The 72089-nt window shown below is 43.2% G+C and overlaps 1 protein-coding gene across 1 annotated transcript; it reads right to left on the bottom strand.

Annotated features, from left to right (window-relative positions):
- Nucleotides 1-30373: 30373 nt before the first annotated feature.
- Nucleotides 30374-68585, bottom strand: LOC119279794 (protein PLASTID TRANSCRIPTIONALLY ACTIVE 10-like). The gene is made up of 13 exons (XM_037560913.1): nucleotides 68496-68585; nucleotides 35016-35819; nucleotides 33892-33951; nucleotides 33771-33800; nucleotides 33600-33673; nucleotides 33181-33262; nucleotides 32369-32442; nucleotides 32149-32215; nucleotides 31896-31988; nucleotides 31610-31786; nucleotides 31449-31499; nucleotides 31215-31366; nucleotides 30374-31136 (listed from the first exon to the last, which is right to left on the bottom strand). The coding sequence occupies exons 1-13, from the start codon at nucleotides 68583-68585 to the stop codon at nucleotides 30743-30745; spliced, it is 2148 nt and encodes a 715-aa protein (XP_037416810.1). The 3' UTR covers nucleotides 30374-30742.
- Between the last annotated feature and the right edge of the window lie 3504 nt (nucleotides 68586-72089).

Here is a 72089-nt window from a genome sequence, read left to right as displayed (position 1 = left end):
GTCCAACTTACGTGTAAGTGCTATTATTCATGGTTATTATTTTCCTGTTTTCTGCTGATCGAACACATCAATGATTTACATTACATTGTTGTAACTAGGCGAGGGTCAATCTGGATAGTCATGACAAGCAAAGCTTGCTTGTGCTTTTCAAGGAAGCATTGCAGCAGTATCGGTGTTACCTGAGGAAATCACACTTTGATGGCAAGTCTATAAACGAATTTCCGGTGAAGTCTCCTGTGCTAAATTTAGAAAACATTGAATGGAAAAACCTTGTTATGCACTGGTCTCATTCCCAGGATGAGGTACTATCTATGAAATCACATGACAATTTGAACTTCTACTTTTCCGCATGTGCTTTACGGATCTTTTTTGCAGGAAATTTGCTCGAAGAAGAATTCCGGTTTGAAAAGAACGACAGGATATCACAAATATGCTGCCCGCTGCTTTGCTCTTGTTAGTACCTGTTGTCATGTATCACTGTACTTGCATACATACCTGGTTCATTATGTGACAACAGTATGCATGATAGCTTGCTTATCAATTGTTCGCTCCAAATTATCTGATCTGTATGAATGGTTACATTAGTGTAGAATATATCCAATGCCAATGAATTTTTTTATCTCTGCATTGTTCTTGTAAGTACATGATGTCCTTTATTAGTGTACTTATATTGACAGGTAGTTGTTCATGTACCATCACTCTGCAGCTTATTTTCCTTTGCCCTCCATTTTCTACACATCAGATCTATATTTACTCTTACCATAAGGTTGGTACTGAAGAAGTTTAGCTGTGCATTGCTCTTGGCTTGTGCCTTTTGCCTGTATCGCTGCACATACATTTATAGCTACTTGGTTATGTAGCATCACTCTTCATCTTATCTTAAATATTCTCCATTTTTTCGTATATTATCACATCTATATATACTCTTAACAAAATGTAGAATAAAGGCAATGCTTATGAAGAAGATTCTGTCGTAAACGTCTTGAATTGCCCCCCCCCATCAGCATGGACAAGGGCTTTATAGAGCCTGTCTTCACCAGTAATGTAAGTTTGTCCTTCTCAAGCCTTCAAACTTTGTTGTGTATATTTGGTTAGGCATGAATGCAACAGCTGTTTATTTTTGGTGTTTGCATCAAATTGCATGTTTAAAGTTTATTATGTACTCCCTCCGTTCCTAAATATAAGTCTTTCTAGAGATTTCAATATGCACTACATACGGAACAAAACGAGTGAATCTACACTCTAAACTATGTCTATATACATCAGTATGTAGTTCATATTGAAATCTCTAAAAGACTTATGTTTAGGAATGGAGGGAGTAGTTCATAAACAAAAGTTTGTCCTTCTCAATTTAAGTTTTCAGTTGTACAACCAAGTTCCTTCTTCATACCATGTAAGTTAAACTATACAGAGCAAGTGATCTTCTTTTGCACAGCATGTATGCTTCTGTTCTTCATCCGTAATCCAGTGGTGTGGTGAACCTACCCACTACAGCACAATGTCATATTCTGCAATGTCTTAACTATGAACAATGTCATATCTTTCTACTATTATTTAAAACGTCTCTTTATTTGCCAATCTAAAATGGGATAAATTGACAGCACACTAACCATTGATACTTATGAGTTCTTGATCTGTAATCCAGTGGTGTCGTGAAGCTGCCAACTCCTTCACAATGTCATTTCCTGCCATGTCTTGACCTGAACAATACCATATTGTGTTAATGCATTTTTAAACTGTGTCACTTTATTCGTCAGTAAGAAATGTGATGAATTGTCAGCACTGATACTTTTATGTGCAAAACCTGTCATCTGTCTGCTTGTTTATCTTTCAAAATGAGGAAGATATAAGTGTTGAACAAGCGCAGTCTCATCATCTTGCTCAGGTGCTTGCGCTACAGCTCGCCAGCAGGGCTAACCTTTCTTGAACTCTATTGAAGTGCTGTCGGTTTTGTATATTATTTTGTCGGCGTGTTTATTTACACTAGTGGCGATCTTTGATGCCCAGTGTATGTAATCTGTTGTCTGCTTGTGCTTTATTATCATAGTGGCGAACTTTGATGCCCAATGGATATAATATGTCGTAATTTCTTTATTGTATAGTCTAGGTTTTTTCTTATTCATGATGCTGCAATTATTTTACTGTATATATATCCTGTCTTCGCAGTAAAGCGACCAAACCGTAAAATTACGGTACATAATCGGGCCGTCATGCAATCATGATGTATGATCCGCATCATGGGCCCTGTCAAACTGGCCCACTAGTAGATTCGGGCCTTTAATAGGCCGAGTAACCCCCGACCCTCTTTTCGCAAGAAAACTCAATGGGCATTTAGGAGGCTGAGAAGTAGGTTGGGCCCGAAACGTGCCGAACAGCTCACGGGTCGGCAGCAGCCCGAATTGGACCCCGGCCCATGATTGTGCGAATCAAATCACGGGCTTTTAACAGGCCAAAATTGGCTCGGTCCTTGTTTGGCCCAATCAGATATCGGCTGCAAGTAGGCCAGATGCAAACCGAGCCGTAGTTAGGCCCAACTATATGACGGGCTTTTAACAGGCCAAAATTAATATAGGGCCGAAATGTTAAACGGGCCCTTAACAGGCTGAAACTAATATCAGGCTGATTTACTAAATGGGCCTTTAGCAAGTGGGCCCAAAAGCATAGCGTCCAATTAACGGGCCGAATCTGATATGGGCCATAATTGAGGCTGAAGCCTCTTAAAGGGCCGGACCTGATCTGGGCCGTGATTTGGCCCAGAACGTGGGAGGCTTTTAACGGGACGGATCTCATATGGGCCATTATTAGGCCCGGAACGTGGCAGGCCATTAATGGACCGGATCAAATATGGGCCGGCATTTGGCCCAAAACATGGCAGCCAGTTAATGGGCTGGCCTACTAGGGTCCTCAAAATCTTGTGGGCCTACAGCTGGGCCGTCCCATTAGTGTCGGTGAAATCTCGTGGGCCTTTAGCTGGGCCGGCCCATTATGATCCACAAGAATTTTGTGGGTCTTTACCTGGGCCGGCCCATTATGGCACACAAAAATCTTGTGGGCCTTTACCTGGGCCGGCCCATTATGGGCCGCAAAATCTTGTCGGCCTTTAACTGGGCCAGCCCATTATGGTCCGCAAAATCTCGTGAGCGTTTAGCTGGGCTGGCCCATTATGGTCCACAAAATCTTGTGGGCCCTTAGTTGGGCCGGCCCATTTAAACTCGATGGGCCGTGCCACGTGTCGACGTATCATAGGCGCATTCTGTCCAATGAGTGGACGACATCTGTCCCAGCGATGAGCTGACACGTGTTTCCTCCAGCGAATGATGATTTTACATGTGGAAAATCCCCATTGGTCGGGGCTGTTAACGGGTTATCGGATCCAAAACCCAACCCGATAGCTTAACGGTGTTGCGTTACGGTGGATGCCACGTGTCGATCACCCTTGACGAAAGCACTTCTGTGACACATGATTTATCGTCATGGAAGTGGACACTTTCATGATGATAATTTTGGTAATGTCATGGAACACTTCTACGACAGCACAGGTATGACTATCTTGATTCTGTCATAAATTTTTCATGGATGTACATGCATGACAGAAAACGCGACCTACTGTGACAAACACGTATCATCACGGAAGTGTATGTTTTTTGTAGTGGGGATTGCCACTTTTACATAATGCATTGTTGTGTTCACACCATTAGAGTTGCTTTAGCTCAATTCTTAGAGTAAAGCTCCCCCTAGATGTGAGATCCCCCCTAAGAGGGATGAACTAACCTTGGGTTTTGTCGATGATGACTTCATGTATATGTTGAAGATGTGGATGCTCTATGTTGATGTAGATCATTTGGAGCAATCCTTTGGAGTGAGTTGCACTTTCAATAACTACACGGGTTAGTCCCACAAGGAACAAACAAGGATATCCATAGACATAGAGAGAGGCACGCACAAAATGATGTCTATGAAAGCATTGGTTTACCTTGTCCCTTGTCTTACCAACAAGAGGGTTTGTGACTCCATGAACTAGTGCAAGATGTGGAAGTTGATTGCACTTGTTCTTGCCAAAATGATAAGAGTGAAGTATGTTGGCGGAGTCACCCTCAAGAACTCTCTAGTTCTTCTTCTTCGGGATCCACATCATCTTGATGGGAATACTTGGAGTTGTAGTCATACTTTATGAAGTAGAACTTGATGTAGTCTTGGGAACCCACTTGACCAAGGCCTTAGGAGCTTCTTAAAATGCATCAATCTCCTCTTGAAGCTTGTCCTTGCCTTTCTGCTTGTGGTCTTGTGGTGGAAGATCATCTTGAGCTTGTGTCCCTTTGAAAGAAGTAGGATCATACTTATCTTGTTGAGGAACAAACTTCGTCTTGGGGTATTGATCTTCTTCCCACTCAACTCCATTGGCATTGAACTTTCGTTCAAAACCAACACCTTGGTTCTTCCGGTGCCTTCCTTGCTTGTGTACAATTTCCTCGAATTACTTACTTCCGGCAAGGCTCTTGTAAACACCTTTCTCTATAATTCCCTTCAATAAGCTGTTTTCTTGCTCAAGTGTAACTTGGCTAAGAGAATCATTAGTGGAATCAAGAGAACTACTAGAAGCAACAACATTGGATTTAGCATGATGATTGTTGTTACTACTAGAGGATGAATCTTTCTTGTTCTTGTTACTAGACTTGACTGGAGGCATGTAAGTATATAAGAGTAAATGCTTGGCAATGTAAGAAGAACTTTTCTTACGAAGATCATCATTCATTGCCTCTAAGAACTCATGCTCTTGCTCAAGATTGAGCTTTTCAAAGCGTAACTTCTCATGAGTCCTTAAAAGTTCTCGATGATCTCCTAAGATAGTTTCATGAGCCAACTTAAGAGTGTTTAGTTCTTTAGTTAGGAGCTCAATCTTCTCCTTATCATTGTCATTCATTTTATCTTGATTAGCATGATTAATTGACCTTTCATCATACTATTCATCACTAGAGTTGTCAACAAATAAATCATCATCACATAGCAAGTCATCTTCATCACTATTGAAATCAACATACTCGGGGTGTGATACCTTTGGGCCTTTAGCCATGAAGCATCTTCCAAGTCCTTCATTTGGTGAATCAAATATGTCGTAGGAGTTGGTTGACACAAGTGCTAGACCGGCAACACCTTCATCTTGAGTATGTTCTCAGTCGGAGTGATAGCTTCTCCCGGGGTGATGTTCGGAGTCGGAGCCGGATACCCATTCACCAACATGAGCTTGATGTCTTTGTTTTGTGTAGATCTTTGATGATTTGTCCTTCCTTTCCAAATCCTTGCTTCTCCGGGATGTTCTTCATTCATAACGATCATATCTACTCCTTCTCTCTCTTGGTGGTGATTCTTCTCTTCTACTTCTTCTTTTAGGAGAATCTTCTCTTCTTTTGTAGGGTGCCATACACTCATTGGAATAGTGTCCGGGTCTTCCACAATTGTAGCAATTATGCTGTCGACTCAAAGATCTTTTGTCATTGTAGGACCTTGACTTGGAACTTCTTTCCTTGCTTTTACTCTTGTAGAATTTGTTGAAGTTCTTCACCATTAGGCTCAACTCTTCATTGAAGGTTTGTTTCTCAGTTGATGATGTGGGAGCTTCACATGAGGCTTTGTAAGCACCACTTGACTTGTTGTGGAGCTCTTCCTTGTCCTTGAGTGACATCTCATGAGCAACAATTCTTCCAATGACCTCTGTTGGCTTGAGATTCTTGTAATTGGGCATCATTTGGATCAATGTGCACATGGTATCATATTTTCCATCCAAGGCTCTTAGGATCTTCTTGATGATGAATTTTTCCGTCATCTCTTCACTTCCTAAGCCGGCAATCTCATTTGTGATGAGAGCAAGCCTAGAGTACATTTCAGCGACGCCTTCACCATCCTTCATCTTGAACTTGTCAAGTTGACTTTGAAGCACATCCAACTTGCATTCCTTGACGGAGTCGGTACCTTCGTGCTGTCAATCAAAGTGTCCCAAATTTCCTTTGCATTCTCAAGACGGCTGATTTTGTTGAATTCTTCGGGGCACAATCCGTTGAAGAGGATATCACAAGCTTGAGCGTTGTATTGCAGCATCTTCAACTCTTCCGCGCTAGCTTCACGGTTCGGTTCTCTCCCATCAAAGAATTCACCTTGCAAGCCAATACACACAATAGCCCATACGGCGGGGTTGTGTCCAAGAATATGCATTTTCATCTTATGCTTCCAACTAGCAAAATTAGTACCATCAAAGTAAGGACTTCTACGGTGATAGTTTCCCTCGCTAGACGCCATACTCTCCTAGGTTGTGAAACCAAGGCTATGACTACCAAAAGCTATGGAAATCAAAGCAAATGGAGACCAAAGCTATGATACCACTTGTAGGATCGGAAGTATGTCTAGAGGGGGGGTGATTAGACTACTTGACCAAATAAAAGCTTAGCCTTTTCCCAATTTTAATTCTTGGTAGTTTTTAGCAAATTAGCACAAGTCAAGCAATCAACCTACACATGCAATTCTAGGGTATAGCAACGGAATTTAACACAATTGCATATGAAGGTAAAGGGGAGGAGTTTGAGAAGGCAAACACAATTGATGACACGGAGATTTTTGAGCCGTGGTTCTGATAGGTGGTGCTATCATACATCCACGTTGATGGAGACTTCGACCCACGAAGGGTAACGGCTGCGCTACTCCACGGAGGGCTCCACCCATGAAGGGTCCATGAAGAAGCAACCTTGTCTATCCCACCATGGCCGTCGCCCACGAAGGACTTGCCTCACTAGGGGTAGATCTTCACAAAGTAGGCGATCTCCTTGCCCGTACAAACTCCTTGGTTCAACTCCACAATCTTGTCGGAGGCTCCCAAGTGACACCTAGCCAATCTAGGAGACACCACTCTCCAAGAAGTAGAAAATGGTGTGTTGATGATGAACTCATTGCTCTTGTGCTTCAAATGATAGTCTCCCCAACACTCAACTCTCTCTCATAGGATTTGGATTTGGTGGAAAGAAGTTTTGAGTGGAAATCAACTTGGGGAAGGCTAGAGATCAAGATTCATATGGTAGGAATGGAATATCTTGACCTCAACACAAGTGTAGGTGGTTCTCTCTCATAAAATGTAAGTTGGAAGTGTAGGTTCGTTTTGATGGCTCTCTCCACGAGTGAAGAGGGGGTGGAGGGGTATATATAGCCTCCACACAAAATCTAACCGTTACACACAACTTACCAATCTCGGTGGGACCGAATTGAGAAACTCGGTCAGACCGATTTAGCCAATCTAGTGACCGTTAGGATTTTCGGTGGGACCGACATGCAACTCGGTAGGACCGATATGGTTAGGGTTAGGGCATAACTTAATCTCGGTGAGACCGATTACACAAACTCGGTGAGAACGATTTTGGTAATAAGCTAACCAGAGAGTTGGTCAGGCAAACTCGGTGGGACTGATTCGCTCATCTCGGTGAGACCGAAATGTTACGAAAGGGAAATAGAGAGTTTGCATTGCAGTCTCGGTGGGACCGATCGCTCATCTCGGTGGGACCAAAATGTTACGAAGGGAAACAGAGAGATTACAATCCCATGTCGGTGAGACCGAGATCCCTATCGGTGAGACCGATTTGCCTAGGGTTTGTGGCAGTGGCTATGACATCTGAACTCGGTGGCGCCGGATAGAAAGAATTGGTGGGGCCGAGTTTGACTTTTGGTTTAGGTCATATGTGGATGTGAGAAAGTAGTTGAGGGCTTTGGAGCATATCACTATGCATTTTGAGCAAGCACCTCATTAAGCAACACCTCATCCCTTCTTGATAGTATTGGCTTTTCCTATAGACTCAATGTGATCTTGGATCACTAAAATAGATAATGTAGAGTCTTGAGCTTTGAGCTTGAGCCAATCCTTTTGTCCTTAGCATTTTGAGGGGTCCACTTTTCTCATCCATGCCATGCCAATCATTGAGCTTTCCTGAAATATTTATCTTGAAATAGCATTAGCTCAATGAGCTATATGTTGTTAGGAATTACCAAAACCACCTTGGGATAGTTGCACTTTCAACTGACATTACCGATCATGAGGTGGTGAAGAAATTGCTAAGATCACTTGATTCCTCATTCGATACTCTTGCACTGATGATTCAACAGCGAGCTGATTACAAGTCTCTAGATCCCGCTGATATCCTTGAGAGGCTAAACACTCATGAGTTGCAGCTTGCTGAGAAGAGAGACCTCTATGGACCGAGCTATGGTAGATCACGTGCACTGAAGGCCAAGGCAGTCTCTGATTTTGAAGTTGAAGACTCTGGTAGCAGCCTTGGTGATCCTAAATAACTGAGCCCGGAGCTAGCAATGCTCGTGAGGAAATTCTAGAAGTTCTCTCGCCGCGGTCGCTTTGGAAAGTCCTCAAGAAATGATGATTACTCGTCTCGTGACTACAAAAAGAGAACCTGCCACAAATGCAAGAAACCTGGTCACTACATGTCTGATTGTCCTCTGTGGGAAAGGGAATCAAAGAAGAAGAAGTGATGACGATTTTGATGACTCAAAGAAGAAGAAGAAGAAATCTTCAAAGTCTTAATCATCAAAATCTTCATCTCATAAGAAGAGCAGTTCCAAGAAGGCCCGGTCATTCATTGGCAAGGAAATGGACTGTAAAGCTGAATCTGAGGATAATGTGGAAGAGGAGGAATCTGAGCAATCAGACTCTGGTGTGTAGAGCTTAGCCCTCGCTACTGCTTTCGTCGACAAGTCCATCTTCAACACTGAAGAAAATGACCTCCCCAACTCTGCTGACAAAGCGTCAATGACTATGCTCCCACCTACTGCTTCATGGCAAAAGGTGCCAAGGTACTCAAACATTGCCCCTCTGACTCTAGTGAGGATGAATCTGATGACAATCTCAATCCTAGCTATTCCAAACTTACTTAAATTGTTGTTAAAAAATAGAAGGCTTTAGAAAAGATTCAAAATCAACTAGACAGAAGTGATGACCTGTTGGTGAGGAATTGAATCGAACCAAGACTCTGACAAATAATCTTCAAAGACTTCAAACTAAGTTTGACAACCTTCAAAATCACCATAACACTGTCTTAACTGATCATGAGAAGCTTTCTTATGAATTTCTTCAGAGAAAGCAAGATCTTGAGAAGTTAAGAGTGAGTTATGAAGATCTTCAGAAGGAAAACAATTCATTGCTTGCTCAATAGACCAGTTCCGCTCAGGAAGAATTTATTCCACCATGTCTGAAATGCATTAAGCGTGAATCTGCTAATTCATCACCTGAATGTTCAAATGCTTCTATTGCTGCAAATTCTTCAACTGTCTCTGTGGTCACAAATTCCTCATCTGAGGATACCACAAGTATCACTGGTGATAATGCAGGGTTGAAGGAATTGTATGTGACAGGCATTTACAAAAGCCTCAAAGGGCATCAGACTCTATGTGATGTGCTCAAAAAGAAGATCTTGAACAGGAACCCTAGGAAAGAGGGTATTGCCTTTGAGAGGAAACTCAATGCTGATGGGACCTACTAGAAACCTAAGCAGTATCCCAAAACCTCATGGGTTGCTGCGAAAGGACCTCCTATAGATCCATGCACTCTATCTGGCTTTATTTGTGATTCTTCATATTCCTCTGATGAGTCATTTGACTCCAACTATAAACTGTTTAAGAATTAGAATGGTGAAGTATTTGCTCGATATGTTGGAACTAACTGCAGGAACGGTCCCCCTATGAAGAAAATCTGGGTTCCTAAAAGGTGCCTTGAAAATCTTCAGGTGAATGTCATCATGACACCACCCATGAAGAACAGGAACCCCAGATCAAATTCTTCATATGGATCAAATTCCTCACGTGGATCAAAATCCTCATATGAACATCATCGTGCTAACACTTCTGTTTCGTAGGGAAAGTTTAAAGGCTATGAATATGATCATTATTCTTCAAACCATTATGTTCATAAGTCCTCAAAGAATTTCTCTGCTTATTCATATGCTTATCCTAACCAATATTCTGTGAAATGAAGTGCACTGGCTTCAATGCCATCATTTTCATATGGAGCTTGCAGAATGATGAATTCTTTGCCACCCCTCCAGATGTGGATGGTGAAGAAAAAGAACTAACCTCTTATGCAGGGTTAGGTCTCCAAAAGAACTTGATCGTCTGAAGAAATTGCTGGAGCCCTGAATGTGCTTGAATGGACGCAAGCTAATCATGAAGAAATGAATCACTCATTTCTCACGTCCTCATATTACTATGTCTATTACTGTTGATGAAAGTGAAATCATATTCTTCACTGATGAAGTATATGGGTTCGTAAGTTGCACTAATTCATGTGCAGTATGAACAACCTAAAGCTACTGAGTGGGTCCTCGACAATAGATGTACAAATCACATGACCGGGACAGGAACTTGTTGATGGACACTGATTTGTCACCATCTCATCTGAAGCATATCACCTACGCTGACAAAGGCAAAAGCAAGGTATTGGGCCTAGGTAAGGTTGCGATCTCAAAGGATAGACACATGGACAAAGTCATGCTTGTCGAGTCCTTAGGATTCAACCTCATGTCTGTCTCAATGCTTTGTGATCTTGATATGGTTGTTTTCTTTGGCAAATATCGTTGCATTGTGCTGATGGAATCTGACAATTCCAAAGTCTTTGAAGGCTTTAGGAAATGAGACTTGTATATTGTTGATTTCTCTGTAGGACCACAGCCTGCCACATGTCTACTTGCAAACGCTTCAGAATGCTGGCTATGGCATCGACGACTTGGTCATGTTGGCATGAGGAACTTGCATACACTTGCAAAGAAGAAGCATGTCATTGGCATCGAGGGTGTCAAATTCCTCCAAGATCATCTTTGTGGGGCTTGTGAAGCTGGAAAGATCACCAGAGCCAAGCATCCCTCGAAGACTATCATGACCATGTCTCGTCCCTTTGAATTACTTCATATGGATCTCTTTGGCCCTACTCATTATGCCACGTTCTCTAGTTCTGCATCATTATATGGCTTTGTCATAGTTTATGACTATTCTCATTACACATGGGTGCATATCATCACTTAAAAAATGAAGTGCAGGAAGTCTTCAGACGATTTTCCTCAAGAGCTTCTACTAACTTCGGTGTGAAGATCAAGCATATCAGGAGTGATAATGGAACTGAGTTCAAGAACACTGGTCTCGATGAATATCTTGATATACTTGGTATTACTCATGAGTTATCTCCTCCCTATGCTCCTCAGCAGAATGGCGTCATGGAGCGCAAGAACAGAACTCTTGTTGAGATGGCTCGCACCATGCTTGATGAATACAAGACACCTCAGCGCTTCTGGCCTGAAGCCATTGGTACTGCGTGCCACATCATCAACAGGGTATATCTTCACAAATTCATCAAAAAGACCTCATATGAACTCCTCGCCGACAAGAAACCCAATGTAAGTTATTTCAAAGTCTTCGGTGCTAAATGTTGGATTAGAGATCCTCACCATCACTCTAAATTTGCACCGAAAGCACATGAGGGTTTATTGATTGGTTACAGAAAGGACTCGCACACCTACAGAGTCTCAACATCAATCATCACAAGATTGTTGAAAATTTAGATGTGCGGTTTGATGAAATTAATGGCTCGCAAAGAGAGCACCTACCTCCTGGGCTAGATGAAATGTCACCTGAGGAATCCATCAAGTTCAAAGCTACTGAGGATATCATCCCTACTGAAGAATCTGCTGAAGAAGTCATTCCAGATCGTGAAGAAAATCACACTGGTGCTGCTGAAGAAACTGGTCCTGAAGAAATTGCTGGGCCTAAGAAAAGTCATCAACTCGCACATCCTCGCGTTGCAAATGAAGTGCAGATCGAGAAGATCATCGATGACATCAACGCACTAGGTCCTCTCACGCGCTTAAAAGCTTCACATTTATCTAACTTTTGTGGGCATTTTGCGTTTGTCTCTATCACAGAACCCACTAAAGTTGATGAAGCATTCATGGAATCTGAGTGGATCTAAGCCATGCAAGATGAATTGCATCAATTCGAGCTCAACAATGTGTGGGAGCTTGTCAAGCGACCAGACCCACGCAAGCACAACATCATCGGTACTAAATGGATCTACCACAACAAACAAGATGAAAATGGCCTTGTGGTGAGGAATAAGGCTCGTCTTGTAGCTCAAGGCTACTGATAACCCACAAGTGTAGGGGATCAATTGTAGCCTCTTTCGATAAGTAAGAGTGTCGAACCCAACGAGGAGCTAAAGGTAGAACAAATATTCCCTCAAGTTCTATCGACCACCGATACAACTCTACGCACGCTTGACGTTCGCTTTACCTAGAACAAGTATGAAACTAGAAGGACTTTGTAGGTGTTGTTGGATAGGTTTGCGAGATAATAAATAGCACGTAAATATAAACTAGGGGCTGTTTAGATGAAGACACAACTAAGTTAGTTTTAGTTGAGAGCTTTTTGTCACGAGAAAGTTATTTGTCCCTAGGCAATCGATAACTAGACCGGTAATCACTATTGCAATTTTATTTGAGGGAGAGGCATAAGCTAACATACTTTCTCTACTTGGATCATATGCACTTATGATTGGAACTCTAGCAAGCATCTGCAACTGCTAAAGATCATTAAGGTAAAACCCAACCATGGCATTAAAGCATCAAGTCCCCTTTATCCCATACGCCACAACCCCCTTACTCGGGTTTATGCTTCTGTCACTCAAGCAACCCACTATAAGTGAATCATGAACATATTGCAACACCCTACAGCGGGAATCCCGCACGCTTGCGCGACACGGAGAGCACCATAGGACATCACCAATAATAAAACATGCAACTCAAACCAATCACGATCATCAATTAACCCATAGGACAAAACGGATCTACTCAAACATCATAGGATAGCCATACATCACAGGGAAATAATATATAGCGTTGAGCACCATGTTTAAGTAGAGATTACAGCAGGTAAAAGAGAGGTTACACCGCTGCATAGAGGGGGGGGAGTTGGTGATGAGGGCGGTGAAGTTGTTGGTGTAGATCGCGGTGATGATGATGGCCCCCGGCAGTGCTCTGGCACCACCGGAAGCAAGGGGGAGAGATCCCCCCTTCTTCTTCTTCTTCTTCCTTGAACTCCTCCCTAGATGGGAGAAGGGTTTCCACTCTGGTCATTGGCTCGCATGACGTGGGAGGGGCGAGAGCCCCTCCGAGATTGGATTTGTCTCTCTGTCTCTCTCTGTTTCTGTGCTCCCAGATTCTGCCCTTTCGTCGTTTCTTATATATCCGAAGATCTGTAACTCTGATTGGATTGAAACCTTCGCCCGGATTTTTCTCCGAAAATTAGCTTTCTTGCAGCAAAAGAAGAGCGTAAACCGCCTTACGGGGTGCCCACGAGGGTTAGGGGCGTGCCTCCCTGCCTCGTGGCACCCTCGGGCACCGTCTCATGTTGGTTTTTCTTCCCAAAAATCATAAATATTCCAAAAAAATGATCTCCGTCCGTTTTTGTCCCGTTTGGACTCCGTTTGATATTGGGTTTCTGCGAAACATAAAACATGCAAAAAAACAGGAACTGGCACTGGGCATTGGATCAATATGTTAGTCTCAAAAAATAATATAAAAAGTTGCCAAAAGTATATGAAAGTTGTAGAATGTTGGCATGGAACAATCAGAAATTATAGATACGACGGAGACGTATCAGCATCCCCAAGCTTAATTCCTACTCGTCCTCGAGTAGGTAAATGATAAAAAAATAATTTTTGATGTGGAATGCTACCTAGCATAATCTTGATCATATGTCTAATCATGGCATGAATATTAAGACACGAGTGATTCAAATCAATAGTCTATTATTTGACATAAGAACAATAATACTTCAAGTGTACTAATAAAGCAATCATGTCTTTTCAAAACAACATGGCCAAAGAAAGTTATTCCTACAAAATCATATAGTTTGGCTATGCTCCATCTTCATCACACAAAATATTCAAATCATGCACAACCCTGATGACAAGCCAAGCAATTGTTTTATACTTTTGATGTTCTCAAACCTTTTCAACTTTCACACAATACATGAGCGTGAGCCATGAATATAGCACTGTAGGTGGAATATAGTATGATGGTGGAGGTTGTGTGGAGAAGACAAAAAGGAGAAAGTCTCACATCGACACGGCTAATCAACGGGCTATGGAGATGCCCATCAATTGATGTCAATGTGAGGAGTAGGGATTGCCATGCAATGGATGCACTAAGAGCATTAAGTGTATGAAAGCTCAAACTGGAAACTAAGTGGGTGTGCATCCAATTTACTTGCTCATGAAGACCTAGGGCATTTGAGGAAGCCCATCGTTGGAATATACAAGCCAAGTTCTATAATGAAAATTCCCACTAGTATATGAAAGTGATAACTCAAGAGACTCTCTATATGAAGAACATGGTGCCACTTTGAAGCACAAGTGTGGTAAAAGGATAGTAACATTGCCCCCTTTTTTTCTTTTTTTCTTTCTCTTTTTTTTGCGGGCTTCTTTGGCCCCCTTTTTTTTATTTAGGCTTCTTTCGCCTCTCTTTTTTTATATTTTTTTATGGGGCAATGCTCTATAATTATGATCATCACACTTTTATTTACTTACAACCCAATATTACAACTCGATACTAGAACAAAGATATGACTCTATATGAATACCTCCGGCGGTGTACCGGGATGTGCAATGATCTAGCATAGCAAAGATATCAAAAAACAGACAAGCCATTAAAACATCATGCTAGCTATCTTAGGATCATGCAAAGCAATATGACAATAAATTCTCAAGTCATGTATATGATGATGATGGAAGTTGCATGGCAATATATCTCGGAATGTCTATGGAAATGCCATAATAGGTAGGTATGGTGGCTGTTTTGAGGAAGATATAAGGAGGCTTATGTGTGATAGAGCATATCGTATCACGGGGTTTGGATGCACCAGTGAAGTTTGCACCAACTCTCAAGGTGAGAAAAGGCAATGCACGGTACCAAAGAGGCTAGCAATGATGGAAGGGTGAGAGTGCGTATAATCCATGGACTCAACATTAGTCATAAAGAACTCACATACTTATTGCAAAAATCTATTAGTCATTTAAACAAAGTACTACACACATGCTCCTGGGGGGGGAGGTTGGTAGGAGTTAACCATCTCGCGCCCCCGACCTCCACACAAAGGATGACAATCAAAAAATATCTCATGCTCCAACTTTGTTACATAACGGTTCACCATACGTGCATGCTACGGGAATCACAAACCTCAACACAAGTATTTCTACTAATCCACAGTCACCCACTAGCATGACTCTAATATCACCACCTTTATATCACAAAACTATTGCAAGGAATCAAACATATCATATTCAGCGATCTACAAGTTTATGTAGGATTTTATGACTAACCATGTGAATGACCAATTCCTGTCATCTCTCTGAATAAATATAAGTGAAGCAAGAGAGTTTAATTCTTTCTACAAAAGATATGCCCACGCTCTAACAAATATAAGTGGAGCAAAAGAGCATTCTACAAATGGCGATTTTCTATGTGAAAAGAAACAGGCAATCCAAACTTCAAATGATATAAGTGAAGCACATGAAGCATTCTATAAAGCCACACTCAAGAGATTGAAGTGAAGTGCAATGAGCATTCTATATCAACCAAGACTATCTCATACCAGCATGGTACATAAACGAAAAGTGAAAACTAAATGCAAAAGACGCTCCAAGACTTGCACATATCGCATGAACGAAACAAATCTGAAAACATACTGATACTTGTTGCAGAAAGAGGGGATGCCTTCTGGGGCATCCCCAAGCTTAGACGCTTGAGTCTTCTTGAATATTTACTTGGGGTGCCTTGGGCATCCCCAAGCTTGAGCTCTTGCCTCTCTTCCTTTTCCTCATATTGAGACCTCCTTGATCAAACACTTCATCCACAAAAAACTTCAACAGAAAACTCGGTAAGATCCGTTAGTATAATAAAGCAAATCACTACTCTAAGGACTATTGCAAACCTATTCATATTTTGTTTTTGCATTTGTCTACTGTAATATAGCTTTTCCATGGCTTAATCCACTGATATAAATTGATAGTTTCATCAAAACAAGTAAACTATGCATCAAAACAGAATCTGTAAAAAAACAGAGCAGTCTGTAGCAATCTGAACATTCACCATACTTATGGTACCCCAAATATTCTACCAAATTTTGGAAAAATAAACAATTTCTACCGAAAGACAGTGCAAAAGGAATCAGAACCATTTTACGTTCCAGTAAAAAATGTAAAATCACGCACTACAGCCAAAGTTTCTGTCCTGCACCGTACAAACCAACAAACATTGTAAACATCCTAAATGCAAACCTTGGCACATTATCTCTACTCCTAACGGAGCAGTTGGTGAATAGTCTCCACAGTTTATTTTTGCTGAGTTTTTTTTGTCTCTCCTCCCACCACCCCCTCCCATCCTGGTCCATCGGTTTATTTTTCTCTCCATTCTTTATTACAACCAGGACTTTCCTAACGTATAACAAAACATGGATCTAACTTTCTTAAATTATTCATATCAATCGATTCCTTTTATTGGTTCAATTTGTCTTAGGAAACAAATAACAAATTTTTAAGAAACAAATAATAGATTTGAATCTAACTTTCCTAGCTTATCTAAATCAATCGATTTCTCTCATTAGTGAAATTTGTTTTAGGAAACAAATAGCAGACACGTCACAAACTTTCCTCCTAATAAACAGTTTCTTAACATTTGCAAACTTTCCTAATCAGACATGTCACAAACAGGCAGGTACTGATATCATGTTACCAAACAATAAAACCCCATTTGCATAGAAATCAGTTCAAAATCCTAACTTTCCTAAATTTTTACCTTTCCTTGATAACATCCAATATTTCCTATGTTTTCCACCTATTGAAGGAAATCACCCCTCCATTGATATTAGCATTTTTTTGGAATGAGATCTCCAGGTTATGATTTTTTTGCGATTCTTTCCAATTGTGACCTCTCCTTCCGCTCCGGCTCCTTCTCGCATAATCACCTCCACCACAGCCAGCTGACGCCACCCTAGACCTCTTTCCTCCCCACACCTTCTCCGCCACCTCCTCCTCGTACTCCATTGACAATCCCTCCGCCACGTTTGTCCACGGCGGTGTCGAGGGCGTGGTGCAACAGCATACCAGTGGTAGAGCAGCACATAGCAACAGGAAGAAGCACGCAGCAGGCGAGGCGAGCGGTTGATGGTGGAGGGCAGAGATGCGGCCGACATGGCTGAGGGGGCGGCCGACAGAAGATGGCCGCGATAGGAGGCGGCACGAGACAGGGGCGCGACATCAGGGCGAGTGAAGGGATAGGCGGCAGCAGACGGGGCGAGTGCAGCCAGCGAGAGTGTGACGTGCAGCCAGGGTGTGCGTCGCGCGGGGAACAGTGGTGCGGTGGTTGTGGCGAGCGTGATGGCAACGGCGGGCGCGACAGACGCGTTGTGGCACGTGCATGGGCATGGAGAGACATAGAGGGAGTGGCCCCGCGGGCGCAGAAGAAGAGCTGAAGGCTCGGGCATGGGCGCGCATAGGAGCGGGCATGTGCCACGGGGTCAATCCGAGGAGCTCGGTGGCTACCCCTGCAATGGCCATGGCATACGGCGGTTCTGCGGTTCTCGGCCACGGCGAAATACCTAACGAGAGAAAACGAGAGGGGAAACTGGGGAAAGGCAAGAGGAGATCACGGCCGTGTCAATGGCACCCTAGGGGAAGACATGGGAGCTCGGGGCGGTGCGGATCGAACGACAATGTCGCAGTGGCCGAAGGTTGAGGAAGACGGCAACAACATCGATCTGGGGGTGCTGGACTTGATCTCGTTGGCGCAGACGAAGTAGCGGAGGCATTTGGAGCTCCTCGACAAGCTCCTAGCCAGCAGGGAGGGCAGTGGCCGTGTGGACGGGGTCGGTCATGGTGGTCGTGGCATCTGACTTCGTTTAGATAACCGGGATCGAGCGAGCGAGAAGGAGAAGTGGATCTGGGAGGGGGCGTCAAGTAGGAGTGAGGCCATGGGGGCAGGGGAGGCAGGGTGTCACCCTTATCCATTCCCCTTCGATGCCGGCGAGGTGGTCGGGCGGGAGCCCGGCTCTGTAGCGACGGGCTCGGGGAACAGGAGAAGACGACCGTGCAGGGACTGGACCACTGGGCCGGTTCGGTGGCAAGGCTCGGGGGGTCAGGGGAATCCCCTTTTTCATCGTCCTTTTGGTTTTTAATGTATTCTAATCCATTTCTCCTTTTTTAACACCGTTTTATATTTATTCTTATATCAACTAAATGGATTTTGTTAATTGTGAAACTATGCACACAATTCGAGCACAATATTTTTAGGTAGCACAAAAGTTTGGGGCCAAAAGGAAATACATAAAATTAGGTTTATATTTAATTGGTTATTTTAACTACTGTTGGACCTCTTATTAATTTGACAAGATTTAATTTTTGGGTCAAATAATGTTGGGTTCAACATGTCAAAGATCACTGGAATTTATAGAATGTGGTGAACATTTTAGTTTACTGTTTGACAAAATAATTTATTTGACTTTATTTTAAATTTGAATTGGGCTTTGATTTTTATCAAGTGGCAGTTTGGCTTAGCAAGCCTGATGACATGGCATCATTAGGGGGAGGTCACTGTAGATAACGACTTGAGGTGTTACATAATCTTCCCATTTCTGAAATTTCATTGTTAAATGATTGGGGAATATATCACACTATCCATTAGTTCAGTCAAGCTCGCCACAAGTCCACATATTATTGCCAATTGAGTAAGTCTTATTGGCGGGGAGAATATGCTATGTGTGTGTGTTTTAGAGAGTGAGGAAGCGGGAGGGGGAGAGAGTGTGTGTGAGAGGATTTGATGGTAGAAAAGGTCGCCAATGTCGTAATATTGAACTCTTAAAGTTAATGTGGCCCCGTTGCAACGCACGAGCGTTCTTCTAGTTTTTATAATACAATTGAATTGTACAAGGGGATAATTATTTTTGATGAAAAGTTTCTGTAATTAAGATTCACAAAGTTTTTATCCTGTTTGGACTCCGTTTGATATTGGGTTTCTGTGAAACATAAAACATGCAAAAAAACAGGAACTGGCACTGGGCACTGGATCAATATGTTAGTCCCAAAAAATAATATAAAAAGTTACCAAAAGTATATGAAAGTTGTAGAATATTGGCATGGAACAATCAAAAGTTATAGATACGACGGAGACGTATCAGCTACACACAGGTTGAAGGAATTGATTTCAATGAAACTTTTGCACCTGTTGCTAGACTTGAGGCTATTCGCATATTGCTTGCTTATGCTAACCATCATAATATCATCTTATATCAAATGGATGTGAAAAGTGCATTCCTCAATGGTAAGCTTGAGGAAGAAGTATATGTTGCTCAACCACCAGGTTTCGAGGATCCAAAATTTCCAGATCACGTCTACAGACTAAACAAGGCCCTCTATGGCCTCAAGCAAGCACCTCGGGCGTGGTGTGCCAAATATATGGTGATGATATTATCTTTGGCTGTACTAACCAACATTACAGTGACGAATTTTCCTATATGATGAGTGAAGAATATCAAATGTCTATAATGGAAGAATTCAAATTCTTTTTAGGTCTTCAAATTTGTCAACAATACAATGACATATTCATATCTCAGGAGAAATACCTCAAGGATGTGTTGAGGAAATTCGGCATGCAAGATTGCAAAGGCGTCAAAATCCCTATGCCCACAAATGGCCATCTATGCACTGATGAAAATGGTAAAGACTTCGATCAAAAGGTATACTGCTCCATGATTGGCTCTTTATTGTACCTATGTGCATCTAGGCCGGATATTATGCTTAGTGTTTGCATGTGTGCCTGATTTCAAGCTACACCGAAGAAATCACACCATAAGGCTGTGAAGCATATTCTTTGATATCTATCTCACACACCAACACTTGGATTATGGTATCCCAAGGGCTCTTCCTTTGATCTCATTGGATATTCAGACTCTGACTATGCTGGTGATCGAGTGGACCGCAAGTCAATGTCAGGCACATGTCATTTCCTCGGATAATCCTTGGTATGTTGGTCCCCGAAGAAACAGAACTGTGTATCACTCTCTATTGCTGAAGTTGAATACATTACTGCTGGATCTTGCTGTGCTCAATTGCTATGGATGAAGCAAACCCTTAAGGACTATGGCATCAATGTGAAGAATGTACCACTCTACTGCGACAATGAGAGTGCTATCAAGATTTCTCACAATCCAGTTCAGCACTCGAAGACAAAGCACATCCAGATTCGTCATCATTTTCTTTGTGACCATGTGTTGAAGGGCGACATCTCCATCGACCATGCAAATACTGAAGACCAGCTGGCTGATATCTTCACAAAGCCCTTGGATGATAAGAGATTTAGCAAGTTGTGGTGTGAACTAAATATCTTAGAATCTTTGAATGTTCTTTGAAAAGTACACACATCCTAACACTTATGCAAACTTGATGACTTAGATGTGCAACACACGAAGTAACGTGTTTCTTCAATCAATGAAGACTAACCCTCTAAGTGTGAAGAAATTAATGAAGAATTTGGTTCTCAGAACCCTACGACAATTGTACACGGTGTCTGAAATCATCATTCTTATACGGTGGGTTATGCCACCAACCAAAGTTGAAAATCTTCTATTTGAGTATTTCTTCATTTTTGAAATTTCCTCAGTTTTTTCAAATTCTTCAACTTTGCATTGTCTTCACTCTTTCCGTCGTTGTTCCTCATTGACTATATATACATTTGAGTTTATATGCTCTACAGCATTCACTTATTGCTAATTCTTCAAGTTGATTTTTTCTGCTAAGTGAATGTGACCGGACCCTTTCCCCCTCTATGCTAAACTCAACCCAGTCTGTTCACAAACTCTTCATGTGCATTCTATTTGAAACTCGTTCAAAATCTTCACTGTGTCCTTGTCAGCTAAAGAAATTGCAAATGAAACTTTAAAATATTTTTATCTGAATTTTCGGCTTTTGCCGCTCAAATCGTTACACATCCCATGATAAGAGTTATCTATCCACCCATGATCTTACACGATCTCCACAACACTGTACGTGGGTGACACATGTCGCTAGGATGAGAAGGGTCAGGGGCACGTTCGTCCATTTTCCTTGGCCGAGCGGTTTTTTCACTGTGGTTATAAATACCCCTCACCATCCTCAGACTGCATTTAACCCGCTCGATCTCACTCCCCTCGCTCGATCTCTCAAGCCCTGGCACCGCTGCTACCTTCATCATCGCCGGTGAGGAAGAGCTTCACTGTCTCGACCTCGTCGTCGTCGCACTCGCACCGGCCGCGGACATCTTCTCTCCGCCGTCGTTGTAGCCGTCTTCCTCTACCAAGTTAGGGTGTGGAAGATCTGGACTGACGAACTTCTAAATCTACACTCCCAGTTTGCCATGTTCTTCGTCAAGGGTAAATTAAAAGTTACTTTTATTGCCTTTTGTTCTACTGATTTCATAAAATCTTCAAAAGGTGTTTATTCTTCAACTTCCACACTCTAAACACCTCGCACAATCTGAGAACGCATATGACCTCTCCAAATTCTTCGCACCTATACTCTGTTGACACGTACACATGTCAGCTGCTGAATCACTAGGTTCTCATCAACTTAACTCATTTGCAGCGTTCCTCAAAGAAAAGCTGCATACTTCTTCTAAAAACTCAATAGTTCAAATTCCTCAACTGAAGAAAATGACAGATGGCAAAAGACCTTAGAAGGAAGGAAAGAAACTGGAAGTCAACACTGCTTTTGAGATCCCTGCTGACATCTATGCAGGGTACTGCACACCTGATGAGGCAACTCATGGGAAGGAAACCAATAATGAGCGCAAGGTGCGCATACAGAAAATTGAACGAAGATGGGCACGGGAATGGAGGGAGTACATATATGTTACTCCAAAATATATGAAGAAATTCGCTCTAAACCCTCCTTGCCCAAGACCCCCCTTGGCACCTGGCCAAAGAGCTGATCCCACAAGCATCAAACGTGGTGAGTATTTTGCAAATGAATGGGCCAAGCGGCAAGCCAAGTTGGCCAAGCAGGCCAAAGAAGTAGTGAAGAAATTCAATGAAGATTCTGTTGTTGCTGCTGCTGAGGCAACCACAAGCAAGAAGACAATGCCTAAGAAGCCTGCTCGCAAACCACCATCCTCAGCAATGCCCTCACCAATGCCCTCATGGCCAAGTTCTGCAATGCCCTCGCGGCCAAGCTCATCAGTGCCCTCACGGCAAATACCTCAAGCTTCTCCAGTTCCTCCAGTTGCAAAACCCTCAGCTCCTCCGGCAAAGTCCTCGGCACCTGTGCATCTCGCCACTTGCCAAAGGACCACAGGCATTTCAATTGCCTCAGGAGCTTCTGCAAGTTCTTCAGCTCCTCTTCTGTCTTCAAAAGGCCCTACTTTGCTGAAGACCAAGGCCACTGCAGGACGCGGCACTAGACCAAGTCCTCACAAGAAGCAAGTTGTCTTCCAAGTACCATCTGATGATGATGAAGTTGATGATGAAGAATTAGCCAATATCATCAAAGACAGACAGCAAAGAGCCGCTAGAGCCAAGGGAAGTGTTGTGCCTCTTCTATTGGATCCAAAGAAGATCCTGGATTTCATTGACCTCTGGCACAAAGACCCAAACACTCCTTTGCCAGAGTTAGGCCTCACTCTTGGACAAAGTCACATGTTGACAGCGTTCATCGCTGAAGAAAAATGGAAATATGATCAAGCCAGGACTGGGAAGAAAGCGCAGTATAAGAAACAGCGCTATCTGAAGGACAATGTTCTCAAGCTTTCGCCTGAACAACTCCTCGCTCTGCAAGCTGAGATCAAAACGATCAGTGATGATTTTGACGCCTACAAGGCAGAATGGCTGGGAGCCAAAGTCAGATTTGTCAAACTGATGAAGAAAATCACTTCCAATGTTGCCGATCCAACGCACACTAAAATTCCTCAGGCTGAAGTATCTGCTCCGCAAACTGATGAACATGCCAGCACCGCTGATGAAAATCAGGCTGCTGATGAAACTGCAAGCACCAGGGCTGAAGAAATTCCAGTTGCTAAAGAAACTGCCAGGGCAACCACTAATGGTGCGCCTGAAGAACATGTCAGGCCAGCCGAAACATCTGAAGCTACACCTGAAGAAGCTGAACAAGACAGAACAATTGCATCAGTTGTGCCTGAAGAAATTGCTCCAATTTCCTCTGCTCCTCCTGCACCAACACCAAGCCCAGTTCTTCCTTCTGCTCTGGAAGTGAAGAAACCAAAGGCTGCGGAGCGAGCTGCTCTAAAGAAAAGGAAAGCATCTTGATCCTCAGAATCTTCTGCACCGAAGAAGGCGAAGATTTTGACAAGCTCTCTTGAGAATCCAATTGATGCAGTTCCTCTCTCAAGCCAGCCATCAAAGGAACTTATTCCTTTTGGTGAAGATTATGAGATTCCAGATGAATCTGATGAAGAAAATCCTTCTACTGCTTCAACAGAGCAGATGGATGAAGAAATTGAAGTGGACACTTTCACTTCAACTCCCCTGGTATCATCGCCAATGCCTCAGTTCACTGCTGAAGAGGCAGGCGTGGAAGAAATGAAAGAAGATGAAGATGTGGACATTGGGAGCACCACACCAGTGATGAATGATGACTTTTGGGAAAGTCATCACCCCAACTCTCCTTTGTTCACACCACTGCAACAAATTCCTCAGTCCCTAGTACCTACTGAAGTTCGGATGGGCTCTGATGACATTCATACTGCCCCTTCCATTCCAGAAGATATTCCAGCCACTTGTGTTGATGACGAAGCTGCTGAAGAAATGGAGACCCAGGCTGCTGCTGAAGCAGAAGCTGAAATTCCTCAGCCTGCGGCTCCAGAGATTGATATTCCTGAGGTTATACTACAATTGACTGATACTCCTCTGCCTAAGCCGAAGAATCCATTCTCGAAGATGCCAAAATTCAAGGCTGATGATTTCTTCCATGAGCATGTGTTCTTCACCAACTACAGTCCTTATGACTCTGCTCATCTTAGAAGGAAGCGTTTCTGGACTGCCAGCCAAGCAAACTTCTATTCTTCACTGCTTTTTGATAAGGACAAAATCTTCGATCATGCGCATATTCCTCATGTGGACATGGAATCACTGACGTGCTTCACACCAGTGCTCAGTGCTCTTCATGATGCTGGATTGCTCAACTTTTGCACAAACATATGTGATTGGAATGAAGAACTGATTCTTCAATTCTATGCGACGCTGCACATCACTGGAAATTTTGACGATGTGAACTCTTGGGTGTTGGACTGGATAACAGAGAATACTCATTTCAAAGCGTCGGCCTCTGAATTACTTCATGTCCTACCTGTAAGTCCTCCCCTTGACAGTGCCCATCGTAGGTATCTTGAGTCTGGACTGTCTGATCACTGCATGCAAGTCCTGATGAAACCGCTGAAGCTTGGTCAAGCCCCAAGAACCAAATTCCTCGTGAAGGAATTGCTATATGTGCCTCAAACTGTCTGTCGCATTCTAACCAAGACATTGAGTCTAATAAAAGACCACGACTCAAATGATGAAGAAGTCATTGGCATCATGAAGAACATGTTGTTCAATATTATGCATGGTATCCCAATAAACTACCATGACTTCTTCATGCGTACTATGGCAAATGTTGCACTGTCTTCCTTTGAATTGAAGCCTTATGCTCCCTGGATTATGAGATTCCTCAGATCAAGGTCTTCAATCAACTACAAGGCTAACACACTCAACCATGGCAGTTACTTGCCCCCTATTGAAGTCTTCAAGCGGACATTTTCCTCATTTGATGAAAAGGGCAAGGCCCCTGCAATTATTGATGAGGGCATTCGTCCATTGGATGGACAATTCTGTAAAGCTGCCTCATACTCCACCAATGATGACTCTGCCACTCATGATTCTGCTGCCAATGCCTCAAAGCTAAGTCCTCAGGCAATGATACGTCTCCAACGTATCTATAATTTTTGATTGTTCCATGCTATTATATTACCTGTTTTGGATGTTTATGGGCTTTATTTTACACATTTATATCATTTTTGGGACTAACCTACTAACCGGAGGCCCAGCCCGTATTGCTGTTTTTTGCCTATTTCAGTATTTCGAAGAAAAGGAATATCAAATGGAGTCCAAATGGAATGAAACCTTCGGGGGCGTGATTTTTGGAACAAACATGATCCGGAGAACTTGGAGTGCAAGTCGAGAAGCAAACGAGGCGGCGAAGAGATAGGAGGGCGCGCTCACCCCTCCTGGGCACGCCCCCTATCTCCTGGGCCCCTCGAGCAGCCACCGACGTACTTCTTCCTCCTATATAAGCCTACGTACCCCGAAAACATTCAGGGAGCCACCAAAGAAATATTTCCGCCACCGTAACCTTATGTATCTGTGAGATCCCATCTTGGAGCCATCGCCGGTGTACTGCCGGAGGGGGAATCCACCATGGAGGGCTTCTACATCAACACCATAGCCCTTCCAATGAGTTGTGAGTAGTTTACCACATACCTTCGGGTCCATAGTTATTAGCTAGATAACTTCTTCTCTCTTTTTGGATCTCAATACAATGTTCCCCCCTCTCTTGTGGAGATCTATTCGATGTAAACTCTTTTTGCGGTGTGTTTGTCAAGATCCGATGAATCGTGGGTTTATGATCAAGTTTATCTATGAGAAATATCTGAATCTTCTCTGAATTCTTTTATGTATGATTGAGTCATCTTTGCAAGTCTCTTCGAATTATCGGTTTGGTTTGGCCTACTAGATTGATCTTTCTTGCCATGGGAGAAGTGCTTAGCTTTGGGTTCAATCTTGTGGTGTCCTTACCCAGTGACAGAAAGGGTTGCAAGGCACATATTGTATTGTTGCCATCGAGGATAAAAATATGGGGTTTATATCATATTGCTTGAGTTTATCCCTCTACATCATGTCATCTTTCTTAACGTGTTACTCTGTTCTTATGAACTTAATACTCTAGATGCATGCTGGATAGCGGTCGATGTGTGGAGTAATAGTAGTAGATGCAGGCAGGAGTCAGTCTACTTGTCACGGACGTGATGCCTATATACATGATCATGCCTAGGTAATCTCATAATTATTCTCTTTTCTATCAATTGCTCGACAGTAATTTGTTCACCCACCGTAATACTTATGCTATCTTGAGAGAAGCCTCTAGTGAAACCTATGGCCCCCGGGTCTATCTTTTATCATATAAGCTTTCAATCTACTTTTATTTGCATCTATATTATAAAATACCAAAAATATATTTATCTTATCATGTTATCTCTATCAGATCTCACTTTCGCAAGTGGCCGTGAAGGGATTCACAATCCCTTTATCGCGTTGGTTGCGAGTTCTTTGTTTGTTTGTGTAGGTTCGTGGGACTTGTGAGGAGCCTTCTACCGGATTGATACCTTGGTTCTCAAAAACTGAGAGAAATATTTACGCTACTGTGTTGCATCACCCTTTCCTCTTCAAGGAAAACCAACGCAAGCTCAAGACGTAGCAGGCAACGGCTCCAAGGGTGATGACTGATCGTGAGCTTCTCCTCAGTCTTCATCAAAAGGTCGATCGCAATCATAAATGGGCCAAGCGTCAGTTTGGTTCAATTCTTCACAACATGACTGCTACGTATAATTCAGTGAAGAAGAACCATTACTACCTCAATGAAGTTTTTGATCGCACCTGGGCTATTCTGTCTCATCTCTACGGTGATGAGGATCTCAAGCAGATGGGTTTCAAGCAGGACGTCAGCTAGTCTAAGCCTCCGGCGAAGAAATTCAAGAAGGTCGAAGTTCCTCCTTTGGTGCCCAGCTCATATTCTTCATCACGCGACACAGATGAAAATGAAGACTTGGACGACACTGTGGCAGGCCCTACTCCAAAAACCGACCCCAACAATGTTGGCGCTCCTCCATCAACTTCGTGATGAAATTCTTCAGGGGCGTTAGTCCTCATTTTTGTCCCTTTTGGTCATTTGATGACAAAGGGAGAGAAATTTGAGTTAGTCTTCAAGCGGGTCTATCTATATGGACGTTTTTTTGTTAAGTTACAATTCTCGCTCTTCTGAAGTGTTTGTTGATTGAGTTGTAACTTAAGTCCGGCGGTGACCTGATACTTTTGCTTTGTTTTCTGCATGCTATTTCCTCATATATGCTATGCACGCATGCTGAATTACATCAGTCACCACATTTCATCATGCATTTCAAATTCTTCATTCGATATGTTAAATGCGTGTATGAATCACAAGATATAGGGGGAGATCTCCTTGATTCTACTATTCAAGTGTTCATTGCTTCAAAAGCAAATTCCTCACTATGCACATCTTCAGGGGGAGTTCTTCTATATCTTGCAATTAAATTCCTCAATATTGAGCACTTTCAATTCATATGTTTATCCCCGTTGAAAACTTAACCTATATTGTCATCAGTCACCAAAAAGGGGGAGATTGTAAGTGCATCTAGTGCCCCTTAGTGATTTTGGTGTATTGAAGACTTATAGATTAAGGGACTAATATGTTTGTGAGTGTACACAGGCTCTATAAGTCGATGAGGAGTTTGGTATTTACAGTGAAAGTCGATCCCTAAAAAAGAATGTCTTCGGCTGAAGACTTTGGTTCTCCTGAAGACTTTGAAAGTGAAGAAATTGGTGTGACCTTGAAGACTTGGATATTCATGCGAGGATTATGAAGCGTGAAGACTTTTGTTTTCGTAGTTTTATTTTCTCCTTCTTGAGTCATAGGAAACACCGTACTGTTAAAGGGGGTCGAGGTAATACTAAGAAAATTGATTTCCAAGTGATGCTCATCTCAAATCCTACACCTACCTAGTCCTTTCTAGTGAAGTCATTGAAAATCTCATATTATCTCAGTCAATTTTTTTAGTGATAGAGACGAAGATCTTTTGGTCTCTGAGGAATTTGTTCTGACTGGGGAGTTAGGAATTCGCCAGTGCGAATTGCCTACATAGTGAGGAACATGATAGCCCTAAGGAATTCGAACCTCAAATCCGACCGTTGTTGTGCTACGCGCTAGTTGTCCAAAATATCCTACCATCTAACGGTCATATCCTGGAAGGGCATTTATGTCTTATCATGTCGGGCTGCTCCCTAGGCTATAAATAGCCGCCCCTTTCAACCACTAACTGGTGGTTGCTTCGAGAGAAACTGACACTTGTCAATTGAGAGCATCCCATCCTCCGAGTACTTTGAGCGAAAATCATCAAGTGAGGAAAACCCAAATCCCAAACCCAAACCTACAAACCCAAAGTGATTGAGCATCACTGAAGAGATTGTTCCTGTGTGAAACCGACGCTTGTTACCTTTGAGGACTGTGTATCCTCCAAACGGTTAGGCGTCATGGTCTGAGCATCCAAGAGGAATTGTGGATTGCCGAGTGACCAAGTCTGTGAAGGTTTGGAAGTCACCTGTGAAGACTTACCACGAGTGTTGGGCGAGGTCTGTGTGATCTTAGCTCAAGGAGAATACGGTGAGGACTGTGTGTCCAGAACTGTGTGTCCTCGAGTTTAAACACTCAGCCGCTCCAACCAGACGTACAACTGTCATAACAGTTGGAACTGGTCTACCAAATCATTGTCTTCACTAAGCCTACTGGTTCTATTTTCTCAACCCTTTCATTTCCTCATTCATATGTTGATAAACCTGATCATTACTGTTTGAAGATTTTGACTGAAGACTTTTTTAATTTTCTCAATTCAATTTCTTTAATCACATTGTCTTCAGCCTGCTTATTCTGTGTTTACGCTTTCTGTACTCTATGTTTGTCTTTCATTTCATGATGATGACTGTGTTATTACCAGCCCCGTTGATGAGGGAGGCCAAGTTGGCCGACCGCACAGGCCCCCAGTCCAGCAAATAATATGTATCTATATATAGAAAAAAAAGTGGCAGTGAACAAGCAATACATGCACGTGCACAGGCCGGCAGCCCACTCTAGCACTTCCGATTTCTTCGATTTGCAATACATGGACGTACACAGCCCAACAGCCTGCCTGTTAGCACTCCTGATCCAATCGCACGCATCAGTTTCGCTCAGGTTAACCATCCACCGTTAGAACTTAGGTCGAGGAGAGAGAGGTCTCGACTCTGGAGCAGGGCGAGGGCGGCAGATGTCGGGTTAGAAGTGCGTACGCGGCCGCCGGCCGGCCATGCCCCACGCCAGAGTTTATATGGCGGCATGTTGCATCGTCCCTTGCCGCCCTTGTCAGCGTAAGTTTTTCATAGGAGGCTCGACTTTATTTTGCTAATGCATGCTACTTTTTGTTAAACTTTTTTTTTTCAAAATCTTGCATCTAGATAAAGTCTTATTGATTATATTAGCTATGAAGTCCTATTCGTAGTGTAAATTGATTCATGTTGTGTTTGTTTTATAAAACAGGAAGAATAATCAATCATGTATCCTAGAAGGAGGTATGATTCCAATACATTCGCGTTCGTATATGATATATTTTATAAATATTATATGAAATAACACATATTTGAAGTTATTTAATTAAGTGAAAGTTTGCTTTACTTACATTGGTTCTTTTTTTTTTTTGGAATTTAGAGCCCTATTTTGATTTCGGTCCCGGGCCCCCAAATTTCTGGAGACGGCCCTGGTTATTACTCTCTGATGCTTATACCTGAGTACTTATTTCGCTGCTAGTTGTTTGTGACTTAGGAATTTCCTCACCCTGAAATTCCTTAGTGACGAATTTGTAAAAATCGCATATTCACTCTCCCTCTAGTCGACTTAAAGCATTTTCACTAGGGCAGCACGCCGCCTCGTAGTTTATTTTTTTTTAATATTTAATTAATGTAATGTGGACGTGTGGACTCTCTCGGCCTTCGTAGCCGGCTTTAATGTTTGTTTGTTTTTTGAAATATTTGTGTGTGTGTTTTGCGCGCCGTCAAAATAGGTCGGGCTAGCATTGGGCACATGCGTCGACCCAAATGCAAAAGCGGACGTGGGTGTCCGCCGGACCGATCCAAATGAACAAAAAGCAAACAAAATTATTGTCCGTTTAAATCGGCGCGTTGGAGTTGCTCTAACGGTTCTGGTAAACGACTTGGGTCAGGCATCAGGGACAGGGACGCGGTACTGGCGCCCATTCTTGCAAGCACAAGCATTTGCTTGCACGCACACACGGAACGTCACACACTTGCACCAAAGCTTCACGCATGAACCACTCGTACTACATTCTAGTCTCCTACAATAATAACAACCAGTAAAGGTACCAACAAACAGCTTGTCGCGGCCGTCTCGTTAATTAATAATAATAATAATAATAAACGTACCAAATCCGTCTGGTTGAGCAGAAAAGGGGCTCAAAATGCAGCCTGGTCAACAAAGACAACACCAGATCGCTCTCTCTATGCTTATGACTAGTACTCCACATCTACAAAACCAACCAACCAACAATTTCTTATACTACTACTAGAGTAGAGGCAGGGTCTGATCCATCATCCATTCTAAACAAGGTCAGGTTCACCTGCTTTGACCTGGAACTGTCTCTTCCTAAATTCTCCTTTGCATTTGATCAGAAAGTCATCATAGGCTATTCTAAAAAAAAGTAATCATAGGCACGCACAACCGCACAATTGAGTGCCAAATATTCACATCCCTCGCACACAACAGAACAACAGCTACACCTAAAATCTCTACACCACGCCATCTTCATTTCGTGATGTAGAACCGGTTGTGCGGGGCGCGGGGGTCGGTCATCTTCTCGAAGTCGAGGTCCATGTCGTCGTCGTACTCCTCCTCCTCCTCCTGCGGCTCCGACGCCCTCCGCCGCCGCTCCCGGGCCTCGGCGGCCTCCCGCAGCGTCTTCTTCCGGACGTAGTCCTCGTATGACGTCTCGCACCACTTCTTGGCGTCCCCGATGATCTGCTGGTTGTGCCGCTCCACGTCCCGCTCCAGCTTCACCTTCTCCGTGTTGCGTGGCTCGCCCCAGTAGTCGTACCGGTACATCGGCTTCGACGGGTCGTAGTAGTCCTTCCCGTACACAATGGTCTCGTCCACGTCGTACCGCCCCGGCTCCTCAATGGGGAGGCCCAGGGCCTTCCGGCTGCCGGTTTATATAGATGTTAATGATGAGAGCGTGTGTGTTGGATGTGATGAAACTTGTTGTTCAGTTGCAGGTTACCAGCATATGTCTCTGAGGAGAGCTTCCCTTTCTTCGTAAGAGCGACGCCACTGCAGCAGATCGTACTCGTCCATTTCTTTGTTCCGTCGCATCTTCCCGATTTTGTACTCCTCTCCTCTTTCTTGTGCTTCCGCTTTGAGCCTTTTAATCTCCTGCGTCAGTTAAATTTCAGCATCAGTAAAGGAATGGCAGAGTGGCTAAACAAAATCCACCTAATGATGGAAGATACGGTACCTCACGCTCAGCACGAGCAGCCTTCATATCAAGTTCTTTGATGTTTACATTCTACAACAGAAAAAGTTCAGAACCACAATGGGCGTATCATTAAGGGATCGCTGTACTGTGAAATAAACACCCAATGATGATCAACGTAATCATGGCACACAAATGCGTACCACAACTTTCTTTTTAAGCACTGTTTCTTTGACACGTCCTTCAGTGTATTGAATCCTGTTTTCTTCGTCGAATGAGGATGTATCAACTGTTGACTCGTACGTCACATCCTTGAATTTATCTGGATTTTCATCCTCGTGGTCTAAAATCATCTGCTCTGCATTATGCCATTCCCAAAGCTGCAAGCAGATAAAAAACATTCCTGCTAAACCTATCGAATGGGAACCAAATGTAAACACTAGGAGGGAGCAAGAGACACAAGCATGTTAGAGGTAGATATGTGTCTACCGTTTCAACAAAGGGGTGGTCTGACACCAAAGGTTCTGTTTCCATGTCTGTCAAAGGCTTTTTCCTAGGAATGGGCGGCCTTCCACCTTCGCGCTGTCAGTGCATATAAAGGTAAGAAGCACACACAAGCACATAACACTGATGAAGCAAGAACAAAAATAATGTGAAAATCCTTGAGGGAATTACTAGATTTAACGAAGTAGCAGAAAACAGAATCAGGAGAGCAAATGTTAAATCAATTGAAAAGTCATACCCACAGCTGCTCTTCGTTTGTATCCTCCTTTCGGTGAAATATTGGTGGGAAGTCAAACCTATTAAATCTGCAGCAAGGAAGCAGATAGACAACCCTGAGTCAACCGAGACTGAAGGTAAATCGAAGCAATGCATAACACAACGGACATTAAAGCCGTCACACAATCAGGACTCGTCAGAGTGACCGAGGATAAGGATAGTGAGTTAGTGACGGCACTCACATTAGGTGATCAATGTTAGGATAGACAAGGCGCATTTCAAGTGGGAAACGAAACCGGTATGGATCTCGTTTGGCCTGCAAAACAATAGATAGTTATAATTCACTAGTAAGGCATATCTACGAAAGTTACTGAAATTCCAGGATCCAGGTTGCAAAGAAAAAAAAATATCTTATAAAAAAACTACTCCCGATCCACATTACTTGTCGCAGCTTAGTATAAAGTTGTACTGAAGTTGTGACAAGTAATATGGATCAGAGGGAGTAACAAAATTGTACTCGAAAGTGCTCATTTGATCCCGAGCTCACATGCTCTCTGATGAACAGTAAAATCATAAAAAAAAACTGGATTTTTTTGTGATAAACATTGATGAAAGTTTTAACATCCTGCAAAATATCGTGATGAAATAACATTCGTGGAGGTCTGGAAAAAAAAATCAATGCTTCCAACAATAGTCTTTTCAGAGCATCGATTTTAATTATTATTTTTTTTGGCCCAGACCCACACGAATGTCATTTCATCACAAAAAATTGCAGGCGGTAAAAACATTCATCAATGTTTATCAGTATCGCAAAAAAAATCAGATTTTTTTGATTTTGTTTACTATTTTTTCGGATGTTACTGTTCATCAGAGAGCATGCGAGCTCGGGTTCAATTACTCCAGGTCCAATTGTACTTTGGTAATGCCAAAGCACCACTAACATATCATAATGCAATGTGGATAACCAGGCATTCCTCCACTACATATTGTTTACCATTAGATATCTTCAGAAGCAGCAACAGAAATTGGAAAATGAACTTCAAGGATAACTAACCAGAATTTCCACATAGACATTCATGCCAGGTTTGATATGGTGGCGGATCCAATACCAATCGTTTCCTTTTATTGGCACCCACCTAAACATATAAAGAGATGCAACCACACAAATTAAATATTTTCTTTACTATAACAAGTTATGTAAGAACAGTAGAATATTCTAAGAAGGCAAAGGTAGGCCTGAGTGCCATTCATTAATCATCATTCAACATAATGCTATTGGTAGAATATTGTGATGCAGTTTCGTGCCAACATGCAGATGTCCTTAATATTTCCATGTAGTATTATTCACCGTAGCTAACAGGTCACATTTAAAAGCAAGACAACAACAAAATGCTACTAAAATATCATAACACATCATCTTATATCAGCCATGGTAACTCCACAATTGCGCAGAAGATTTAAAGGAGTACATACCCATCATGTGTGCCACCAATGTCCACAAAAGCTCCTTGATGGAGGTGAATAGAGATCACTTTACCGTAACATATCTGCATGTGGTAGATTGAACCATTTACCAAAGGTTAAAATGGTAACAGTCAGCAAGTTACTGAAGAGGGAAGGTACAATCAAAAGTTTAAGTGGAACCTGTCCAGGGTAGAAGAATGGAAGTTCCAGCTGCACAAAAGCAATCAACAAATCAGCAATTAACAGGACCAGGAAAAATAGAACTAAAATAGGCAGCAAATTCAAGAGCAAATGGACATACCATATCTTCTCGGTAGTCCTTACCTCTTTTTCGTCTACCAGGGTAGTAATCCTGATCAAACTGCATAACAAAAATAGCCAAGTAGAATATTACTGCTCAGTCCTGAAATGATGAGAATGGCTACAAACACTTGAGGAGATGACAAGCCAGACTCAAAATCATTGTGATAATCCAAGTATATGAAGAAACCAGAACAATTGAAGGAACCAAAAGTAGTTGACTAGCTTGCAGGGCTATCATTAAAAGGCTGTGTTTCTTAAGTGAAATGCAACCATCGCTGGCCTGGATAGTAATAGTGGCAAAATACAATCATTATTAGCTGTATAGCTTATAGGAAATCATAGTGCTAGGTCCACAATAGTAACGTCCATAACCCGACAAATAACAAGTTAGGCTACTGGCTCCAAAGTTCAGTTACTGGGGAAAGTATGAAGTTAACACTTATTTTGCAGTCCAGGGCAAATGCAAAACAGATATCTTGAGTTTATCTAAAAATAAATAACAAGGCACCGCCAGCCAACACCAATCACAAGAGTTGAAAGTTGAAACAAAGGTGTACGCGGATTGCAGAACAACATTGTTCACAACCAATGTGCAACTAAACAGACACATGACAGGCTACTGAATAGTGTACACTAACATGATACCGTGCTACTGCATTTGAGCATTTATACAGTCTACTTCAACAAGGAAATATATCATGGAACAACTATCACAATGCATCACTATAATCATTCTACAAGGGTCCTCTTGAACTAACTAATAACCATTGAAATAATACTACATCTCCTTTTTGAACTAATCACGAGAAGGTACTTCCTTTCGAAATTATCAAGGGTGATAACATACTGGGGAGCAGTGATCAACACATCTCATGACAAATATGTGGCTGATGAAGCTCCCCTGTATGTGGGCTGCAGATTTGCAGCCACAACAATCATTTAACTACAAGCAGGCCACTAATTTTAAAAGCCAACTTCAATTGCATCATACCAGAACAAATTTACAATGTTCTGCTGTGAGCTGCAATGACGAACTATTTTCTCATAGAATCATAATGGCCATTGCGGATTTGCAGAGTACTGGACACAGATAATTGATCGAGTTATAGTGATATACATTACCTTGTAGGACTCCTCCTCCAGCCTGTCCCTGTTGGTATCCACCCACTCCTTGTACTGCTTCAGGAACACCTTGTACCGCTCCAGCGCCAGATCCTGCGGCGCGTCCTCCACCTTCTCCACGTTGGTCACCCCCTTGGCGGCGGCCGCCTCCATGTCCACCCGCTCCGACGCCGCCCTGTGAGCCTCCCTTATGAAGGCCAGCTCGTCCTGGTCCACCTCCCAGCCGGGCGGCGGCCAGTCCCGCGGCGGGACGAGCCGCAGCGGCAGCCGGCCGGCCCACGAGGTCTCGAGGGGCTCAGGCGTCTCGCGCATGGAGAAGAGGCGCTCGAGGTACCCCGGCTCGGACTCCACCTTCTCGCGGTACGCCGGGGTGAGCATGCGGAACGCCTCGACGGACTCCGGCGAGGTGAGCGGCACCTCCTCGCCCTCGTTCAGGCTGTGGCGCGCGAAGGCGACCTCGGGGCTCATCGCCTCCTCCCAGGGCGCCCACCCGTGCTCGACCCAGCTCCGGCGGCGCGCGACGTCCTCGGGCTCGGTGTTCTTGACGAGGATGGAGGGGAGCACGGGCGGGTCGTCGGCGGGGATCTCGTCAGGGCCCGAGGGGGAGACGGACAGGGCGAGGCGGCGGAGGCGGGACCGAAGTACGGGCTTGGGGCGGAGGCCCGGAGGGGCGAGGAGGTGTAGGAAGGTGGCGGTGGTCGCCATTTTCTTGCGGGGTTTGGAAGGACGGCACGGCGGTCGGTCGGTCGTCCCGTCGAGGGGTTTAAGACGCCGGGAGGATAAGGTGCGGCCGCGGGGAGCCACCTGTCAGCGAGCGATCCAGCTCCGTTATTACCAGTTATTTTTATTTCAGAATCTCGCCTTTTCTTTTCCAAACTCCCGTTACTCACTCACTCGTTCCTGCTACCTCCGTCCTGGTTTACAGTCCGCTTACATTTTAGATCATATTTTAATTAATACTCCCTCTGTCTCATAATATAAAAACATTTTAGCCATTATATTAATATTAAAAACATTTTTATATTATGGGACGGAGAGAGTAAAATCTAAATTATACATAGCAAATCATTATAAACTGTTGCATTTGAATACTACCAATATATTTTTTTTTTGACATGGGTTAACATTTTGCTAGTCAAATATAGGTCAGACTTTGATCGAAAATGTTAGTGAATGTCAACAAATATTATATCTTTGGATTCGTATTTAAATGTAGTTTTTAATGATATAATTTTTGGTGACATGCATGAATATTTTGTTAGTTAAATTTATGGTCAAAGTTTGACATAGATTGCAATGGGGGCCAATAAACCAGGACGAAGGTAGTAATTCTCTGGCCATGGCACCAATAACAATGACTTTCAATGCAACCAATGAAGTGATTGCATGCATGTCCCTTTTTATGAAGCCTCGCTTTGAAAGCGAGGCTTTATAAAAAGGGACATGCTTGTGATGTTGTAAGGCCTAATAAACTCGGACAGAGGGAGTACTTCCGTCCTGGTTTACAATGCACTTATATTTTAGACCATATTTTAATTAATAAAATATAAGTTATACATAGCAAATCATTATAAACTACATTCAAATACTACAAATCTAATAAGAAAAATTGTGACAATGTGTTAACATTTTGCTAGTCAAATATATGGTCAGACTTTGATCGAAAATATGATGAGATTCCCCCGCAAAAAATATATGATGAGATTAATAAACCCAGATAAAGGTGATGCTAGAGTAGTGAGAGTAGTGCATATGATATATTAGCCTCGAGAAGTAATTATTTTTAAAAGCCAATCTTTGCCAAAGATTGTCTTTTCATATATAAGCATTTATATTTTGAAATGGATGGAAAAAGTGTTACTTTCACATAGTTATATACTCCCTCCACTCGCACCCTTAAGCGTAATTATGTCTCAACTTTTAATTTTCCCGTTGAACAAGGCGGACACCATCAACACGTCTTTGCTTTTATCGTAGTGCGCCTGTTATGACCCTCCAAAAGCACCTATCCCCATAGGCAAATATGACCCTCCAAATATCTGCATACGTTTTCAGAAAGTGTTTAGGTGTGCTCTGTATAAGTTCTTACATTTTCTGTCACATAACTACACCCCCTGTACTTCCCATTCCAACTCATTTCAACGTGTATGTTGTGTGTGACACATCGAGAGCATGCAACAACAACAAACATGATCGCGGGCACAAGGCCCTCCAAGGTGACTGTAAGTGCATCTAGTGCCCCTTAGTGATTTTGGTGTATTGAAAACTTATAGGTTAAGGGAGTAATATGTTTGTGAGTGTACATAGGCTCTGTAAGTCGATGAGGAGTTTGATATTTACAGTGAAAGTCGACTCCTAAAAATGAATGTCTTCAGCTGAAGACTTTGGTTCTCCTGAAAACTTTGAAAGTGAAGAAATTGGTGTGACCTTGAAGACTTGGATATTCATGCGAGGATTATGAAGCGTGAAGACTTTTGTTTTCGTAGTTTCATTTTCTCTTTCTTGAGTCATAGGAAACACCGTACTGTTAAAGGGGGTCGAGGTAATACTAAGGAAACTGATTTCCACGTGATGCTCGTCTCAAAATCATACACCTACCCAACCCTTTCGAGTGAAGCCATTCGAAATCTCATATCAGTTCAGTCAATTTCTTCAGTGACAGAGACGAAGATCTTCTGGTCTCTGAGGAATTTGTTCTGACTGAGGAGTTAGGAATTTGTCACTGTGGATTGCCTACACAGTGAGGAACATGATAGCCCTGAGGAATTTGGACCTCAAATCCGACCGTTGTTGTGCTACGCGTCAGCTGTCCAAAAATATCCTACCACCTAACGGTCATATCCTTGAAGGGCATTTATGTCTTATCATGTCAGGCTGCTCCCTAGGCTATAAATAGCCCCCCCCCCCCTCAACCACTAGCTGGTTGGTTGCTCCGAGAGAAACTAACACTTGTCATTTAAGAGCATCCCATCCTCCGAGGACTTTGAGCAAAAATCATCAAGTGAGGAAAACCCAAATCCCAAACCCAAACCTATAAACCCAAAGTGATTGAGCATCACTGAAGAGATTGTTCTTGCATGGAACCGACATTTGTTACCTTTGAGGACTATTTATCCTCCAGACGGTTAGGCGTCATGGTTTGAGCATCCAAGAGGATTTGTGGATCGCCGAGTGACCAAGTCTGTGAAGGTTTGGAAGTCACCTGTGAAGACTTACCACGAGTGTTGGGCGAGGTCTGCGTGATCTTAGCTCAAGGAGAATACTGTGAGGACTGTGTGTCCGGGACTGTGTGTCCTCGAGTTTAAATACTCAGCGATCCAACCAGACATACAATTGTCACATCAGTTGGAACTGGTCTGCTAAATCATTGTCTTCACCAAGCCTACTGGTTCTATTTCCTCAACCCTTTCATTTCCTCATTCATGTGTTGATGAACCTGATCATTACTGTTTGAAGACTTTGATTGAAGACTTTGTCTATTTCCTCAACCCTATTTCTTCAGTCACATTGTCTTCAGCCTGCTTATCATGTGTTTACGCTTTCTGTACTCTGTGTTCTTCTTTCATTTCATCATGATGACTATGCTATTGCTCTGTGATGCTTATACCTGAGTACTTATTCCGCTATTAGTTGTTTGTGACTTAGGAATTTCCTCACCCTGAAATTCCTCAGTGACGAATTTGTAAAAATCGCCTATTCACTCCCCCTCTAGTCGACTTAACGCACTTTCAATTGGTATCAGAGCAAGGTACTTCTTTATTCTGTGTGATTTTGGTTTAACCACTTGGAGTTTTAGTTATGTCAACTGCATGTATGATCAAGGTCTCGGCTAGGTGTCCTACCTTTGATGGGACGGACTACCCCTACTAGAAGAACAAGATGTGCATGCATCTTGAGGCAATTGATAACAATCTCTGGTATGTTGTGGAAAATGGTGTTCCCTCAGTCACTCCATCTGCGAATGATGCTAATGTGAAGAGATTCAAGCAACTCGATTCTCAAGCGAAGAATATTATATGTGGCCATCTGAGCAAAGGACAGCACGACAGAGTGAGTGCCCTGGAAACTGCCAAGCTGATTTGGGACAAGCTGTCCAAGGTCAACGAAGGAGTCTCAACTCAACGTGACTCCCGAGTTGATGTTCTTCGCAATCTCTTCAACCGCTTCAAAAGACTCGACAACGAAAATGTTCAGCAAACCTTCGATCGCCTCACTGACATCTCAAATGAACTTCAAGCACTTGGTGCCACTGACATCACCGACCATGAGGTGGTGAAGAAATTGCTGAGATCACTTGATTCCTCATTTGATACTCTTGCACTGATGATTCAGGAGCGAGTTGATTACAAGTCCCTAGATCCCACTGATATCCTCGAGAGGCTAAATACTAATGAGTTCCAGCTTGCTGAGAAGAGAGATCTCTATGGACCGAGCTATGGAAGATCACGTGCACTGAAGGCCAAGGCAGCCTCCGAATCTGAAGCTGAAGATTCTGGTAGCAGCCTTGGTGATCCTGAAGAACTGAGCCAGGAGCTAGCAATGCTCGTGAAGAAATTCCAGAAGTTCTCTCGCCGTGGTCGCTTTGGAAAGTCTTCAAGAAATGATGATTCCTCGTCTCGTGACTACAAAAAAAGAACTTGCCACAAATGCAAGAAACCTGGTCACTACATGTCTGATTGTCCTCTGTGGGAAAAGGAATCAAAGAAGAAGAAGCACAAAGATGATGATTCTGATGACTCAAAGAAGAAGAAGAAATCCTCAAAGTCTTCATCATCAAAATCTTCAAAGTCTTCATCTCACAAGAAGAGCAGTTCCAAGAAGGCCCGAGCATTCATTGGTAAGGAAATGGACTCTGAAGCTGAATCTGAGGATAATGTGGAAAAGGAGGAATCTGAGGAGTCAGACTCTGGTGTGGCGAGCTTAGCCCTCGCTACTGCATACGTCAGCAAGTCCATCTTCAACACTGAAGGAAATGACCTCCCCAACTCTGCTGACAAGAGCGTCGATGACTATGCTCCCACCTACTGCTTCATGGCAAAAGGTGCCAAGGTACTCAAACATTCCCCCTCTGACTCTAGTGAGGGTGAATCCGATGACAATCTCAATCCTAGCTATTCCAAACTTGCTAAAATTGTTGTTAAACAACAGAAGGCTTTAGAAAAGATTCAAAATCAACTAGACAGAAGCGATGACCTGTTGGGTGAGGAATTGAATCCGACTAAGGCTGTGACAGATAATCTTCAGAGACTTCAGACTAAGTTTGAAAACCTTCAAAATCATCATAACACTCTCTTAACTGATCATGAGAAGATTCTTATGAATTTCTTTAGAGAAAGCAAGATCTTGAGAAGCTAAAAGTGAGTTATGAAGATCTTCAGAAGGAAAATGATTCATTGCTTGCTCAACAGATCAGTTCCACTCAGGAATAATTTATTCCACCATGTCTAAAATGCATTGAGCGTGAATCTGCTAATTCATCACTTGAATGTTCAAATGCTTCTATTGCTGCAAATGCTTCAACTGTCTTTGTAGTCACAAATTCCTCATCTGAGGATACCACAAGTATCACTGACGATAATGCAGGGCTGAAGGAATTGTATGTGACAGGCATTTACAAAAGCCTCAAAGGACATCAGACTCTATGTGATGTGCTCAGAAAGCAGATCTTGAACAGGAAACCTAGGAAAGAGGGTATTGAAGGAAATATGCCCTAGAGGCAATAATAAAGTTATTATTTATTTCCTTATTTCATGATAAATGTTTATTATTCATGCTAGAATTGTATTAACCGGAAACATGATACATGTGTGAATACATAGACAAACTGAGTGTCACTAGTATGCCTCTACTTGACTAGCTCATTAATCAAAGATGGTTATGTTTCCCAGCCATGGACAACAAGTTGTCATTTGATTAACGGGATCACATCATTAGGAGAATGATGTGATTTACTTGACCCATACCATTAGCTTAGCACTTGATCGTTTAGTATGTTGTTATTGCTTTCTTCATGACTTATACATGTTCCTATGACTATGAGATTATGCAACTCCCGTTTACCGGAGGAACCTTTGTGTGCTATCAAACATCACAACATAACTGGGTGATTATAAAGGTGCTCTACAGGTGTCTCCAAAGGTACTTGTTGGGTTGGCATATTTCGAGATTAGGGTTTGTCACTCCCATTGTCGGAGAGGTATCTCTGGGCCCACTCGGTAAAGCACATCACTATAAGCCTTGCAAGCATTGCAACTAATGAGTTAGTTGCGGGATGATGTATTACGGAACGAGTAAAGAGACTTGCCGGTAACGAGATTGAACTAGGTATGGAGATACCAACGATCGAATCTCGGGCAAGTAACATACCGATGACAAAGGGAACAACGTATGTCGTTATGCGGTTTGACCAATAAAGATCTTCGTAGAATATGTGGGAGCCAATATGAGCATCCAGGTTCCGCTATTGGTTATTAACCGGAGACGTGTCTCGGTCATGTCTACATAGTTCTCGAACCCGTAGGGTCTGCACGCTTAAAGTTCGATGACGGTTATATTATGAGTTTATGTGTTTTGATGTACCAAAGGTAGTTCGGAGTCCCGGATGTGATCACGGACATGACGAGGAGTCTCTAAATGGTCAAGACGTAAAGATCGATATATTGGACGACTATATTTGGACATCGGAATGGTTCCGGGTGAGATCGGGATAATACCGGAGCACCGGGAGGTTATCAGAACCCCCCGGGAGGTATATGGGCCTTAATGGGCTTTAGTGGAAAGGAGGGGAAAGGAGAAAGGGAGGGGGCGCCCCCCCCCCAAGCCCAATCCGAATTGGGAGGGGGCCGGCCCCCCCTTTCCTTCCTCCCTCCTTCCTCTTCCTTCCCTCTCCCTCTCCAAGTAGGAAAAGGAGGAGTCCTACTCCCAGTGGGAGTAGGACTCCCCCCTTGGGCGTGCCTCCTCCTCCTGGCCGGCCTCCTCCTCCCCTCCTTTATATACGGAGGAGGGGGGCACCCCATAGACACAACAATTGATCCCTTGGATCTCTTAGCCGTGTGCGGTGCCCCCCTCCACCATAGTCCACCTCGATAATATCGTAGCGGTGCTTAGGCGAAGCCCTGTGTCGGTAGGACATCATCATCGTCACCACGCCGTCATGCTGACGGAACTCTCCCTCAAAGCTCGGCTGGATTGGAGTTCGAGAGACGTCATCGAGTTGAACGTGTGCGGAACTCGGAGGTGTCGTGCATTCGGTACTTGATCGGTCGGATCGTGAAGACGTACGACTACATCAACCGCGTTGTGCTAACGCTTCCGCTTTCGGTCTACGAGGGTACATGGACACACTCTCCCCTCTCATTGCTATGCATCACCATGATCTTGTGTGTGCGTAGGAATTTTTTTGAAATTACTACGTTCCCCAATAGTGGCATCCGAGCCAGGTTTATGCGTAGATGTTATATGCACGAGTAGAACACAAGTGAGTTGTGGGCGATACAAGTCATACTGCTTACCAGCTTGTCATACTTTGGTTCGGCGGTATTGTTGGATGAAGCGGCCCGGACCGACATTACGCGTACGCTCACGCGAGACTGGTTCTACCGACGTGCTTTGCACATAGGTGGCTGGCGGGTGTCAGTCTCTCCAACTTTAGTTGAACTGAGTGTGGCTACGCCCGGCCCTTGTTGAAGGTTAAAACAGCACTAACTTGACGAAATATCGTCGTGGTTTTGATGCGTAGGTAAGAACGGTTCTTGCTCAGCCCATAGCAGCCACGTAAAACTTGCAACAACAAAGTAGAGGACGTCTAACTTGTTTTTGCAGGGCATGTTGTGATGTGATATGGTCAAGGCATGATGCTATATTTTATTGTATGAGATGATCATGTTTTGTAACCGAGTTATCGACAACTGGCAGGAGCCATATGGTTGTCGCTTTATTGCATGCAATGCAATCGCCCTGTAATTGCTTTATTTTATCACTAAGCGGTAGCGATAGTCGTAGAAGCAATACTTGGCGAGACGACAACGATGCTACGATGGAGATCAAGGTGTCGTGCCGGTGACGATGGTCATCATGACGGTGCTTCGGAGATGGAGATCACAAGCACAAAATTATGATGGCCATATCATATCACTTATATTGATTGCATGTGATGTTTATCCTTTATGCATCTTATCTTGCTTTGATTGACGGTAGCATTATAAGATGATCTCTCACTAAATTTCAAGATAAAAGTGTTCTCCCTGAGTATGCACTGTTGCCAAAGTTCGTCGTACCCAGACACCACGTGATGATCGGGTGTGAGAAGCTCTACGTCCATCTACAACTGGTGCAAGCCAGTTTTGCACACACAAAATACTCAGGTTAAACTTGACGAGCCTAGCATATGCAGATATGGCCTCGGAACACTGAGACCGAAAGGTCGAGCGTGAATTATATAGTAGATATGATCAACATAGTGATGTTCACCATTGAAAACTACTCCATTTCACGTGATGGTCAGTTATGGTTTAGTTGATTTGGATCACGTGATCACTTAGATGATTAGAGAGATGTCTATCTAAGTGGGAGTTCTTAAGTAATATGATTAATTGAACTTTAATTTATCATGAACTTAGTCATGGTAGTATTTTGCAAATAATGTTGTAGATCAATAGCTTGCGTTGTTGCTTCCTTATGTTTTTATATATGTTCCTAGAGAAAACTATGTTGAAAGATGATAGTAGCAATGATTTGGACTAGGTCCGTGATCTGAGGCGTATCCTCATTGCTACACAGAAGAATTATGTCCTTGATGCACTGCTGGTGACAGACCTATTGCAGGAGCAGATGCAGACGTTATGAACGTTTGGCTAGCTCAATATGATGACTACTTGATAGTTTAGTGCACCATGCTTAACGGCTTAGAATCGGGACTTCAAAGACGTTTTGAACGTCATGGACCATATGAGATGTTCCAGGAATTGAAGTTAATATTTCAAGCAAATACCCGAGTTGAGAGATATGAAGTCTCCAACAAGTTCTATAGCTAAAAGATGGAGGAGAATTGCTCAACTAGTGAGAAAGTGCTTAGATTGTCTAAGTACTACAATCGCTTGAATCAAGTGGGAGTTAATCTTCCAGATAAGATAGTGACTGGCAGAGTTCTCTAGTCACCATCACCAAGTTACTGGAACTTCGTGATGAACTATAATGCAAGGGATGACGAAAATGATTCCCGAGCTCTTCGTGATGCTGAAATCGACGAAGGTAGAAACCAAGAAAAGAGCATCAAGTGTTGATGATTGATAAGACCACTAGTTTCAAGAAAAGGGCAAAGGAAAAGAAAGGGAACTTCAAGTAGAATGGCAAGCAAGTTGTCACTCCCGTGAAGAAACCCAAAGCTAGACCAAAGCCTGAAACTAAGTGCTTCTACTGCAAAGAAAATGGTCACTGGAAGCGGAAATGCCCTAAATATTTGGTGGATAAGAAGGATGGCAAAATGAACAAGGGTATATTTGATATACAGGTTATTGATGTGTACCTTACTAGTGTTTATAGTAGCCCCTGAGTATTTGATACTTGTTCGGTTGCTAAGATTAGTAAGTCGAAACAGGAGTTACAGAATAAACAGAGACTAGTTGAGGGTGAAGTAACGATGTGTGATGGAAGTGGTTCCAAGATTGATATGATCATCATCGTACACTCTCTATATTTTCGAGATTAGTGTTGAACCTAAATAAATGTTATTTGGTGTTTGCGTTGAGCATAAATATGATTAGATCATGTTTATTGCGATATGATTATTCATCTAAGACAGAGAATAAATTGTTATTTTGTTTACATGAATAAAACCTTCTATGGTCATACACCCAATGTTGATGGTTTATTAAATCTTGATCATGGTGATACACATATTCATAATATTGATGCCAAAAGATGCAAAGTTGATAATGATAGTGCAACATATTTGTGGCACTACCGTTTGGGTCATATCGGTGTAAAGTGCATGAAGAAACTCCATAAAGATGGATTTTTGAATCATTTGATTATGAATCATTTGATGCTTGCGAACCGTGCCTTATGGGCAAGATGACTAAAACTCCGTTCTCCGGAACAATGGAATGAGCTAGTGACTTATTGGAAATAATACATACTGATGTATGCGGTCCAATGAGTATTGATGCTCGTGGAAGGTATCGTTATTTTCTGACCTTCACAAGATGATTTGAGCAGATATGAGTATATCTACTTAATGAAACACAAGTCTGAAACATTTGAAAAGTTCAAAGAATTTCAGAGTGAAGTGGAGAATCATCGTAACAAGAAAATAAAGTTTCTACGATCTGATCATGGAGGAGAATATTTGAGTTACGAGTTTGGCCTTCATATAAAACAATTGGAATAGTTTCATAGTTCACACCACCTGGAACACCACAATGTTATGGTGTGTCCGAACATCGTAACTGCACTTTATTGGATATTGTGCGACCTATGATGTCTCTTATCGGTTTACCACTATTGTTTTGGGGTTATGCATTAGAGACAGTTGCATTCACTTTAAATAGGGCACCATCGAAATCCGTTGAGATGACGGCTTATGAACTGTGGTTTGGCAAGAAACCAAAGTTGTCGTTTCTTAAAGTTTGGGGCTGCGATGCTTATGTGAAAAAGTTTCAACCTGATAAGCTCGAACCTAAATCATAGAAGTGCGTCTTCATAGAATACCCAAAGGAATCTGTTGGGTACACCTTCTATCACAGATCCGAAGGCAAGATATTCGTTGCTAAGATGTATCCTTTCTAGAGAAGGAGTTTCTCTCGAAAGAAGTGAGTGGGAGGAAAGTAGAACTTGATGAGGTAATTGTACCTTCTCCCTTATTGAAAAGTAGTTCATCATAGAAGACAGTTCCAGTGATTCCTACACCAATTAGTGAGGAAGTTAATGATGATGATCATGAAACTTCAGATCAAGTTGCTACCGAACCTCGTAGGTCTTCCAGAATAAGATCCGCACCAGAGTGGTACGGTAATCCTGTTCTGGAAGTCATGTTACTAGACCATGATGAACCTATGAACTATGAGGAAACGATGATGAGCCCAGATTCCGCGAAATGGCTTGAGACCATGAAATCTGAGATGGGATCCATGTATGAGAACAAAGTGTGGATTTTGGTTGTCTTCCCCGATGATCGGCAAGCCATAGAAAATAAATGGATCTTCAAGAGGAAGACGGACGCTGATAGTAGTGTTACTATCTACAAAGCTTGACTTGTGGCAAAAAGTTTTTTTGACAAGTTCAAGGTGTTGAATACGATGAGATTTTCTCACTCATATCGATGCTTAAGTCTGTCCGAATCATGTTAGCAATTGCCACATTTTATGAAATCTAGCAAATGGATGTCAAAACTACATTCCTTAATGGATTTATTAAAGAAGAGTTGTATATGATGCAACCAGAAGGTTTTGTCAATCCTAAAGGTGCTAACAAAGTGTGCAAGCTCCAGCAATCCATCAATGGACTGGTGCAAGCATCTCGGAGTTGGAATATATGCTTTGATGAGTTGATCAAAGCATATGGTTTTATGCAGACTTTTGGAAGGCCTGTGTTTACAAGAAAGTGAGTGGGAGCACTACAGCGTTTCTGATAAGTATATGTGAATGACATATTGTTGATCGGAAATGATGTAGAATTTTCTGGAAAGCATAAAAGAGTGTTTAAAAGGAGTTTTCCAAAGAAAGACCTCGGTAAAGCTACTTACATATTAAGCATAAAGATCTATTAAGATAGATCAAGACGCTTGATAAGATTTTCAATTAGTACATACCTTGACAAGATTTTGAAGTATTTCAAAATGGAACAATCAAAGAAAGAGTTCTTGCTTGTGATGCAAAGTTGTGAAGTTGAGTAAGACTCAAAACCCGACCATGGCAGAAAATAGAAAGAGAATGAAAAGTCATTCCCTATGCCTCAGCCATAGGTTCTATAGAGTATGCTATGCTGTGTACCAGACCTATTGCATACCTTGCTCTGAGTTTGGCAAAGGAATACAATTTTGATCTAAGAGTAGATCACTAGACAGCGGTCAAGAATATCCTTAGTGAGGACTAAGGAGATGTTTCTCGATTATGGAGGTGATAAAAGAGTTCATCGTAAAGAGTTACATCGATGCAAGCTTTTACACCGATCCAGATGACTCTAAGTCTCAATCTGGATACATATTGAAAGTGGGAGCAATTAGCTAGAGTAGCTCCGTGCAGAGCATTGTAGAGATAGAATATTTGCAAAATACATACGGCTCTGAATGTGACAGACCCGTTGACTAAACTTCTCTCACGAGCAAAACATGATCATACCTTAGTACTCTTTGGGTGTTAATCACATAGCGATGTGAACTAGATTATTGACTCTAGTAAACCCTTCGGGTGTTGGTCACATGACGATGTGAACTATGGGTGTTAATCACATAGAGATGTGAATATTGGTGTTGAATCACATGATGATGTGAACTAGATTATTGACTCTAGTGCAAGTGGGAGACTGAAGAAAATATGCCCTAGAGACAATAATAAAGTTATTATTTATTTCCTTATTTCATGATAAATGTTTATTATTAATGCTAGAATTGTATTAACCGGAAACATGATACATGTGTGAATACATAGACAAACTGAGTGTCACTAGTATGCCTCTACTTGACTAGCTCATTAATCAAAGATGGTTATGTTTCCTAGCCATGGACAAAGAGTTGTCATTTGATTAACGGAATCACATCATTAGGAGAATGATGTGATTGACTTGACCCATTCTGTTAGCTTAGCACTTGATCGTTTAGTATGTTGCTATTGCTTTCTTCATGACTTATACATGTTCCTATGACTATGAGATTATGCAACTCCCGTTTACCGGATGAACACTTTGTGTGCTACCAAACATCACAACGTAACTGGGTGATTATAAAGGTGCTCTACAGGTGTCTCCAAAGGTACTTGTTGGGTTGGCATATTTCGAGATTAGGATTTGTCACTCCGATTGTCGGAGAGGTATCTCTGGGCCCACTCGGTAATGCACATCACTATAAGCCTTGCAAGCATTGCAACTAATGAGTTAGTTGCGGGATGATGTATTACGGAACGAGTAAAGAGACTTGTCGGTAACGAGATTAAACTAGGTATTGAGATACCGACGATTGAATCTCAGGCAAGTAACATACCGATGACAAAGGGAACAACGTATGTCATTATGCGGTTTGACTGATAAAGATCTTCGTAGAATATGTGGGAGCCAATATGAGCATCCAGGTTCCGCTATTGGTTATTGACCAAAGACGTGTCTCGGTCATGTCTACATAGTTCTCGAACCCCTAGGGTCCGCACGCTTAAAGTATGATGACGGTTATATTATGAGTTTATGTGTTTTGATGTACTGAAGGTAGTTCGGAGTCCCGGATGTGATCACAGACATGACGAGGAGTCTCGAAATGGTCGAGACGTAAAGATCGATATATTGGACGACTATATTTGGACAGCGGAATGGTTCCGGGTGAGATCGGGATAATACCGGAGCACCGGGAGGTATCGGAACCCCCCGGGAGGTATATGGGCCTTAATGGGCTTTAGTGGAAAGGAGGGGAAGGAGCAAGGGAGCCCCCCCCCCAAGCCCAATCCGAATTGGGGGGGGGGGGCGCCCCCCCCCCTTTCCTTCCTCCCTCCTTCCTCTTCCTTCCCTCTCCCTCTCCAAGTAGGAAAAGGAGGAGTCCTACTCCCGGTGGGAGTAGGACTCCCCCCTTGGGCACGCCTCCTCCTCCTGGCCGGCCCCCTCCTCCCCTCCTTTATATACGGAGGAGGGGGGCACCCCATAGACACAACAATTGATCCCTTGCATCTCTTAGCCATGTGCGGTGCCCCCCTCCACCATTGTCCACCTCGATAATATCGTAGTGGTGCTTAGGCGAAGTCCTGCATCGGTAGAACATCATCATCGTCACCACGCCGTCGTGCTGCCGGAACTCTCCCTCAAAGCTCGGCTGGATCGGAGTTCGAGGGACGTCATCGAGTTGAACGTGTGCTGAACTCGGAGGTGCCATGTGTTCGGTACTGGATCAGTCGGATCGTGAACACGTATGACTACGTCAACCGCATTGTGCTAAGCTTCCGCTTTCGGTCTACGAGGGTACGTGGACACACTCTCCCCTCTCGTTGCTATGCATCACCATGATCCTGTGTGTGCATAGGAATTTTTTTGAAATTACTACGTTCCCCAATAGGTATCGCCTTTGAGAGGAAACTCAATGCTGATGGGACCTACTGGAAACCTGAGCAGTATCTCAAAACCTCATGGGTTGCTGCAAAAGGACCTCCTATAGATCCATGCACTTTATCTGGCTTTACTTGTGATTCTTCATATTCCTCTAATGAGTCATTTGACTCCAACTATAAATTGTTCAAGAATCAGAATGGTGAAGTATTTGCTTGATATGTTGGAACTAACTACAGGAACGGTCCCCCTATGAAGAAAATCTGGGTTCCCAAAAGGTACCTTGAAAATCTTCAGGTGAATGTCATCATGACACACCCGTGAAGAACAGGAACCCAGATCAAATTCTTCATATGGATCAAATTCTTCACCTAGATCAAATTCCTCACATGGATCAAAATCCTCATATGAACATCATCATGCTAACACTTCTGTTCCGCAGGGAAAGTCAAAAGGCTATGAATCTGTGCATTATTCCTCAAACCATTATGTTCATAAGTCCTTGAAGAATTTCTCTGCTTATTCATATGCTTATCCTAACCACTCTTCTGTGAAACGAAGTGCACTGGCTTCAATGCCATATTTTTCTTATGGAGCTCGCATAATGATGAACTCTTTGCCACCCCTCCAGATGTGGGTGGTGAAGAAAAAGAACTAATCTCTTATGCAGGGTCAGGTCTCTGGACGAACTTAATCGTCTGAAGAATTTGCTGGAGACCAGAATGTGCTTGAATGGACGCAAGCTAATCATGTAGAAATGAATTCCTCATTTCTCACATCCGCATATTACTATTGTTGTTGATAAAATTGATATCATATTCTTCACTAATGAAGTATATGGGTTCGTAAGTTGCACTAATTCATCTACAGGACGAACAACCTAAAGCTACTGAGTGGGTCCTCGACAGTGGATGTACAAACCACATGACCGGTGACAGGAACTTGTTGATGGACACTGATTTTTCACCATCTCATCTGGAGCATATCACCTACGCTGACAAAGGCAAAAGCAAGGTATTGGGTCTAGGTAAGGTTGCGATCTCAAAGGATCGACACATGTACAAAGTCATACTTGTCGAGTCCTTAGGATTCAACCTCATGTCTGTCTCAATGCTTTGTGATCTTGATATGGTTGTTGTCTTTGGCAAATATCGTTGCATCGTGCTGATGGAATCTGACAACTCCAAAGTCTTCTAAGGCTTAGGAAAGGAGACTTGTAATTGTTGATTTCTCTGCAGGACCATAGCATGCCACATGTCTACTTGCAAAAGCTTCAGAATGCTGGCTATGGCATCGATGACTCGGTCATGCCAAGATGAGGAACTTGCATACACTCGCGAAGAAGAAGCATGTCATTGGCATCGAGGGTGTCAAATTCCTCAAAGATCATCTTTGTGGGGCTTGTGAGGCCGGAAAGATCACCAGAGCCAAGAATCCCTCGAAGACTATCATGACCATGTCTCGTCCTTTTGAATTACTTCATATGGATGTCTTTGGCCCTACTCACTATGCCACGTTCTCTAATTCTGCATCATTATATGGCTTTGTCATAGTTGATGACTATTCTCGTTACACATGGGTGCATATCATCACTTACAAAAATGAAGTACAGGAAGTCTTCAAACATTTTTACTCAAGGGATTCTACTAACTTCGGTGTGAAGATCAAACATATCAGGAGTGATAATGGAACTGAGTTCAAGAACACTGGTCTCGATGAATATCTTTGATATACTTGGTATTACTCACGAATTGTCTGCTCCCTATACTCCTCAGCGGAATGGCGTCGTGGAGCGCAAGAACAGAACTCTTGTTGAGATGGCTCACACCATGCTTGATGAATACAAGACACCTCAGCGCTTTTGGCCTGAAGCCATTGATACTGCATGCCACATCATCAATAGGGTATATCTTCACAAATTCTTAAAAAAGACCTCATATGAACTCCTAAGTGACAAGAAACCCAATGTAAGTTATTTCAAAGTCTTCGGTGCTAAATGCTGGATTAGAGATCCTCACCATCACTCTAAATTTGCACCGAAAGCACATGAGGGTTTTATGCTTGGTTACGGAAAGGACTCGCACACCTACAGAGTCTTCAACATCAATCATCACAAGATTGTTGAAACTGTAGATGTGCGGTTTGATGAAACTAATGGCTCGCAAAGAGAGCACCTACCTCTTGTGCTAGATGAAATGTCACCTGAGGAATCCATCAAGTTCAAAGCTACTAAGGATATCATCCCTATCGAAGAATCTGCTGAAGAAGTCATTCCGGATCGTGAAGAAAATCACACTGGTGCTGCTGAAGAAACTGGTCCTGGAGAAATTACTGGGCCTAAGCAAAGTCGTCAACCTGCACATCCCTGCGTTGCAAACTAAGTGTAGATCGAGAAAATCATCAGCGACATCAATGCACCAGGTCCTCTCACGCGCTCAAAAGCTTCACACTTATCTAACTTTTGTGGGAATTTTGTGTTTGTCTCTATCACAGAGCCCACCAAAGTTGATGAAGCATTCATGGAATCTGAGTGGATTCAAGCCATGCAAGATGAATTGCATCAATTTGAGCTCAACAATGTGTGGGAGCTTGTCAAGCGACTAGACCCACGCAAGCACAACATCATCGGTACCAAATGGATCTACCACAACAAACAAGATGAAAATGGCCTTGTGGTGAGGAATAAGGCTCGTCTGGTAGCTCAAGGCTACACACAGGTTGAAGGAATTGATTTTGTTGAAACTTTTGCACCTGTTCCTAGACTTGAGGCTATTCGCATATTGCTTGCTTACGCTAACCATCATAATATCATCTTACATCAAATGGATGTGAAAAGTGCATTCCTCAATGGTAAGCTTGAGGAAGAAGTATATGTTGCTCAACCACCAGGTTTTGAGGATCCAAAAATTCCAGATCACGTCTACAGACTCAACAAGGCTCTCTATGACCTCAAGCAAGCACCTCGGGCGTGGTATGACACACTGAAGGAATTCCTCATGAAGAAAGGCTTCAAACCCGGTTCACTTGATCCAACTCTTTTCACCAAAGCATATGATGATGAATTATTCGTGTGCCAAATATATGTTGATGATATTATCTTTGGCCGTACTAACCAACATTACAGTGAAGAATTTGCCTTTATGATGAGTGAAGAATATCAAATGTCTATGATGGGATAATTGAAAGTCTTTTTAGGTCTTCAAATTCGTCAACAATACAATGGCATATTCATATCTCAAGAGAAATACCTCAAGGATGTATTGAGGAAATTCGGCATGCAAGATTGCAAAGGCGTCAAAATCCCTATGCCCACAAATGGCCATCTATGCACCGATAAAAATGGTAGAGACTTCGATCAAAAGGTATACCGCTCCATGATTGGCTCTTCATTGTACCTATGTGCATCTAGGCCGGATATTATGCTTAGTGTTTGTATGTGTGCCCAATTTCAAGCTACACCGAAGGAATCACACCATAAGGCTGTGAAGCATATTCTTCGATATCTAGCTCACACACCAACACTTGGATTATGGTATCCCAAGGGATCTTCCTTTGATCTCATTGGATATTCAGACTCTGACTATGCTGGTGATCGGGTGGACCGCAAGTCAACGTCAGGCACATGTCATTTCCTCGAACGATCCATGGTATGTTGGTCCTCGAAGAAGCAGAATTGTGTATCACTCTCTACTGCTGAAGCTGAGTACATTGCTGCTGGATCCTGCTGTGCTCAATTGCTATGGATGAAGCAAACCCTCAAGGACTATGGCATCAATGTGAAGAATGTGCCACTCTACTGCGACAGTGAGAGTGCTATCAAAATTGCTCACTACCCAGTTCAGTACTCGAAGACAAAGCACATCCAGATTCGTCATCATTTTCTCCGTGACCATGTGTTGAAGGGCGACATCTCCATCGACCACGCAAGTACTGAAGACCAGCTGGCCGATATCTTCACAAAGCCCTTGGATGAGAAGAGATTTAGCAAGTTGTGGTGTGAGCTAAATATCTTAGAATCTTCGAATGTTCTTTGAAAGGACACACATCCTAACATTTATGCAAACTTGATGACTTAGATGTGCAACACACGAAGTAACGTTTTTCTTCAATCAATGAAGACTAACCCTCTAAGTGTGAAGAAATTAATGAAGAATTTGATTCTCAGAACCCTACGACAATTGTACGGGTGTCTGAAATCATCATTTTTATACGGTGGGTTACGCCACCAACCAAAGTTGAAAATCTTCAATTTGAGTTTATCTTTTTTGAAATTCCTCAGTTTTTCAAATTCTTCAACTTTGCAAAGTCTTCACTCTTTCCGTCGTTATTCTTCATTGACTATATATATACTTGAGTTTTTATGTCCTCTACAGCATTCACTTATTGCTAATTCTTCATGCTGCCTTTTCTGCTAGTGAATGTGATCGGACCCTTTCCCCTCTATGCTAAACTCAACCCAGTCTGTTTACAAATTCTTCATGTGAATTCTATTTGAAACCTGTTCAAAATCTTCACTCTATCCTTGTCAGCTGAAGAATTTGTGAACGAAACTTTAAAATATTCTTATCTGAATTTTTGGCTTTTGCTGCTCAAACCGTTCCACATCCCACGATAAGACTTATCTATTCACCCACGATCTCACACGATCTCCACTACATTGTATCTGGGTGACATATGTCGCTAGGATGAGAAGGGTCAGGGGCACGTTCGTCCAATTTCCTCGGGCGAGCGGTTTTTCACTTTGGCTATAAATACCCCTCACCCTCCTCAGACTGCATTTACCCCGCTCGATCTCACTCCCCTCACTCGAGCTCTCAAGCCCTAGCACTGCCGCTACATTCATCATCGCCGGTGAGGAAGAGCTTCACTGCCTCAACCTCATCGCCGTCGTACTCGCGCCGACCGCGAAAATCTTCTCTCTACCGTCGTCGTAGCTGTCTTCCTCTGCCAAGTTAGGGCGTGGAAGATCTAGACTGACGAACTTCTAAATCTACACACTCAGTTCGTCATGTTCTTCGTCAAAGGTAATTAAAAGTTACTTTTACTACCTTTGTTGATCCTGATGATTTCCATAAAATCTTCAAAAGGTGTTTATTCTTCAACTTCCACACTCTAAACACCTTTGAAAGGGCTAGTTATCGACTAGAGGGGGGGTGAATAGGCGATTTTTATGAATGTCTTCAATTCATGGGAGTTTCGAAGACCAACAGTAGAAACAACACTATTCCAATGCAGCGGAAGGTAGACTACACTAGACAAGCCATAGTCAAGTATTCAATGAAGACTATTAGCAGCTAGGTAGAAAGGATCAAAAAGAAAGATAGTACGAAGCCAATCAGGATAAGTAGTCACGTAGTGAAGCCAAACAGATAATTGCAAGCAGGCAATGACTTCACGAAGACAAATGGTAAGTAAAGAGAAGTGAGAGATATAACCAGTGACTTCAGAAAGGCAGTGGTTTGTTCGACCAGTTCCAGTTGCTGTGACAACTATACGTCTGGTTAGGGAGGCTGAGATTTAACTTAGAAGACCGTGTCTTCACCTTATTCCCCTTGAGCTAAGGACTCTTAGTCCCCGCCCAATCACTCTGGTAAGTCTTCAAGGTAGACTCCCGAACCTTCACAGACTTCGTTCACCGGCAATCCACAATGACACTTGGATGCTCAGAACTTGACGCCTAACCGGCTGGAGGATTCACAGTCCTCAAGTGAAATAAGTCTTTAGATCACGCGGACAGAAAGACTTAAGTGATGCCAAACACTCTTTGGGCTCTGGGTGGTTTGGGCTTTGTCCTCGCAAGGATTCTCTCTCTCAAAGGCTTCGGAGGTGGGTTGCTCTCAAACGACAAAAGCCGTATCTAACTCTGAGCAGCCACCAATTTATGGTGTAGGGGGTGGGCTATTTATAGCCAGTGGCAACCCGACCTGATTTGTCCGAAATGACCCTGGGTCACTAAGGAACTGACACGTGTTGCAAGGGTCAGATTTCAAACACACGCGGCAGCTTGACTTGGGCTACAAGTAAAGCTGACTTATCCGACTCTAGATAAGATTTGCTCTCATTGTCTTCGCTCGAAGACATAGGATTTGGTTGAGCATCACTTCAGTCACTCTGACTTTGTTCACTTGGACCCCACTTAACAGTGCGGTGGTTCCTATGACTCAACAAAGAAGGAAAGAAATAATGAAACAACTAAGTCTTCACGCTCCATAGTCTTCAGACATTTTCTTCACATGTCATAGTCTTCAACGTGATTAGCTTCACTGACCACCATTGGCTTCAATGTCTTCACACATTTTTAGGGGTCAACTCCGGTAGGTAAACCGAATCAATGAGGGACTACTACTTGTGTTATCCTGCAATTCTCACAAACACATTAGTCCCTCAACCAGGTTTGTCGTTAATACTCCAAAACCAACTAGGGGTGGCACTAGATGCACTTACAATCTCCCCCTTTTTGGTGATTGATGACAAACTAGTTGGAGCTTTCAACGGGGATAAAAGTATGTGAAACTGTAAGGGATTAAGGCATTGTCTTCATAAGTGGCAAAAGGCTCCCCCTGAAGATGTGCATATAAATGTTTTGCATTGGAATGCAAATGCACATGGCAGGTTGTACTTGTGGAGATCCTTCTCACCATATGAAGACAATACATCATGCATGAAAATATATACAAGAATAATGACATACATAATGAAAGATGGATGTCTGCGAAATGACTTCATGCGGGATTTATCATCGTACATGCGGAATTTATCGTCGCATCTCAGAATAGCAGTGAAAAGTAGCAGACAACCATCGAGTTTAAGTGTTACAACTCAAAGAACCAAATGTATCAAAATGAGAGTTGTAAACACTAGGCAAAATTATAGCAACCACCCATATGGACCCGCTTGAAGACTATCAACCTATGCTTCTCCCCCTTTTGTCAGTAAGGACCAAAAAGGTTTGAAGACATAGTCGCTACTCGTTCCCATGAGGAGTAGGTGAAGCAGCAGGGTCGTCGTTGAGGATTGGTGGTGCAGAAGAACTTGCTGCAGTGTCGATATGCGTTGATGTTGGAGGGGATGAAGTGGCATCATCGGCTTCATCAATGACTCTAGCATTTACCGTGGCGGCGGACGACGAGTACTCTAAATCTTCAAGAGATGGGGTTCGACGTAAAACAACATTACTGGGAGGAGTGGAGTCAAACTTGAATCTTTCTGTGAAGCCATCGTCTTGAAGATCAGCTTCAGCACTGAGCAGTGTCAAACTCTTCCAAGTCCTCCGACAGGTTTGATGAGTGACAAAGGCATTCTTGGTGGCGAGATTGCGAATGCGATTGACATCCACCAAGAGGCTTTGCATTTGTCTCTTCAACCAGAAATGATGCTTGTCTTGTTTTTGATGCAGTGCCACAAGAAGCTCTCGGTCATTGAGCACACGGGATCGCTTGCATGTCCTTGGAGCAATGGTGCTTTCTGTCGCTTCAGTACGTGCACGACGAGTGTTGCCGGCCAATGGATAGACACGAGAAGCAGCCTGAACACCTTCAACATCTTGAGAGAAACTCTGACGATCTATATTATGAAGATATATCGCCTCCTTGGCAGGCTCTTGGTAGATGGCTTCAACTGACATATCAACCTCTGGCAGGAATATAAGATGATTGCGTGCAGAGGGCTGATAGTTAATTGTAGAGTGAACCTTGATCAGACGCATAACCCAAGGAGCATAAAATTTCAGACCAAAGATGTCAGAGCCAGAAGCAGCAAACTGTCTAATGAAGAAGTCCCGAGCATTGAAGCTTTTGCCATTCAGAATGTAGAAGACCAATGTCTTCATTGCACCTTCAAGCTTTGCAGAGGAGGAATGCCCTTTGATGGGCCATAGAGTTCACCTTATGATATGATAAATGGTGCGGGGCAGATACTCTAGGTCTTCAACAAAGAATTCCTTTGGATATTCAGCGTCAAGCGGCAGTGGCTTCATCATGCTCAGCATTTGGCTCATGTTGGGCTCTGGCTTCTGAAAGATGCTTTCTACTGCATTGCGGTGAAGCTGACAACCAGTTTCATAGAGGTCACCTAGAGTGGAAAGGCCGGTAAGCTCAATGAGGTCAAAGGCTTTGGCTTCATGATGGACATTTCCTGTCATCCACTCAAGGACCCATGTCTTCGGATCCCTGTTGTAGCCTCGAATGTGAATAGTGGCATAGAACTGGAGCAGAAGCTCTTCATTCCAGTGCTCCTTATCAATGACAAACTGTAGTAGGCCTGCATCTCGAAAGCAGTCAAGTGCTTCTTCTAGGCATGGCAGGCCAGCAATAGCTTCAGAATCTAGACGCATATGAGGAAATATGCGCCCTTGGTTGTACAGAACATAGGAGTAATAGGTGCATTGCTGATAACTCCAGAATCTATCAGACGATATTATGGGCTTGGAGTATGGGTTTTTGGCACTATTGAAGAAGGTGTTGTGTGCAATGAAGCCATTAATATTGAACGATCCTGGTGCAGATGCAGTACCTGGAAACCTTGGCAATTGGGGTTTTGGCTTCTGAACCTGAGGCCTATGCTCCACATGATAATCAAACTGGGGACCAGGAGCAGCCGGAGGAATCAGAATAGGCCATCTGATAGGAACAAGTTCACCTTGATAGAATGCATGCTCAATAGTGTGTGGCCTTGGTGGCGGTACAGGAGCAGATGCATTGGCAGAGGCGTCAGCCTGCACATTGGATGCAGGTGCAGTATTGGCTTCATCCAGAGTGTTGACTTGAGGCGCCACATTGGCTTTAGTCATGATAACGTCATTGGCTTTAGTGGCGTTGTTGGTGGCCGCCTCAGTATTCTCAACCTCCACTTGAGTAGCTGGAGGGCCAGTTGCCAATGGCTTCACTCGAGAAGCTTTTGGTGCAGCAGTGGGTTTGGAAGCCTTAGCTTTCTTCTGCTTTTTTGGCTTAGGAGGAGGAGCTGGTGCATCATCAGTGTCAGCATCATCATCAGAATGATCCATATTTGCACCTTGAACGGCGATGTATGCGAAGAGGCCTTCAAAGTTGTAGAAGGGACCGATCATGTTTTCATTGGCTTCACGGGTGCCATCTTCCCGTGGAGAGGACGGACCAGGGTTGAAGCCAAGTCCGAATGCCTTCTTGTTCTTCAAAGCAGAATCTTTGGCGAACTGGTAGTTGCGCTTGAAGAGATGGTCTTCGCGACACCACGGCAGAGAAGAAGGGTCAGCATTCTCTGGCTCTCATTCACGAACCATGCATGGATAGAAGCCTTGCTCAATAGCTTCAGTTTGGGTTCTGGGTTGAAGATTTTTGTACAAAATATCTCCCCAGGGTCGCTTGATGGCATTTTTCTCAGCATACTCTTCAGTGACAAAACGGTACGTGAACCATTCCTCATCCCAGTATCTTCGAATCCATTGAATGCGATTCTTGCGTCCAGTATAGGTTTCCTCTGGGTCTATTTTGTACAACTCATGCAAATCCGGAGGCAAATCCTTGGAAGTGTTCCCACGACGCTTTCTGCCACCCTTTCTTGCTGGTTTCTCAGTAGCCATGAAGCTTAACCTGAAAGGCTTCAGAACTTGCAAAGGCTTCTTGCGGCTAGTCAGACAAGAACTTGCTTCAGGAGAATTTATATGATTCTGTAAGAACTCTGCAAATGAATGCAGACTATGAGAACCAAGGGATTCTCCCACGGACATGTACCTGTGACAGCATTAGAGATGCGAGGGAAGGGGAAGAGGTCATATGCATTCTCAAAGGATTTTGAAGATAAATCAGTTTGAAGACATTGACCTCATATCACGAAGACATTGACTTATTTGATGAGAGTTGATTCCAGATTTGTATGAATTCAAGAATAAGTACAAGTGAGGAATCTAACTTGTACTGAAGCATAAGTGGACAGACTAGGCACAATATGAGATGCAGAAAAAAAACAGATCCAACTTTGGAGAGGTAGAAACTACTTTTGGTAAGGAGGGATGAATCTATCAGATCAAAAAGACGGTAAAAAGAGAGTTTTAATTACCACAAGAAGAACTGCTAGACGAAGGGGAAGTTGAGGCCGAGCAGTTCAATCTCCCGTGCCCTAACTTGGCAACAGAGACACGTACGGCGGCGGCGGAGAAGATGAGGTCCGCGGCTGGCGTGAGGATGGCGTCGGAGAAGTCGCGTCAGCTAAGCGCTTCGTCGCCGGCGTCGTCAGGAGCTAGCGGTGGCGCTAGGGTTTTCGGGAGGTGGCGAGGTGGAAGAAGAATTTTTGACCGTGATGGGATGTGTATTTATAAGGAAAGGGACATCACATCGTAATTACACAGGTGCCCCTGGCGATTCGCATTTGAAGGACACGTGGCATGCATGCAACTCCTTGGTAGTTGTTCCATGTTCCCACGCACGCCTGGATTGTCGGGGCGGTCGTTCCGAATTCTTTGGATTTCCGGTGATAAAGATAGAGCATTTAAAATAGACATAAATGTTTGTCAGATTGACTTCAGCTGACAAGGTTCAGTGAAGACAATCAACAGTTTTCAATAGAATGCATATGATTTGGACAGACAGAGTTGGGGTAGAAGCATAGATAGGTTAGGGTCCGATCACATTCACTTAGATCAAAAGATTCAACAAGAAGTCATAGCTATAAGTGAATGTTGTGGAGGACAGAACACAAGCAGTAATCAACCAGATGAAGATAAACTTGAATACAAGTCAGGGACGAAGACAAATCAATTATGAAGTTTTTGCAAACATAACGCCAAGAGAAACACTTCAAACAAAAGTTTGGTGGTGGCGTTACCCACCGTATAGGAAGTATTAGACCCAGACACGGTGCACAATTATCGTGGCGCTCCGAAGTCAAATTCCACATTAATGTATTCACACTTAGAGTGTATGTCTTCATTAATTGAAGATATACGTTACTTAGTGTGTTGCACATCTAAGTCATCAAAATGCATAAGTGTTAGGATGTGTGTCCCATTCACAGGACATTTGAGGATTCCAAGATATTTAGCTCACACCGCAACTTGTAAAACCTTTTCTCACCCAAGGGCTTTGTGAAGATATCTGCCAATTGCTCTTCAGTGTTGACGTGAATGATATCAATATCTTCCTTCACAACATGATCTCTAAGGAAGTGATGACGAATCTCAATGTGCTTTGTCTTCAAGTGCTGAACTGGGTTGTTGGCAATCTTGATGTCACTCTCATTGTCGCAGTAGAGAGGCACATTCTTCAGGTGTATACCATAGTCCTTGAGAGTCTGCTTCATCCAGAGAAGCTGAGCACAGCAAGATCCAGCAGCAATGTATTCGGATTCAGCAGTGGAGAGAGATACACAGTTCTGCTTCTTTGAAGACCAACAAACAAGTGATCGTCCCAGAAAGTGACATGTGCCTGATGTGGACTTGCGATCAACCTTGTCACCAGCATGATCAGCATCTGAGAATCCAACTAGATCAAACTCTGGGCCCTTTGGATACCATAATCCTAGTGTTGGGGTGTAAGCCAAATATCGAAGAATTCGCTTCACAGCTAAGTGATGCGATTCCTTTGGTGCCGCTTGGAATTGGGCACACATTCAAACACTAAGCATTATATCTGGCCTAGATGCACATAAGTAAAGCAAAGAACCAATCATGGAGCGGTATACCTTTTGGTCGAACTCTTTACCATTGTCGTCAGGGACCATATGACTTTTGGTTGGCATTGGCGTCGTGTAACCTTTGCAGTCTTGCATTACAAACTTCTTCAGGCAATCTTTGAGATATTTTTCTTGAGATATGAAGGTACCATTGCGTTGTTGTCGAATTTGGAGACCCAGAAAGAACTTCAGTTCACCCATCATGGACATCTGATACTATTCTTGCATCATGTGACCAAACTCATCACTGTATTTCTTGTTGGTGCAGCCGAAGATAATGTCATCCACACAGATTTGGCACACAAACAATTCACCATCATATGTCTTCGTGAAGAGAGTGGGATCTAGTGAACCAGGTTTGAAGCCTTTGCTCTTTAGGAAATCTTTGAGCGTATCATACCAAGCACAAGGGGCTTGTTTGAGGCCATACAATGCCTTGTTGAGCTTGTAAACCATATCAGGATGGTTTGGATCTTCAAAGCCAGGAGGTTGTGCAACATATACTTCTTCTTCTATCTTTCCATTGAGAAAAGCACTCTTCACATCCATTTGATACAGGAGGATGTTGTGATGATTTGCATAGGCAAGCAGTATGCGAATGGCTTCAAGCCTTGCCACAGGAGCAAAAGTTTCATCGAAGTCAATCCCTTCCACTTGAGTGTAGCCTTGTGCAACGAGACGAGCTTTGTTTCTGACCACTTGACCATGTTCATCTTGCTTGTTACGATATATCCATTTGGTGCCAATGATATTGTGCTTCCGAGGATCAAGACGCTTGACCAGTTCCCACACATTATTCAACTCAAACTGTTGAAGCTCTTCTTGCGTAGCTTGAATCTGTTCAGGTTCCATGAAGGCTTCGGTGACTTTCTTGGGTTCTGAGATTGAGACGAATGCAAAATGTGCACAGAAATTGGTGAGTTGTGTTGATCTTTGTGTGGCTCTTGAACGAGTGAGCGGACCAGGTGCATTGAGACTATCGATCATCTTCTCAATCTGTACTTCATTTGCAACATGAGGATGAGCAGGACGAAGATTTTGTTCATTCTGATCAATGTCATCATTTGGAGGATTATCTTCAGGATGAGCATTGTCTTCAGGTTGAGTGGAAGCAGAAACGATCAGTTCTTCTTCAGTCTGATTCTCAAAGGGTATGATTTCTCCAGTTCCCATTTGCTTGATTGACTCGCTAGGGGATAATTCATCTAGCACATTTGGCAGGTGCTCTCTTTGCGAGCCGTTAGTCTCATCGAACCGCGCATCCACAGTTTCAACCACTTTATAGTGAAAGAGGTTGAAGACTCTATAGGAGTGCGAATCCTTTCCATAACCAAGCATAAAACCTTCATGTGCTTTCGATGCAAATTTGGAAGTGTGATGTGGATCCTTGATCCAGCACTTAGCACCAAATAATCTGAGGTAACTTACGTTTGGCTTCTTACCAGTTAGGAGCTCATAGGAGGTTTTCTTTAGAAGCTTGTGAAGATAAACACGGTTGATGACGTGGCATGCAGTGTCAATGGCTTCAGGCCAGAACTTCCGTGGAGTCTTGTACTCATCAAGCATTGTTCGTGCCATCTCAATAAGAGTTCTGTTCTTGCGCTCTACAATGCCATTTTGCTGAGGTGTGTAAGGAGCAGAGAACTCATGAGTGATACCCATGGTATCCAGGTAGAGGTTGAGGCCGGTGTTCTTGAACTCAGTGCCGTTGTCGCTTTTGATGTGCTTGATCTTGACACCATAGTTCGTCATGGCACGATTGGCAAAGCGTCTGAAGACATCCTGCACTTCAGTTTTGTAGAGGATTATATGCACCCAAGTGTATCAAGAGTAATCATCAACAATGACGAAGCCATAGAGGCAAGCAGTAGCATTAAGAGTGGAGTAGTGAGTAGGGACAAATAAGTCCATGTGTAGCAGCTCAAAGGGTTGAGACATGGTCATGATTGTCTTCGAGGGATGCTTGGCTCTTGTCATCTTTCCGGCTTCGCAGGCGCCACACAAATGATCCTTCTTGAACTTAACGCCTTCGATGCCCACAACATGCTTATTCTTCGCGAGAGTGTGCAAGTTCCTCATGCCAGCATGCCCTAGCCTTCGATGCCAAAGCCAGCATTATGAAGCTTTTGCTAGAAGACATACGGCCATCTGTGGACCAGCTGAGAAATCTACCATATACAGATCATATTTTCGATATCCTTCAAAGACTAGAGACTTGTCAGATTCCATCAGTACAAGGCAGCGATATTTTCCAAATAGCACAATCATGTTTAAGTCACAAAGCATTGAGACAGACATTAAGTTGAAACCAAGGGATTCAACAAGCATCACTTTATCCATGTGCCGATCCCTTGATATTGCAACTCTACCTAGACCCAATACCTTGCTTTTACCAGTGTCAGCAAATGTGATGTGGCTCTTGTCTGATGGACGTAGCGTTGAATCCATCAGAAGACTTCGATCGCCAGTCATGTGATTAGTGCATCCACTGTCCATAATCCATTCTGAAGCACGAGGTGTCGTAGCCTACAGTGTAGTTTGGGGGATAGGCTTCACCAAGCGAGTTGTGAAGCAGAAACATTTGACGAACAAGTGGAACATGGAAATTCAGGTCTTGGTTAGGATAGATAGGATGAGTATCAAGGAAATCTGGAGTGAAATACATAGTAAGACCATTTGGGCATTTTATCTTGCGCCCAACAAGATTTTTAAGGTCTCCAGCATTAGCTTTGGATGCTTTTGATTTCCGGCTGGAGACTTTCCCTGCAAAAGAGAGTTAAGTTTTCTTAACCACCCACATCTTCAAGGATGGCTTAGAAGCAATGAGTCTAAGTGCAGCATCTGAGAATTTTGGCTTCGGAGCCCTAGTAAATATCCTTGCAGGGGGTGAATAATACTCATGTGAATAAGCAGAAAAGTTCTTGATTCTATGAACATAGCAGTTTAATGAAATACACTCATATTCATGGGTCTGAGTATGATTTTCCTGCAAAACATTGACGTTAGGGTGACTCAGATGAGTCCTCGGTCTATATGAAGCTTTTGGAACATATGAAGCCTTTTGGTATGGGGTTTGTCTTCTTCATAGGTGGTGTCATGATGACATTCACGGGAAGATTCTCGAGGCAACTCTTGGGTACCCATATCTTCTTCATAGGTGACCCATTCCTGCAGTTAGTACCAATATACCTGGCAAACACTTCGCCATTCTGATTCTTAAAAAATTTATAGTTTGCATCAAAGGATTCATCAATGATAATTGGGTTAGCACAAGTGAAGCCAGATAAGGTGGATGGATCTACAAGAGGTTCCTTTGTAGCAACCCAGGTGGTTTTGGGGTACTGCTCAGGTTTCCAGTATGACCCATCAACATTCATTTTTCTCTCGAACCCTACACCCTCTTTTCTAGGATTTCGGTTCAGAATCTGCTTTTTAAGGACATCACATAATGTCTAATGCCCTTTGAGGCTTTTGTACATCCCTGTCTCAAGCGGTGTTTTCAACCTGGCATTTTCATCAGCAATAGTGGTGGTATCCTCAATAGAGGGGTTAGTTACCACATCAGCAGTTGAAGATATCTCAACAGTAGTAGAAGTAGAACATTCAACAACAGAGGCAGCGTTGTCACGCTCAATGCATTTTAGACAAGGTGGTTCAAATCCTTCCTGAGCGGAATTGATCTGTTGAGCACGGAGTGACTCATTTTCTTTCTAAAGATCTTCATGATCCGATCTCAATTTCTCAAGCTCCTGCTTCCTTTAAAGATAATCGTAGGAGAGCTTTTCATGAGAAGTTGAGAGCGATTCATGTCGACCTTCAAGATCCTGGTACTTAACATGAAGATTTTTTATGTCTTCAATTAAGGACTGAGTCTTGGTCATTTCCTCGTCCAATAGGTCATCGCTTTTGTCTAACAGTTTTTGAATATGTTCCATGGCATTCTGTTGTTCAGTTGCAATTTTAGCAAGTTTTTTGTAGCTAGGTTTGGATTCACCATCAGAATCATCTTCACTTGATGTTTGAAAGTAAGCATCGCGAGAGTTTACCTTGGCACCACGTGCCATGAAGAAGTAGGTGGGAGCCAAGTCGTTCTCATCATTAGTGTTGGTGACGGAGCCATTGTCTTCAGTGTTGAAGATGGACCTGGCGACGTAGGTAGTAGCTAGAGCCAGACTTGCGACACCAGAGTCAGACTCCTCCCCAGACTCCACCACTGCCTCCTCAGAAGCAGACTCCTCCTCTGAATCCATTTCCTTGCCAAAAAAAGCATGAGCCTTGCCTGATGAGCTCTTCTTGTGTGATGAAGACTTAGAGGAAGATTTGGAAGAAGACTTTGAGGATTTCTTCTTCTTGTCATCAGAATCATATTCCTTGCTCTTATTTTTCTTCTTCTTATTGTCCCACTGTGGACATTCAGAGATGTAGTGGCCAGGTTTCTTGCACTTCTGACAGGTTCTTTTCTTGTTGTCATAGTTGGAAGCTTCATCGTCCCTTGAGCTGGATCGTGAAGACTTCTTTCTGAAGCTTTTCTTCTTAGTGAATCTCTGGAACTTCTTCACAAGCATAGCGAGCTCTTTTCCAATGTCTTCAGGATCATCAGAATTGCAGTCAGATTCTTCTCCAGATGAGGAAGCGGCAGCCTTTGCCTTCAAAGCACGAGTTCGCCCATAGTTGGGGCCATAGATATCTCGTTTCTCAGATAGCTGATACTCATGTGTGTTAAACCTCTCAAGTATGTCAGACGGATCGAGTGTCTTGAAGTCAGGGCGTTCTTGTATCATCAGGGCTAAGGTGTCAAATGAGCTGTCAAGAGATCTCAGCAGTGTCTTCACTATTTCATGCTTCGTAATGTCAGTTGCACCGAGTGCACGAAGCTCATTTGTGATATTAGTGAGGCGATCAAACATGAGCTGGACGTTCTCGTTGTCATGTCTTTTGAAGCGGTTGAAGAGGTTGCGAAGAGTACTGATTCGTTGATCTTGCTGAGTTGAGACGCCTTCATTGACCTTGGAGAGCCAGTCCCAGACTAGCTTCGACGTTTCCAGAGCGCTCACACGGCCATACTGCCCTTTGGTCAGATGACCACAGATGATGTTCTTGGTGGTAGAGTCCAGTTGAGTGAACTTTTTCACATCAGCGGGGGTGACACCTTCACCAGTCTCGGGAACGCCATTCTTGACGACATACCACAGATCGACATCAATGGCTTCAAGATGCATGCGCATCCTATTCTTCCAGTAGGGATATTCAGTGCCATCAAAGATGGGGCACGCAACGGAGACCTTGATTATCCCTGCAGTTGACATAGCTAAAACTCCAGGTGGTTAAACCAAATCACACAGAACAAGGGAGTACCTTGCTCTGATACAAATTGAAAGGGCTAGTTATCGACTAGAGGGTGGGGGTGAATAGGCAATTTTTATGAACGTCTTCCATTCATTAGAGTTTCGAAGACCAACAGTAGAAACAACACTATTCCAATGCAGCGGAAGGTAGACTACACTAGACAAGCCATAGTCAAGTATTCAATGAAGACTATTAGCAGCTAGGTAGAAAGGATCAAAAAGAAAGATAGTACGAAGCCAATCAGGATAAGTAGTCACGTAGTGAAGTCAAACAGATAATTGCAAGCAGACAATGACTTCACGAAGACAAATGGTAAGTAAAGAGAAGTGAGAGATAGAACCAGTGACTTCAGAAGGACAGTGGTTTGTTCGACCAGTTCCAGTTGCTGTGAAAACTGTACGTATGGTTAGGGAGGCTGAGATTTAACTTAGAAGACCGCGTCTTCACCTTATCCCCCTTGAGCTAAGGACTCTCAGTCCCCGCCCAATCACTCTGGTAAGTCTTCAAGGTAGACTCCCGAACCTTCACAGACTTCGTTCACCGGCAATCCACAATGACTCTTGGATGCTCAGAACGTGACGCCTAACCGGCTGAAGGATTCACAATCCTCAAGTGAAATAAGTCTTCAGATCACGCGGACAGAAAGACTTAAGTGATGCCAAACACTCTTTGGGCTCTGGGTGGTTTGGGCTTTGTCCTTGCAAGGATTCTCTCTCTCAAAGGCTTCGGAGGTGGGTTGCTCTCAAACGACAAAAGCCATATCTAACTCTGAGCAGCCACCAATTTATGGTGTAGGGGGTGGGCTATTTATAGCCAGTGGCAACCTGACCTGATTTGTCCGAAATGACCCTGGGTCACTAAGGAACTGACACATGTCGCAATGGTCAGATTTCAAACACACGCGGCAGCTTGACTTGGGCTACAAGTAAAGCCGACTTATCCGACTCTGGATAAGATTTGCTCTCATTGTCTTTGCTTGAAGACATAGAATTTGGTTGAGCATCACTTCAGTCACTCTGACTTTGTTCACTTGGACCCCACTTAACAGTGTGGTGGTTCCTATGACTCAACAAAGAAGAAAAGAAATAATGAAACGACTAAGTCTTCACGCTCCATAGTATTCAGACATTTTCTCGTGATTAGCTTCACTGACCACCATTGGCTTCAATGTCTTCACATGTCATAGTCTTCAACGTGATTAGCTTCACTGACCACCATTGGCTTCAATGTCTTCACATGTCATAGTCTTCAACGTGATTAGCTTCACTGACCACCATTGGCTTTAATGTCTTCACACATTTTTAGGGGTCAACTCCGGTAGGTAAACCGAATCAATGAGGGACTACTACATGTCTTATCCTGCAATTCTCACAAACACATTAGTCCCTCAACCAGGTTTGTCGTCAATACTCCAAAACCAACTAGGGGTGGCACTAGATGCACTTACAACCTCACACAATCATCCGTTCTTGATTTGTTTCTCTAAGTGACGTTTTTCCTCAAGATTCCTCAATTATGTGAATTTCACAATTCATACAACTCTGGAACCTAAGTCAAAGAATGCTTAGTGAAATTCTTCAAGACATATCTAGTCAATTTCCTCAAACTTGTTCTGTTTTGCAAAAACTTCTGAGAACGCATATGACCTCTCCAAATTCTTCGCACCTATACTCTGTTCACAGGTACACATGTTTGCTGCTGAATCTCTAGGTTATCATCAACTTAACTCATTTGCAGCATTCCTCGAACAAAAACTGTATACTTCTTCAGAAAACTTGATAGTTCAAATTCCTCAGCTGAAGAAAATGGCTGATGGTAAAGAACCTCAGAAGGGAGGAAAGAAATTGGAAGTCAACACTGCTTTTGACATCCCTGCTGACATTTATGCAGGGTACTGCATGCCTGATGAGGCAACTCATGGGAAGGAAACCAAGAATGAGCGCAAGGTGCGCATACAGAAAATTAAACGAAGATGGGCACGGGAATGAAGGGAGTACAGATATGTTATTCCAAAATATATGAAGAAATTCGCTCTCAACCCTCCTTGCCCAAGACCTCCGTTGGCACCTGGCCAAATTGCTGATCCCACAAGCATCAAACGTGGTGAGGATTATACTGATGAATGGGCCAAGCGGCAAGCTAAGTTGGCCAAACAGGCCAAAGAAGCAGTGAAGAAATTCAATGAAGATTCTGGTGCTGCCGCTGCTGAGGCTTCCACAAGCAAGAAGGCTATGCCCAAGAAGCCTGCTCGCAAACCTCCGAGCTCAGCAATGCCCTCACGGCAAATTCCTCAAGCTGCTCCAGTCCCTCCGATTGCAAAACCCTCAGCTCCTCCGACAAAGTCATTAGCACATGTGCATCTTGCCACATGCCAAAGGACAACAGGCATCTCAATTGCCTCAGGAGCCTCTACAAGTTCTTCTGCTCCTCCTTTGTCTTCAGAAAGCCCACTTTGCTGAAGACCAAGGCCACTGCAGGATGAGGCACTAGACCAAGTCCTCACAAGAAGCAAGTTGCCTTTACAATACCATCTGATGATGAAGAATTGGCTGAAATCATCAAAAAAGGGCAGCAAAGAGCCGCTAGAGCCAAGGGCAGTGTTGTGACTCTTCTATTGGATCCGAAAGATCCTGGATTTCATTGACCTCTAGCACAATGACCCAAACACTTCTTTGCCAGAGTTAGGCCTCACTCCTGGACAAAGTCACATGTTGACGGCTTTCATCTCTGAAGAGAAATGGAAATATGAACAAGCCAGAACTGTGAAGAAAGCCCAGTACAAGAAACAACGCTATCTGAAGGACAATGTTCTCGCGCTATCGCCTGAACAACTCATCGCTTTACAATCTGAGATCAAAAAGCTCAGTGATGAATTTGACGCCTACAAGGCAGAATGGCTGGGAGCCAAAGTCAGATTCGTCAAAATGGCGAAAGGCTTCACTTCCAATGTTGCTGCTCCAACGCACATTGAAATTCCTCAGGCTGATGCATCTGCACAGCCAACTGAAGAACATGCCATCACCGCTGATGAAAATCAGGTTGCTGATGAAACTGCAAGCACCAGGGCTGAAGGAATTCTAGCCACTAAAGAAATTGCCAGGGCAACCACTAGTGTTGTGCCTGAAGAACAAGTCAAGGCAGCTGAAGCATCTAAAGCTGCACCCGCTGAAGCTGAACAAGACAGGACAACTGCATCAGTTGTGCCTGAAGAAATTGCTCCAACTACCTTTGCTCCTCCTGCACCAGCGCCAACACCAAGTCCAATTCTTCCGTCTGCTTTGGAAGTGAAGAAAACAAAGGCTGCAGAGCGAGCTGCTCTGAAGAAAAGGAAAGCATCTGTTTCCTCAGAATCTTCTGCACCCAAGAAGGCGAAGATTTTGACAAGCTCACTTGAGAACCCAATTGATGTTGTTCCTCTCTCAAGCATGCCATCAAAGGACCTCATTCCTTTTGGTGAAGATTATGTGATTCCGAGTGAATTTGATGAAGAAATTCCCTCTACTGCTTCGACAGAGTAGATGGATGAAGAAAATCAAGTTGACAATGTCACTTCAACCCCACTGGTATCATCGCCACTTCCTCAGTTCACAGCTGAAGAGGCAGGCGTTGAAGAAATGGAAGAAGATGAAGATGTGGACATTGGGAGCACCACACGTGTGATGAATAATGACTTTTGGGAAAGTCAGCACCCAACTCTCCTTTGTTCACGCCACTGCAACAAATTCCTCAGTCCCCAGTACCAACTGAAGTTCTCATGGGCTCTGATGAAATTCACCCCACGCCTTCCATTCCTGAAGAAATTCTAGCTACTAGTGTTGATTACAAAGCTGCTGAAGATATGGAGAACCAGGCTACTACTAAAGCAGAAACTGAAATTCCTCAGTCTGCGGCTCTAGAGATTGAGATTCCTGAGGTAGTACTGCAATTGACTGATACTCCTCCTCCAACACCGAAAAATCCATTCACGAAGACGCGAAATTTCAAGGCTGATGACTTCTTTCATGAGCATGTGTTCTTCACCAACTACAACCCTTATGACTCTGCTCGTCTTAGAAGGAAGCGTTTCTGGGATTGCCAGCCGAGCAAACTTCTATTCTTCATTGCTTTTCAATAAGGACAAAGTCTTCGACCATGAGCATATTCCTCATGTGGATATGGAATCGTTGTCGTGCTTCACACCAGTCCTCCGTGTTCTTCATGACGCTGGACTGCTCAATTTCTGCACCGATATCTGCGATTGGAATGAAGAACTCATTCTTCAGTTCTACACGACGATGCACATCACCGGGAATCCTGAAGATGTAAACTCCTGGGTGTTGGACTGGATGACAGAGAACACTCACTTCAAAGCACCGGCCTCTGAATTGCTTCATGCCCTGCCTGTTAGTCCTCCCCTTGAAGGTGTGCGTCTTATGTATCGTGAACCTGAACTGTCTGATCACTATATGCAAGTGCTAATTAAGCCATTCAAGCCTGGTCAAGCCCCAAGAACCAAATTCCTCGTGAAGGAATTGCTCTATGTGCCTCGGACTGTCTATCGCATTCTGACCAAGACATTGAGTCCTATCAAAGGTCACGGCTCAAATGATGAAGAAGTTGTTGGCATGATGAAGAATATGTTGTTCAATATCATGCATGGTATCCCAATGAACTACCATGACTTCTTCATGCAGACTCTGGCAAATGTTGCACTGTCTGCCTTTGAATTAAAGCCTTACGCTCCCTGGATTATGAGATTCCTCAGATCAAGGTCTTCAATCAACTACAAGGCTAACACACTCAACCATGGCAGTTACTTGCCCCCTATTGAAGTCCTCAAGCGGACATTTTCCTCAGCTGATGAAAAGGGCAAGGCCACTGCAATTGTTGATGAGGGCATTCGTCCATTGGATGGACAGTTCCGCAAAGCTGCATCGTATTCCACCAATGATGACTCTGCCACTCATGATTCTGCCTCCAATGCCACAAAGCAAAGTCCTCAAGCCACAGCTCCAAGGGTGATGACTGATCGTGAGCTTCTCCTCGGTCTTCATCAGAAGGTCGATCGCAATCACAAATGGGTCAAGCGTCAGTTTGGTTCAATTCTTCACAACATGACTGCTACATATAATTCAGTGAATAAGAACCATTACTACCTCAATGAAGTTTTTTATCGCACCTGGGCTATTTTGTCTCATCTCTACGGTGATGAGGAACTCAAGCAGATGGGCTTCCGGCAGGACTTCGGCTGGTCTAAGCCGCCAGCGAAGGAATTCAAGAAAGTTGAAGTTCCTCCTTTGGTGCCCAGCTCATATTCTTCATCGCGTGAGACGATGAAAATGAAGACTTGGATGACACGGCGGCAGGCCCTACTCCAACAACCGACCCCAACAATGTTGGCGCTCCTCCATCAACTTCGTGATGAAATTCTTCAGGGGAGTTAGTCCTCATTTTTCGTCTCTTTTGGTCATTCGATGACAAAGGGGGAGAAATTTGAGTTAGTCTTCAAGCGGGTCTATCTATATGGGCGTTTTTTTGTTAAGTTGCAACTCTCGCTCTTCTGAAGTGTTTGTTGATTAAGTTGTAAACTTAAGTCCGATAGTGACCTGATACTTTTGCTTTGTTTTTCTGCATGCTATTTCCTCATATATACTATGCACGCATGTTGAATTACATTAGTCACCATATTTCATCATGCATTTCAAATTCTTCATTTGATATGTTAAATGCGTGTATGAATTGCGAGATATAGGGGCAGATCTCCATGATTCTACTCTTCAAATGTGCATTGTTTCAAAGCAAATTCCTCACTATGCACATCTTCAAGGGGAGTTCTTCTATATCTTGTAATCAAATTCCTCAACATTGAGC

The sequence above is a fragment of the Triticum dicoccoides genome, chromosome 3B (genome assembly GCF_002162155.2).
Source record: "Triticum dicoccoides isolate Atlit2015 ecotype Zavitan chromosome 3B, WEW_v2.0, whole genome shotgun sequence".
Taxonomy (NCBI): domain Eukaryota; kingdom Viridiplantae; phylum Streptophyta; class Magnoliopsida; order Poales; family Poaceae; genus Triticum; species Triticum dicoccoides.
The sequence above is the reverse complement of the archived record's forward strand: the minus strand, read 5'-3'. Positions and strand labels throughout refer to the sequence as shown.

Coding starts and splice junctions, on each gene's coding strand:
- LOC119279794 (XM_037560913.1), bottom strand. CDS start 68,585: ATGACTTTGTCGGAGGAGCTGAGGGTTTTGCAATCGGAGGGACTGGAG. Junction 32,216..32,368: donor CCTAACATTGATCACCTAAT/GTGAGTGCCGTC, acceptor TCCTTGCTGCAG/ATTTAATAGGTTTGACTTCC. Junction 31,137..31,214: donor CTCCTCAGAGACATATGCTG/GTAACCTGCAAC, acceptor ATAAACCGGCAG/CCGGAAGGCCCTGGGCCTCC.